The sequence below is a fragment of the Oppia nitens genome, unplaced genomic scaffold, assembly GCF_028296485.1.
Source record: "Oppia nitens isolate AA-2021 unplaced genomic scaffold, nextdenovo-longstitch-racon4-pilon3 scaffold5_pilon_pilon_pilon, whole genome shotgun sequence".
Lineage (NCBI taxonomy): Eukaryota > Metazoa > Arthropoda > Arachnida > Sarcoptiformes > Oppiidae > Oppia > Oppia nitens.
This window is the reverse complement of record NW_026533243.1, coordinates 3,764,315-3,835,000: the sequence shown is the minus strand read 5'-3', so window position 1 is coordinate 3,835,000 and position 70,686 is coordinate 3,764,315. Positions and strand designations below refer to the sequence as shown.

At 23.1% G+C, this 70,686-nt stretch overlaps 6 protein-coding genes and 1 long non-coding RNA gene across 8 annotated transcripts; 3 read left to right on the top strand and 4 right to left on the bottom strand.

Annotated features, from left to right (window-relative positions):
- The first annotated feature begins 15,012 nt into the window (after positions 1-15,012).
- LOC128961508 (uncharacterized) lies at positions 15,013-26,459 on the top strand. Its single transcript, XM_054307754.1, has 20 exons — positions 15,013-15,031; positions 17,592-17,668; positions 17,798-18,129; positions 18,596-18,899; positions 19,061-19,421; positions 20,252-20,670; positions 20,728-20,872; positions 20,953-21,251; positions 21,305-21,730; positions 21,789-22,764; positions 22,833-23,240; positions 23,302-23,601; positions 23,665-23,988; positions 24,065-24,160; positions 24,248-24,358; positions 24,435-24,688; positions 24,768-24,962; positions 25,419-25,605; positions 25,844-25,979; positions 26,395-26,459. The coding sequence occupies exons 1-20, from the start codon at positions 15,013-15,015 to the stop codon at positions 26,444-26,446; spliced, it is 5,421 nt and encodes a 1,806-aa protein (XP_054163729.1). The 3' UTR covers positions 26,447-26,459.
- Positions 26,460-27,194: 735 nt separating this feature from the next.
- Positions 27,195-28,462, bottom strand: LOC128961817 (chromobox protein homolog 3-like). Its single transcript, XM_054308100.1, has 2 exons — positions 28,301-28,462; positions 27,195-28,236 (listed from the first exon to the last, which is right to left on the bottom strand). The coding sequence occupies exon 2, from the start codon at positions 28,215-28,217 to the stop codon at positions 27,537-27,539; it is 681 nt and encodes a 226-aa protein (XP_054164075.1). The 5' UTR covers positions 28,218-28,236; positions 28,301-28,462; the 3' UTR covers positions 27,195-27,536.
- Positions 28,458-36,892, top strand: LOC128961818 (GTP-binding protein Di-Ras2-like). Of its 2 annotated transcripts, XM_054308102.1 has the most exons (6): positions 28,458-28,568; positions 29,116-29,144; positions 29,525-29,664; positions 35,950-36,121; positions 36,239-36,473; positions 36,696-36,892. In XM_054308102.1, the coding sequence occupies exons 3-6, from the start codon at positions 29,577-29,579 to the stop codon at positions 36,804-36,806; spliced, it is 606 nt and encodes a 201-aa protein (XP_054164077.1). In that variant the 5' UTR covers positions 28,458-28,568; positions 29,116-29,144; positions 29,525-29,576; the 3' UTR covers positions 36,807-36,892. The 2 variants fall into 2 exon arrangements, with proteins under 2 accessions (XP_054164077.1, XP_054164076.1); XM_054308101.1 differs by lacking the exon at positions 28,458-28,568 and having other exon boundaries at positions 28,932-29,144.
- A 4,248-nt stretch (positions 36,893-41,140) lies between these two features.
- Positions 41,141-43,432, bottom strand: LOC128961507 (uncharacterized). Its single transcript, XM_054307752.1, has 8 exons — positions 43,387-43,432; positions 42,955-43,302; positions 42,790-42,885; positions 42,411-42,721; positions 42,143-42,337; positions 41,874-42,060; positions 41,266-41,401; positions 41,141-41,189 (listed from the first exon to the last, which is right to left on the bottom strand). The coding sequence occupies exons 1-8, from the start codon at positions 43,430-43,432 to the stop codon at positions 41,141-41,143; spliced, it is 1,368 nt and encodes a 455-aa protein (XP_054163727.1).
- Positions 43,433-43,471: 39 nt separating this feature from the next.
- On the bottom strand, positions 43,472-43,850 carry LOC128961792 (uncharacterized). The gene is made up of 3 exons (XR_008484616.1): positions 43,828-43,850; positions 43,669-43,749; positions 43,472-43,595 (listed from the first exon to the last, which is right to left on the bottom strand). It is a non-coding gene; the product is annotated as an uncharacterized LOC128961792 (long non-coding RNA).
- A 22-nt stretch (positions 43,851-43,872) lies between these two features.
- On the bottom strand, positions 43,873-50,845 carry LOC128961506 (uncharacterized). Its single transcript, XM_054307751.1, has 11 exons — positions 50,839-50,845; positions 48,298-48,404; positions 47,905-48,227; positions 47,533-47,833; positions 46,597-46,854; positions 46,116-46,433; positions 45,523-46,059; positions 44,958-45,200; positions 44,193-44,898; positions 43,955-44,121; positions 43,873-43,902 (listed from the first exon to the last, which is right to left on the bottom strand). The coding sequence occupies exons 1-11, from the start codon at positions 50,843-50,845 to the stop codon at positions 43,873-43,875; spliced, it is 2,997 nt and encodes a 998-aa protein (XP_054163726.1).
- A 1,661-nt stretch (positions 50,846-52,506) lies between these two features.
- On the top strand, positions 52,507-54,391 carry LOC128961505 (ras-related protein Rab-5C-like). The gene is made up of 2 exons (XM_054307750.1): positions 52,507-53,207; positions 54,144-54,391. The coding sequence occupies exons 1-2, from the start codon at positions 52,853-52,855 to the stop codon at positions 54,389-54,391; spliced, it is 603 nt and encodes a 200-aa protein (XP_054163725.1). The 5' UTR covers positions 52,507-52,852.
- Positions 54,392-70,686: the final 16,295 nt, after the last annotated feature.

Here is a 70,686-nt window from a genome sequence, read left to right as displayed (position 1 = left end):
CGACTTACTTTGCAATAGACATTACGGCACATAAAGAGAGGACTCAAATATATATTTTGTTTGGATTCTGCTATTCTGTGATTCTCTCTCTCTCTCTCTCTCTCTCTCTCTCTCTCTCTCTCTCTCTCTCTCTCTTTATTTATTTTATTCAATAAGTAATTAGAAATAACTGATTTCTTTCAAACATTTATTCATGTGATATATTGCTCATACATACTGAGAAACTGTTGTTTCTACACATGTATTAATATAATATATCTTAAAAATACGAGTCAGTAGTTTAACAATAAATGCATTTTACTGAATGGTCAGAAAAAAAGAGAGAAATGTGTGATAAATATATTTTTGCGCTAAAATCCAATAATTCTGCTCTAATATACGGTATATATAGTATATATATATATACTATATATAACTTTATACTACTGTAAAAGGCATGTGTATGTGTTTGTGGAAGTTTAGTATTGAGTAAGTGAGAGATCAAAACTGACATTAAATTTGGTAAGACTCTCATCCGTTATCACACATTATATATAGTAAAGTGAATAAAACTGTTAGACTATAACTATAAAACTATATCCATTACAAACAATGACTGACTTACTGACCATAAGTGCTAAAAAAATAGTTTTACGTTAATTATATTGAAATGAACAATATTTTAAAATGATAAATAAAATATTGTTAGATGTTTAATGAATCAACTAATGCTAAACATTGAATGAAAAAATAAAAATTGTTTTCATCAAAATTAAATGTCTTTAGAATTACAAAGTCATTGCTCTTAATGTATTTTAATGATAATAACAAATTTTATTGGTTGTGCCATTAATATTGTTTGTAATCAATTTGTAATACAAGTAATTAAATGTGAAAATCTTGTGATTTGCATAATACTAACGACGGATTGCTTTTAAAATGGATTCTCGCTTTTCATTTTTAGGTAAGAATTATTTTACTTATTTGTATTTAAATATAAACTATTTTTAAAATTTTAAACTTTATTTATTCTTAATATTAACAAAAAAGATTTAATTAAAAAAGAAAATTGTTGTAAATGTTAGTGTAATAAATAAATTAAGAATTTTAGTGCTAATAAAAATTAGTGATTAGAGTAACTGATTATCGGTCGGGTATTCATTAAATAAGAGCAAACATCTGAATAAATAATACCTGAACTACATTACTGTCTGTCAATGCAAATACTGATTGAATCACTTAATAGTGAAAGATAGTAAAGAAAAGGCAGAATAAAGCTTATAATGAAAACGAGTTTTACTTTATTATACATTATTAAGCATTTGTCACAATTATTTGCATTCACATCCTTTTCATTCTTTCTAATAATTAATTATATGACAAACACAACAAACGACTGCCAATAGATAGACATCACATACACACCGATGCACTTCAGTATTCAGTTCACGACTATCGGCACAAACACATGCATTAAATGATTTAATATTTTATTTAAACACAATATCATAACATTGTCAATAATAGCTAACATAATATTAACAACAATGTAATAAATGTTTTATTATTATATAAATAAAATTCTGTTATTCATCACACAATTTTTGGTATTAAAAAACTATTGCACTATTTAAACACAATTCACACAAAAAATATTGTACTGTAGGTCAATGTAAAGTCGATTCTCTAAATATATAACAAATAGAGTTCTGGCAAATTCCCAAGGGAGGGAAGTTCCTTAATAAAATACCTCTAATTTTCCCATCCTTCATTGTTAGAAAGAAAAATATATTTTATATTATTTCAATAAATAGTGTCAAAAACTTAAATATTTTGCATAAAATTTCATTGAAATATTTAAAAATAAATTTTAGTAATATTATCTATCAAAATTATTCAAAATACAGTTTAATATGACAATTGTTTTTCAAACATTATAATTAAATGTGTTATTTAGGGTTCAATAGATGGTAGCACAAGAGATAGATTTCTTGGGAATTCCCATAGAGTAGTGAAAATAATGAACTTTTGTATAATAAAACAATGGATTGAATTTGATAGAACCCTTGTCTTTAGTTAAGTGATTATTAAGTGCTATAAATTATAATGATTAAAACATTTAGTTATATTATAGATATAAATTATTTTTTAAATTTACAAAGTTGTTTTTTAATAAAATTTAATAATAATTTTAATAAATTAATGTCTAATATGATTTTGTTATAATAATATAATAATAATCAATTATATAATATTATTAGATATTATCATAATATATAGTTTGTTAATTGATTAATCCTTAATTATTTAGATTGCAACATTTTACAGTTATTTTAAGTAGAATTTATGCAAATAAGTAAAATAACAATGAAATTAAATATATATATTAATTTATACAAAATATTAATGGATTTCATGGAGTATAAGAATAATATAATATAAAATGATTATCTGGATTTAATTTAAAATATTAATAATTTATTTAATATAGTATATAACAATAAATTGATGCATCGATTTTTAAAAATATAATTTATTTTTAACATTATAGTTCAAATTATTTTTTTAAAAATTAAAATATAATCTTTCGTCGATTAATTAAAAATTTTATTAATAATACAATAATGAATACAAGATTATAATTTTTACTAATTGTTGCTATCACTGGCTTAAGAAATATAATCTATATTTTTGTAGAATTAATTTTCTGGAAAATTATTGTCAACACGTATTGTATTAAATATAAACTAAAAAAGTCATACAATAATAAATAAATAAGAAATTGACTTTTTAGGTAAAAATTACAATCTATTTGATGACAACTCTATACTCTTTAACTTTTGTTACAATACTTTTATTGGTATGAATTCCCAAACCAATAAAAAGTAGTGTTTGTTTAGGAGTTGTTTTATTAAAGTGTATGCAATTTCTTCACTTTTTTCTTCTTATTTTTTTCTTTTTCTCTGTCTTTTTCTATTTCAAGATTATGTATGAATGAATGTATGTATGAATGTATGTTTGAATCACTTTTTAACTTTAGTAAGCATTTTGTCAGAAAAAAAGAGATAAATGAAAAATGAAAACTGTATTTAACATAAAACTCTGGGTTAACACAAGGCATCGAAATCTGGGAAAACTAAAAATATATGAGATTTTTAATATTACAATTCATATAATATTTACATGTGTTGAGAGGATAACCATTTGCTAGTACTCGCCACACATACACTACTCTATACTTACGAAACAACAATACACAGCATTCCTAACAGTAATCACAACTCACATCACAATACAATAGACATAATGTATATATATTATACTTGTATCATATAAATGGATAAGCGCTCAAAAAAGCATTGTATAAGATTTTTGGTGTTATTTTAAAACTAAAATCAATGCAATTCAATATCAATGTTAGAGTTAGTGATGCCCTGTAAATGGAAATGATATATAAAAGATGATACCATCTATTGTATTAAATAATAAATTTTTTATCAATCAATAAAACAAATGATTGTAAGATCCAACAGAAGGAACTCATAACCATCAGAGGAATTGTTAAATAATTGATGAAAGAGATGGTAAATACATAGATAAACATATGAGAGATACACTACCATCACATTGTTTGTGATGCTATCCATGAAAACCAGTGAAAAGTGAGCGAAAGCTTAAAACTATTATACAAAACATGTTTTGTTGACTAATGTTTGTGATTTAAAGACATTGATTACAAACTTGATATCAACGTTAAGTGAATACACACTTATTATCAATATTTATGATAATTTATGTGAGCTATCACTTAATATTAGTTTCAAAATCAATAACTTTAATCTTTATTTTTAGCAATTAATTCATATTCAAAATTCTTCGATTCTGTGTTCTGTGTTTTGAATTCTTAAAAGTAGTGCAAACATACTATATATATATTGTCAGCTATAATAACTGATACATAATATAATACACATGTTAACAGACATTATGATAACAATAATTTAATTATAAGAATTGAATTCACTTATAATTTATTTATTTGACTTTTATTGATAAACTTTGTCTAATAAATTATTTTAAACAACATTGTGGTCATCGTATACGTTAAGACAAAACAGGTTTGATATATAATTAACAAATTTGTTTAATATTATACTTTATTAATAAGATTACCAATAATATAGTATTTATGGTAAAAATTATATAATGACAAACAAACTTTAATAATAATAATTTCTCACAAATTTACATTAACATCAAAATAATAATTATAGATTTTGCGATATAAATAGTGTTGGCAAAAATAAAAATTTCTACAAATTTTCTAAAAGAAATTTCTATCTATGGGATCCCAATGTTAATTTTGTTTTCTCGATATTTGTTATTACAATACATTATAATTATTGCAAATAATAATCTCAATAATTAAATATTAGTATTTAAATTAACAATGAAAGTATCTATTTAATTACATTAAACTTAAAATATAATTAAATAATGAATACAATTATAAATAGAAAATTATAATTGTTTTATATRTAGGGATCTTAAGTGTATTGTACTAGTCTAGGTATATAATATACATTATGTATTATGTATCACAAATATAGTATTACAATAGCTATAGATATGGGCTATAATACAGTGTAATTTAATACACTAATAAAGTAAATTTTTTTAGGGAAATTTATTAGAAATTTCTATTTGCACATCTCTAGATATAATTAAAATACATCTAAAAATACACTATTTCTTAACATAACATAATAATTAATATTAAAGATATTTATGTGTTAATAACAATCAATCATTCGATAAGAATATAAAATCGTTTATTATACTTATTATATAAATTAAATAAACGTTATATTTACTGATTATATTATTATTAAATCTTTATAATATGTCTAAACAAATTATTAATATTATTAATGTAGATTTAAATACTAGTAATAAAATTTGAAAAACTATAAAATGATCAAAATAAATATATACAGAATATATACAGAATATATACAGAATATCTACTTAATATTAGCATTTTATTTAATATTGTTTATATTATTTATGATTTATATATCATATAACTTTATTATAACAGTATATATCAGTAATCGACAATATAATAATCGAAAAATATTATACCGTATATATAATACGTTTATGCATTTGTATTATATATACAGAATATTTATAAATATATAATATATTAAGATTTGTTTATGAAATTTGTTGATCACAAAAATAAAAGATCAAATTTTGTTATAATATTTAGTCCATGAAATTCATATCAAAGACAAGTTTTTGTTAAGATTTGATTTTAAAAGTAAGACTATTGTCAATACTATTATTATTATTTTATAATAGATCATATGATTTTATAAAACACAATATAAAAAATAAAAATTTCATTATATATAATTTAACTATAATTATACATAGCACATATATTGTAAATAAATTATTATAAAATAAGTTTATATTAATATATAAAAATACTTTATACCAATACAAATTTTAAAAAAAAATATTTTAAATCTAGATTATTTAAATCTATAATTTTCAAGTAATTAAATATCTAATATTATAGGAAAATGATTTTAATAAGTATTATATATTGATTGGTTGAATAACTTTTGTTATTTTCTCGAGTGAAAAATCAGTTTTAACACAAATGTTAAAAAGAAATTTTTATTATTATAGGTTTAGCGGATTAAATCAAGTTTATATATAACAAGTAAAATAAGTATTGTCTTTTATGCAGTTATTAAAATAAAGTTTTATTACATACCCGTAATTAGTACTTTATTAGGTTAGTTTAGGTGAGTGAGAGGGTAAGTAGTGGTTGGGTGGGTGGGGAAGGGTTTGGCTTTGGTTTTGAGTCAAATAATTTTTCTACTGGCTGTCTATAATCTATATTTTTCCGATTTAGCAATAGATGTAAATTTTATTAAATTATATTACCTGTAAAATGAATAATTTATTTATACAGCAATAGTAATAATAATTAATGAGTATTATGTAAATTAAGTACTTAATTCATTATGTAATCTTTATTTAATTAATTTCAAAGAATTAGTTAAAAATAGAATAAATGAATAAAAATTACTTAAATGTTTATAAAGACACAAAATTGATATAAAAAGTTGTTTTTAAAAATAAAATAAAATAAACCTACACTAAAAAAAATTATTGTCAAATAATGAATTAACTTTTATTAGTAGCTGATAAAATCTATTAAAGAAAATAATATATAATTTATTAATATATTTAAAAAATAATAATATAGATGTATATTAATGGTAGATATTTATTGAAATTTATATTTATGTTGTTTTTTGCAAAAAATGACTTAACTTATATTTATATTTTTAATATCTTTACACATAAATCATTTTCAAACTATATTAGTCATTAAAATATGTAAAATATAGACATTATATAGATATACAATTGTTTTAAGCTTATTTTAAACAAATTATGCGATTTGTTTATAAATACTAAAGGGATTTGATTGTTGTAATATTTGTGATTTGTTTTTATATTATTATAATCAGTTATACTACTCACGTCTCGTTTGCTAAACTTAACACTTTATTTTAAATATTAAATACACAATAAATTTAGAGATAATGCAGTCATATTAGTTAATGTATTGTATATAATAATACGGTATAACTTAATATACTACAAAAATAATTTAAAACTACAGTACAATAGTATGCTTTGTTTCATTTGTTTAAATTTAATTAAAATTTTTAAAGATAAATGTACTAGATGATTTAATTAGACGGGTTTTTTAGTTATAGAGATAATCTATATATTGTAAATGTAATGAAAAGCTACGATTTTATGCAATTTTAGTTTTTTTTGTTTGGCATTTAGTTTGAAAGCCATTAGTTGATTGTATTAACTGATATTAGCAATGACTGCCACCTTATTATCACCGCTTCTATTGTTGGTCTTTAATAGTCGATTAATAGGTGTGCCTATAATTTTGACTTTTAGTGTTGAAATATATGTCTAGTAATGAATTAAGGCAAGGGATCACAGAATATTTTAGTTGGCTTTCCATTATGGGTACCGGTGCTCGCATACAATACAAGCCATACAACTTAGGGATCAATGTYTGTTAGCTCAAAATAGATCGTCTATTTTGTGACTTATAGCAATTTTTCTTTTGTTTGTAACACTCATAATGTATTATTATTATTATTATTATTATTATTGTACAGCACATTTAAAATATTATATATATAATATGTTTAGACTGTCTTAAAATAATAAGAGTAAATAAAATTATAAGGATTTGATTCAATTATGTAATAAGATTTGCCTTTATATTAATCACTGCTAAAAACACCATTTCTATGCTTAAAACAATATTTTTTCATTAGGTTTCAGTGCAATGAAATAAAGTTATTTTTAGTGTAGATTTATTAAATATACATACAATCAGTGATATATAATACTGTAGTTATTATACTAATATTATGTTTTCATTTCTTGTTTATTTTAATTTAAATAATATACTTATAGTTAAATTAGTAGAATAAATGAGTACAAATATAATGAATTTATATCAAGTAAAATGATAGGTTGTTTGCTAATAAAAATCACTAAAAATAGTGTTATTAATACAAAATGATTAGAAAATAATTATAAATGTTGTGTTATTTGACGAAAGCTTGTAATTAAGCCATCAATATGTGATAACGTCTCGTATACTGTACTGTAATGTCCACATTAATAATGACCGCATATAATGATAATAATTACGGTTTTAACACAATTATCTGTAAATAAAACATTGAATTGAATTAAACATTACTGTAAAACACATGTCATGTGAAAAAAGTCTCATTTCAGGAAAATAAGTGTTTGAATTAATGTCATTTTTTAACGACTAAACTTATACATCAATTTGATAAAAAAAGGCAACCAATATATTTCTGATAAATTACATTAATAAATAATGAAATTATATTTAATAGTATTATAGTTTTTAATATTATAAAATATATGTATATACAGTGTTATTTATAATTTATAAAAAATAATTGTTGACAACAAATATTTATCTTTGAAAATTCAAATAATATAAAATATATTTAAAAAATAATTAAAAAAAATATTACGTTATATATATATTATCAATGTATTGCGTAAATTGATTGAACCACACTTTTCATCACTTCATCGGTTGGATATCTTTTGTGTATAAATTCTGCTATCAAAACATATAAGTCATTACATATATAATATAATATAGTATTATAATAATAATAAAATATCACTAATTAAAGCATATGTCATAATGTATGCAAATATTTTTGGTCGGACAACCATTTAAACGCCTAACTAAATAATTTAATTATTAATATACGGTATGATGTGTACAGTATGTGTCATATAATTGTGTGATATTATAATAAATATAATCAGATTTTGGTACAAATCATTTAGATTGAAAAATAAAAATTTCACTAAAATACTATTTTATAGTATATAATTGATTACATATTTTTAACCTAAACAATTGGTATAAAAATATATTTAAGTAAAATATTAATTTTATTTAATAATAGAATTTAAATAAAAAATATATAATTAAATAATATTAATTTTAATAATCATATTAGCTTTCAACACATAATTAAATTATAGACAGATATTTTTAAAAATTTCTTAAGATATAATTTTTATCAAATTCTACTTTACAATCAAATTATTGAAAATATATCAATATATTTGTCAAATTTAGAAATAATTATTTCAATATCCATTAACCTGACCTCCCTATCGCTCCCACCCCTCTCTCCTATCCTCCAAACCCTATCTAAATAAAATAATTATAACAGTAATGTGGTATATGTTATCTGAGAGACTGCGCCCAAATAAATCCTCAATCAATTGATGTGTGCTCTCATGCATTCACTATTAAATTGTGAGGACATCGCGACATAAGATATAACTTAATATCGACAGTCATATCACTCCTTAGAAAAGTAATACTTTTTTCAAATAAATACATGTATAAGAAAAACTGCAATGTTTTCAAAATAACATAAATTTATATTATAGCAGTTTTTATATCTGTAAAACTGGAAACATTATAAACATTATTGTTGTGACTCTAATTTTGTCTTTCGGTTCAACTTTGCATCTCTAATGTAATGTAAGTCACAATTTTATTTTATCTAAATGTTGTTTTCAATTTGATGTTCAAGTTTTTCCCGTTTTTTACGTATATTGTTTACTTTAAATAACTGTCTCAAAATTTATTGTAAATCACAAAAATACTTTATATAAATGTTATACAAAGTATAGCTTTTACTTTAGTAAAACATATTTATTTATAATAGTGTTTCTTAAATATTATATTTTTATTGCTATACACTGTATAGTATACAGTAATATCCGTTATGTTAACAAAGCATAAGAATGACCACATTTAATAAATTGAATGAATAAATAAATATAAAATAAACTTATAGTAAATGTATTACTCTTTAATAATTTATTAATTCCGTTGATATGTGCCTTAAAAGTACATCCGTCTAACAAATAATAATATAATTAAATATATTACTAATAAAAATCATAACAAATAATTATTATGTATTTTTTATTAAAAGACATTATTTTTTATTTAATCTAATTAAAGTAATATAAAGTTGATTTCATTTTTCTTAAGTAATGATTTATATCATAATTTATTTAATAGATAATAAATATATCATACTTTATTATGTTAAAATACTACAAAATATTTTAAAAATATGTAGTATACATATTTTAGTAAAATTGTCATTTACACTAAAATAACACAGTATTTATAATAAAACATACAGATATTAAACAAATGTGATTATGTTTATCTTTAAGTCAAATAAACAAATATAAAAAATATAAAAATCTAAAAGAAATCAAAAAGAAATTTGTCAAAGAGATCCTTAAAATTATTTGTTATTATTTTCTAAATTGATATTTCTGTACAATTAATTTTATAGTATTAAAAGTTAATAAWATATATTTTTTAATATTATAATCAAATAAACAAATTGAAAGTGTAATCTAATGATATAATTTTTGAAAATTGTTGGCAACAAAAATATCTTTGACTTATTGTTTAAATTATTTTTTTGAAGTTTTAGTTTATTTAATTAATATATATATATATAGTATCAATAAAATAATAAATAATATTATGACAATTTAAAAAATAATCACTATCACAAATGATAATTTACTTTTTATAAAATTTATATAAAAACTGTTTACTGTATGATTAGAACTTTAAATTTCAATTCGACATAAATTTTTTATGAAAGATATGTTTATTTTTGTTGAAAAATGATTTATACATTTTTGAATAAGTGTTATATTATTGAAACGTTTGTGAAGTCATAAAAAAGTCGATTCCATTTAGAAATTGCTTTCAAAATGATTGCTTTAATTTCATCCATCCATTCGTTATTTTTAAAAATTATTTAAAATGTTGCCAAATATTAAATATGATATCTTATATACCTTATAATGAATACATTTAGCTATTTAAACAGTATAACAAAATAAATGTTATTACTAACATTTTTATTGTGTCTATAACACAAACAATAAATAAATGCTTAAATATTTTCAAACAAACTTTGAAAAAAGTATATTTTCTGGAATCTATACGAGTGTTTGTGTGTCTCTATCTATAGTATGCTTTTTTGTGAATCTCGAAATTCTGACTTTAGATTCGGTTAGAACATCGAGAATAAGGTATAGAGGAGTCAATATAAAAAAATAATCTCTTCATGAATATCGACAAAATGTACAYAAAATGTTAACATTTTGACTATTAATTCATATAAAGCTTTCAAATGTAGAATAGAATTGTCTTAATAAGTGTTGTTTAATGTTGCCGTTAATATAGTCAAAATGGCCGACAAAGTTATTTTTAAATATTTTGAAAGGAGTTAAATTAGAAATAATGATGTATAGTATAAGATAAATATAATATAACCCATAATAACTAAATTATTTTATCAAATTATTATTTTACAACTCATATTGACTAATGATTAACAGCAATGAATATTTTGGTTATAATACGGTATGACTCATAAGAAGTAATTTATGTCATCAAAGTTTGTTTCTGGCAATGCTATATAGCATACTCACTGTATTATTATTATTAATAAAAAATACTATTGTTTTTATAAAATTATAACATTTAATATGATTAAAAGTTCAATTTTTATTATAAATATATTTTATTTACTAAAATAAACTACAATTTATTAAATAACACAACTATTATATTTTCTAAGCAAAAAATATATATTTATAAGAAAAGCTGTTCACTGTATTAATATTTTCACTGAACATTGTATTGGTTTAGATATCACTTCAAATACCACACACATTACCAATAATTAATTATACTATAAATACAATATATATTGTATTTTTATTTCATTTATTTCTATATGTGGTCACAGATAACACAGTGATTGATAAACAGCAACTCTTGAGTATATTTATTAAATAAACTGAAGAGTTATATTATATCCTAATATTAAGTGTCAAAACCTTATTGAAATGACTGACAATTTAAGAGTAGTTTTATTCTTATATTATTATTATATAAATTGGATTTATTTCATATAATTTAATATATTTTTTCTAAAAATGTTGACAGTATTGCATAAGAAATATTTCAAAATTTAGTTATTATTTATTGTATATTTATATAAATATATTTGAATATAATTAAATACCTAATGAAAACGTAAAAATTATTATGATATAAATATTTTATTATAAAATTATATGTAATAATAATTTAGTCAATTTCTATCCATAAGTGTTACGTTAAAGTGATAACCATTACTCTAATATCATAAGTGGAAACACCTCTTATCTTAAGATTGTATGAAATGTGATAAACTGATGGCATAAATGTGTCAAATATTGTCCAAATAGTAAACCTTATAAAGACTATCACTTTTAATGTCATACCATTGATGTTTGAATGAATGTTTTCGTTAAATATTAGCGAAATCACTTGTATTAATACAATAGTAAACCAAATGTTGAAACACTAACTTTTATTATAATAATCAGCAATAATACCAAACCATTTGCAAACACAATCACACAATTGATGTCATTTGATAAATTCAAACCCTACTTATTATTAGTGTCTTGATTTCCAACTAAAAAAACTATTTTGTCGGTCTAACGCTTTTCATGAGTCTTAGTATGTCCACCAAACATGACCAGTGGACACTATTACCGAAATTTTATTATTACTATAAATAACTATTTCAATTATTTTGAAAAATATAACAATTAAACTGTAAAACATTATATGTAAAAATACAAAATATTAGTTACAAAAATTAAAAATTTAATAAATAACTATTTCAATAATTATTAATCAATACTTTACTTATATATATATACCATACTATTATATTTCATGAAAACAGATAATGCATATTGACATTTATAATATGCTTATTACACTTACTGTTATACTGTAATTATTTTTATAATTAAAATAAAATAAAGTAAAATAAATTTTAATTATTATTAAGTAAAATATTTCACTAATCTATTATTAAACTATAAACTTCTAAATTATTTTTCTATTAATTTCATTAAAATAAATAATTTTTTATAAATAGTTTACATTCACATGATATCAAATCAAGCGAAACATTTAACTTTTTTCTTAACATTTTATCGATCCCTTTGTAATGTTTGGTTAAAATTTTTATCTAATGAATAGTTGGCCTTATATTGGATTATATAAATTTTGTAGTTTTATATTATAAATAAATTATATATATATTACATTCGACTAGTTTTTAAACAATTTTATACATAATTTATAATATTTATGATAACCATAACAAATTGAATCGAAAGTTTAGTTATTTATAACAATAATAAAAAATTAGTAATATATGAATAATATGAAAAACATTTTAAGGCTTAATGTTTGATAAATTGGTTAAATTCAAAATGTGAATTAAAAAATATTTTTAAATAAAATTAATGATTACTATTAATAATACAATTTATAAAGATTTTCAATGAAAACATAAATGCATTGATTGTTAAATAAGTCTTTTATGTAAACATTTTCTGTTCATTTATTGGCATTATTCACACAATTTCATCATTTAATGTCTTTCAGAAAATTTAATAAATTTATGTTTTACAATACATTTGCATTTAAATCTATATGAATAGTGTTAAAAATCTATCCATTTTTTAGTTTTATTTGCATAAAAATTAGAGTAAATGCAATAAAAAAAATTGACAAATTAACAAATAATATCAAATTTTCTAAAATTAATAAAAACAAAATTAGTAATAAAACCAATTTCAATATTAAATAACTTAAAACAATATTGTTTTAGATTTGTTGTTTGAATAATAGCACTTATGTATCAGTAAGTGTACTTAATTTAGTTAATTTTTGATATAATTAACACTTCAGAAAAGTATTTACTAAAAATTCATTTTATAAATAAATGTATAATTAATTGTAATTAATTTAGGATTTATACTAAATGTTTAAAAAAATATTTGTATATTTACTATTAAAACACTAATTAAGTAAATTCTTTCAACTTAATTATTAAATGTGGTATTAAAGTCATTAAACATTTATACCGTATAATACTGTATATACCGGTACTGTACTGTAAATTCATAGCAAACAGTATATGTTTGATACCCGCCATCTCTCAACATTTAACTATAATATCTCATTACTTGTCTTTATTATACACTGTATATACTGTATACTTATAATTCAAAGCTATTTTAATAAATTTCATATTAATCTCGGTTTAATTAGACTTTTATAATGAGATCTTATGGCTTAATTAGTTTTTCTAATTAAATGAGATGAAACATAATGCTATTGTGTAATAAGTTTATAAATATTATATAATAAAAATATTTTGTATATTTTATATTTTTCTAATTTTCTAATTCATATAAAAAGTTTTGTAAAATATTATAGTTTGTTTACTGTAATAGGATAATGTAAATTTGTTATTATTTTAATTATATTTTGTTATGCAATAACAATGCAATTTCTTTTATTATTTATTAAATAATTAGAAATTTGTAAATTTTTGCAAATGACATAAAATATTAATATTCTATACATTTGTACGACATTTGCATTTCAATAAAAATATTTTCAATTTTAAATCATAACTTAATTTTATGCAAATAGCTGTTCATTCTTTCTTTATTAGTAAAACAAATAACAATAAATTATTTAATTTCAATTTAGTGTTTAATATATATATATATATATGTTTAAGAGATCAATTGTAATTTTTTGACATTTATATAACAATGCATATTATGAAAAAAGTAAAAATTAATAATAAATAAAACAAAAACATTTGCACAAATCATTGCGTTTATAATGTTTTGGTTGCTTTACATTGTGTGGCTTTTGTCATAAATTTTGGTGATTTTGGTTAAATGTCTATATCTTATATTATGGTTAACTACTGTATATTATACTCTTTCTATTATTGTTGTCTAAAAACAGTCTATAAATTCATTGAACAGACAATGAAATAACTAAAATATTAAGTGAGTGTGTATTATGTTGTATACTGTATACAGTATATGTCAGAGTAAGAGATTTACGAAATTGTTATTTACTTTTAAAAAAATTATATAATAGTATTATTAAGAGCAGTAAACTAAAGCAGAGTGTGTTTAGCATATATTTTATGACCATTTTTGCAGATTTTCTTTAGCTTTAAACTGAACTCTAGTTATTGATCGCATGAGAGACACATTTACGTAATATTGAAGACATGAGACTTCATATTTGTTTACACTTTACATACAAGTGTTGGCAATAAAATATAGAAGATTGAAATGATATGAAAATATTGGTATATATAATAAAAATTTATTTAAAAAAATAATGTCAATACTGAACTTGTATTTGTATGATACAACATAAACTATTTTGTATGACCAAAAAATTTAATGTCTATGCAAATACAGCGTATGCACCATAAAAAACAAGTGATAAATAATTTTTTCTATTCAAATATCTGCTTAAATATAAACTTATACTATATTTGACATTTCAAAGTACTCTCAAACAATACACTACAATACGTGCTCTTAGTCTATGTAAATGTCGGTTAAATCAAAGTATCATTATTTATGCGAATATTCTGTTGAAAAATTTTCGCTTTCTTTCAAAACAATTTTTCATTTATACTGTATATAAAATAACAGAATTTAATGGTTGACAGAAATGATATTTACCGGAATCTCTTATGATATATATATATATATAACACAATTTTAAATATTATAACATTATAGACAACTAATAAATTTAGTCAAAGATTAGAATAAAAATAGTTTTTCTCTTATATTACATAATTAATAATTCATATTTATCTGAAACTAATAATAGTTCAAAGTTTGAATGTTAAACTTAGACTATAATTATTAATATATTATATAAGATTGTTTCGTATTTTAATATATTTTTTATTATTTTTCATTTGTGAATATAAATTATAAAAAGATAATGATTTTAATGACTATTGGTTTGGGTGTGGGTTTATTTTACATATATATATATATATATATATATATATATACTGTATATATATTACTTCAACTATAAATTACCGTTTATTACAATTATTTATATAAAAATATATTTTATATAATATGCAGATAAAATCAATACTTCATTTCACATGTCTTTGAAACGATTACTAAACTATTTCAATATTTAAGTCTCGGATATCTCGTTAAAAAAAGATTTTTGTTGTTGATTGATAGCTAAATGATTCACATTTTATTATATTTATAATAACTATTTTTTATTATCTTATTTTTTAATAATTTCAAATCGGAAATTCTTAAATAATTATAAAAATATTAATTTTATTATTTCAACAAATTTGTCACTAATTAAAGATAAGTTAATTATAAGTTAATATTTAAAAACTCATTATTTTTTATGAAAACTTCTATTAATTTATCGATATTATCCTTTGAAATATAATGTTCTCTCATTTATTATTAGATTATTATTCTATAAATATTATATTATTAGTAAATATCTGTATAAATATGTTTCCCGGAAATATAAAACTAAAATCAAGTTTTAAAGTTATTTTTTATTACATATGTTTGCATATACTGTATTTAAATGTAAATGTGCAGTATTTGTGAATTAATAAAATATCAAAATAAACATTATACTAAATTATTTAAAGATAAAGTAAAAAATTACTGAATTTATTTGTAAAAAAATTAATTATTTTAAATTACTATTATCTCCTATAAATTTAATAACAAAATTGTGTAAATCAAGTCGTCACTGCTTGTCATGAATGTATTTAATTTTAATCAATTGATTAATTTATTAAAGAATAGTTTATTTTAATAAAATTGGTATTTTAAAAATTATTAAATTCAATACAATTTAAATAAAAGCTTTTTGAACTCATAAAATATAAATAAATTTCAATATAATATACACATACTCTACAAATGCTATCAGTGTTTTATACACAAAAAATCATTTATTAAAATAATGGCTACAAGTTATGCACACTTTAATAATATAAAGTATTAATAATTTAAGACAATATGCAAAATATATCTTTTTATTATAAACATTATGAAATTTTTGTTTTATACAGTATATAAATTTACAACATATATATCAGTGTTGAGCAAAAGGGGTAGGGGTATGTCAAAAATACCCCCATAGGACTAAAATTTTTGGATTGTATCCCAGACTTTTTGATCAAATCGATAAAATTGTCGATTAAAACGATGAGAAATGATTCTATATTTCAAATTTATAAAAATTAAAATTTTAGCTAATAATTGTTGATTAAATGTTTTTATGTTTTTATAACATATTTAAATTGAATTATTTAATAAAAATTAGTAAAATAGTTTAAATTACGGTTAAAATTTTCTCCCATTTATATGGAAATATTCAGGAATTTGGTAAACTTTTTTCTTGACCCCTGGATTTCGAAATTTTGAAAAATTGTTGTTTAAAAATGCAATAAAAATGTACACCCACTCTATACCCCCCCAAACCAAAACCTTGATTAACCCTGATATATATATATATACTGTATTAAATAAAAATTTATTCCAATATTTTATGAAATAATTTAAGTATATAATAATAAGATTCAACCTAAAAATTGCTATTTTCTTAAAAAGTTTTCAAAATACTACAATAAATGATAACATAATACCTTTGGACGTATTTTTATGCAAATAGAGATTTTTAAATTAATAAAACAATTGAATATACAGTATAATCAAAATTTTTAAATATTTAATATATATTTTTGCATAGACATTCAATTTAAAAAAATAAATTATTAAATATTGTATTAGTTATATAAAATGTTATTAAAGAGGATTATTCTGTTATAATACAATTTTTATTATGCTTAAAATAATTTATATATTTATTTAATTATATATTTATTAGAGATGTCTTCATCATTAATATTTAAATATACTATTAATACAAATCTATAAAAAAGTTTATTTTATTTTTACAGAAAGTGAACACTCAAAACGTAATACAAATATTGCAAATAAATCTAATTTAGTGAATGTCAGCGATGCCAGTTGTCAGGTATAAAATATAATTAATAGTTTTATAAATTAAAAATTATTGAAAAAATTTAAAATAAATTTTTAAAATTTAATTTAAATAATATTCAGATGTTATACATATATTTATTAATATTATATGATTTAATAGGCAAACATAGCTTATGAAGTGATAACGTATGACAGCGACGATGAAATGGTGAAATCGAGGCGCGGAATACCATTCGGTGGTCTTCGCAATAAAAAAGGACATCCAATATACTCGAGGGAAGACATACGCGAACAGTATTGCATCACAAGGAAGGAGTTGGATGTCTTGGAACAAAATCTTGGCAACTCTTCGGCCGCCCGACTCTTCGGATGTCTTTCAAGTAGAGATATGCCGGACAGTCAGTGCAACAAAAACTCATTTTTATTGCTCTCATGTGTTCACAAACGAAAAAATTCATCAAATTTGATGAAACACTCGGATTGTAACAAAAGGTAATTAATTAGATTGTCTTTACAAAACATTTTCTTATTATTATTACTTAGTTATATAAACATCACATCTAATGAATGATAAGATAGCATTAATTATGTGGTGTTTTCAAAATGTTAAACAATGATGTATTGATAGTATAGTATTGAATAACAATACAAGTTATAGACAGTAAAATGCTGAAAGAAAATACTGTATATTATATAATATATATACAGTACATAGTATTCATTATATTATGTATGACACGGAAGTGTCATTTAGGGACTAATCAACAACACATATGACTCAATACTTGAATGTTTGCAATGTTAACGAATATACCAAATCTTAATTGAGACCAAATAAGACCAAATAAGACCTTTATATAGCATTTATAACTAAAAATGATATTTTATTTATTGTTATATAAGTTTATGTCTTATATAGTATATGCCATAAAAACTAATGTGACTTTTGATGCAATAGTTTGCAGCACTTAAAGTCTGAAAGCATTGCTAATAAAAGTGAAGAAGAAGAAAGTGACGGAGGATTTCGGCAACACTACCGACCATATAGTGAGACACTATCGGGAAATAAGCAAAAATATAATCATTTCTCAAATGATTTAAGAGATAATAAGCAAATTTCAGCTCAAAATATCGGCGATGTTAACGATTCTGGCCTAAAATCTAACTACAGTCGATCTAAAGTAAGGTTACATCAATCATATAGTACCGGCTCTCAAGACACTAATAGATCATCAGTTAAGTCATCAATATATCCATCACAAGTAATGTCTTTATAAATCTTTTTTCATATATTTTTACCAAATATTTAAATTATGCGTCACTTTTGTAGACAATATTTTCAAAATTAAGTGACATTTAAATCGATGCCTAAATTTATTACTTATATACACAATAGTGTTATAAAATATATTTTGTTAAATAGGAAACGCCATATAACTCGTCCACAATGTCCCAAACGTCTCACAGCGCCGATGAGCTTAGCATTGACCATACGAGTGGTCAACAGCAGTGGTCATCTCAAGATCATAGCTCCAGAACAGGTGATGTGACGTATGACATATCATCCAAAAAACACGTGTCTTTTGATTCCGGAGATACATCTAAAGTGCGGAGAAGTGTTACTTTAGGTGCAAGTATTGCAGCCATTCCTGTCACCAGTATGTCTGGTGGTGTGAGACAGCATTTAGCTCGTAATGCAAGTCCGCCATCTATTTCGCTCACATCTGTGTCTTCCACAAGAAAAGATATGTCACCACCGGTTGCATCACAGGAACGACTTCTAGGTTTTTGCCATTTCTTGAACTATTAATCTAATAAATATTATTTGAAACAACAAAATCTGTTTGAATGACGGAAAGAAAGAAAGAGAGAGAGAGAGAGAAACTCCGCAAAAGTTCAACAAAAAGCTTAAATTCAATATTGATTTCTGTGTTGTATTCAATTTCATTAATAACTCTGTTTTCCTTTTAATTTTGTTTGATTTTATTATAGTCTCAAATATCACAAACTATTGTTTTCCAGACAATCATTGGCATAAATATCTCAGCAAAAGTGGTTTAGCTCTCAAATTTAGAGTCCCTTTAAAAGCAATATTGCATTAAATTTCTAGTTTTCTCTCCTCCTAATCATAAGTATTGATTGCGATGTTATTCAATGGCATTTACTTTATGTATATATTTATTGATTTTTTCTTATCTCTCTCTCTCTCTCTCTCTCTCTCTCTCTCTCTCTCTCTCTCTCTCTCTCTCTCTCTCTCTCTCTCTCTCTCTCTCTCTCTCTCTCTCTCTCTCTCATTCATTCACTTATTCACTCACTTTGTTTTCTTCCACTATTCTCTTGTTATTATAATTTTCTAAACATTTGATCCATTTTTGTGATTATGATTATCGACTATTTTCTTATGTATTTTGCAACCAAAATTTCAGATGCAGTTTTAAAATTTATTTGATTTAATTAATATATAATTATGAATTAAAATTAACAAATAAATTAGTTATATAATATATAAATAATTAATTATTAAAAACAAATATATGTATATACTGTATATAGTGTTACTTAATGTAACAGTGGTATAAAATGTAATTAAAAATAAATATATATTACTTAATAGGGACTAAATTATGTCAAAGTAGTGAAAAAAATGTTGTGAGCCGTCACCGATCGCTATCTCCGTCCCAATCATACACACCATCCCTGTCCACACCGTGTCGATTGGTTCGCCGTGTAATCATGAAAACACAGTCCACACAAACCGATGTGACTGGTCTGACAAAGAGTCGATCTTCGCATTCAATACCCGCCTATTTGACACTATCTCCACGACGTRCCAACAATCAACATAGACTTCAGAGACGAAGCTTTGACTTGAGAGTGCCCACAACACCCATCTCATTATGTGAATATCACCAGAAACTCATCCTAAGACAAGCAAACAGTTGGGCAGAGTGTGAGGCCGAAGCACTGGGATTGCCATTAATGAAGTCTCACTCAGACCACGGCTTTATTTCCGCCAATGAATTTAATGATGAGGTAATGCAAGTATTCATTGATGGTAACTATCAAACTGGACATTCTTCTGAATCTAAGTTTAGAGACATTCCTCCCTATTGTGATAACCATATTAACCAACAACCATACGAGCCTTTCCTTCAGACAGTAAAACTAAGTGTCAAATCCTACTCCAATGATGAGGTTTTTATACCTAAACGACAAAAAGATATTGAAGGAGAAGGTATTTATATTTTATTTATTTTGCAAAAATACAATAAATGTGTTATTCATACTTTCAAATCACGTTTTGCTGATAATCAGGCAATATATTAGACGGATGTCTTGTGAGACGCCATTCAGCCAATGCAGACTTGGCTGCAGAACCATTAGGTTGTGTTCCCATAGCATCGCCTCCACCGGGATTTGGTGATCCCATAGAAGTGTTTACTGAATCAGATGTTAATATTTCAAATGATAAAGAAGTTTCTAATATAGAACTATCACCTAAAAAATCAAACTCCGAGTCTAGTCATGCAATGATCACCGATGATGGCAGTGACTTAGTATCGTCGACCACTACAGATATGGATGACCTCCAGTCGAGTGCCAATAACTCAAAAGTAAATGAAATGTATTTTAATAATATTGTTTAATAAATTATATTTATCGTTAGATGACCACAAGTTCTCCAACTGTGGTATCAGAGCTTAATCCAGACGTGCCCTTAACACCACCATTAATGACAAGTGAAAATATAGATAATATACCAATGGATTCACCAATAAGTCGACTAAAAAAACAATTGATGGACACTTTATTATCACCGGAAAGTGAATCCTCCAGTTTCCACACTACGTCATCAACAAACAGTGCACCTGAAATGTCTTCAGACAAATCCGAAGAGGTTTTATGTGCTGAAGTTTGTGGCGAAAGTGAAATACAAGAATCTATAGATAAAACAGCGTCTCCTGAAAGTGATCAGCCATTGTCTCACGACTCAAGTTTTTCACCATTTGATATGAGCTCAACGCGAACTGTTGTTCAAAGAAAATCTGATCCAAACATCGATGACAATGAAGTGTTTTATCAACAGGAAGGAGTATGTTSTAATTTTTTGTGAATATTTATTATATAAATTAATTTATATTTTTATTTAGACAAAGACTAGATCTTTATCCGTACCAATCATTAAAAGGCCGACAAGTTTTCAGTCTAAACGACCATTACTTAGATCTGATGAGACGTTTGACGATAGGAAGTCTTCGTCATCATCTGAAGCCTCAATTCATATACAATCTCCTCATTCACCAGAATCTATAGCATCGACTCATTATAGCACTAATGTTGAAGACGTTGACTCAGAATTACAAGATTTGACTCCAATAGCTGAAGTCTGTTCATCTGATCCGTCAACAACTGTTGAACCCACGACTGTTGTTGAGTCTACTTCTCCAGCAATCAAACCTACAATTCCTCCAAAACCAAGTTATTTATGCAAACAAACTGTAGACACACTTCTAGATATTGAACTTGAAGTGACTTCAATTCAGTCAGATAAAGAAATTATTACTGAAGAACCTAATAATGAAGAACCAAATACCAATACTACTGATGATGATGTCGATGACGATTTCAAAAGTATTATACATAAAAAATTGCTTGACTTTAATTCAAAATCTGAAGAACTATCTAAATCAATAGTCTCTGAAAGTGAAGAAAACGTTGATAATAATGAGGAAAATGAAGATAATATATATTTTGGACCTATTTTGAGACGATCACTATCTGGAGAATTATCGACTGTCTCTGAAGTATCTGAAGAAATGAGTGCAACCGGATTTGGTCTGCAAAATACTATCTCTTCATATGAAAGGGAATCATTTGGACCGGTATTAACCTTATCAGCTGATGGCGTYTCATCAGAAAACATAGCCATACATTCTGGTGCAACGTCTCCCAGTTTGGCGGACAGCACCACATCCGGTAGTTTTATGATCGACGCCAGTGTTACCGAACCAACATCTGGTAGTGAATCCAATAGAGTCACTATTGGAAAAGCTGGTAGTCTTCCATGTATTCCCACACAAACCATGACTAATGTGACTAAAGTTGCATCAGAAGGAGGAGTGGGAGGTATTATTATTTTATATATTTAAAAAAATAATAATTTTAATTATTGTATAATTCTTTTGATATATTAGTCGATACAATACCTCGAAAAACCAAAACTGAATCTACAATTACAACTGACTTAGAGATCAACGAATCAACTCCTAAAAGATATGAACCGATTGTGGGTCAGCTCATAGATTTGACAACAGAGTCATCACAAGCCACTGAAAAAGATATTGAAAAATCTGAGTTTTCATTACAACATCAGAGCTCTCAAGACATCGATGAAGAGTCGCTATCTTTTGATGCACTCAATCATAGTTTCTCATTAAAAGATGGACACGAAGAACTGCAACAGATTCATATTGAAGAAGATATGCAAGAGATAGAAGTAGACAGTCAAGGATTAGCTCTTTTACAGGAGTTATCTACATCTGAAAGCACTACAACTCAGCATTTATCAGATATTAAAAAGAGTAGCATTCACTCAGATGATGGTATAATTGAAATAAATAGTAAAATACAATATATGTCAACAAATTTGTTTTATTTATACAGAGAAACAATTGTCAAAATCAATAAAACACAAGAAGAGAAGTCACAAAACTGTGTCCACAAATCAACGCAACTCTTCCAGTGAAAGTCATACACTGTTATCTCAGGAAGAACTCTATATAATGCAGAGGAGGGCCCGATCTTTAAGTAGAAGTCCTGAGAAAGGATTTGATTCAAAGTCGCCGACCGGTCATTATTTTCAGTCCTGTAGTCACCATCACTTCACATGCAGTCAATGTGGAGAGTCAGCAAACAAACACATTATGCCGTCAATACTCAAAAGGTCTAGACTAGAAAGGACTGGTATGCTATCGACAAATTTTTTTATTAATGTTATAAATAATTATATTATTTTAATGGTTGAAGGGATCCCCTATTTGTATCGAAAATCGATGACAATCGACGACATATATTTTAGCTCCGATGAAGATGAAGAAGACGCTGGCGTTCATACAGATAGCTATCGATCGGCGCTTTGGGTTTATATCGGACATAAGGAAGAGATTGCTGTCTGGGGTCACAGGAATCCACTTCATTCATGTGATGACAAATCATTGTCGAGATCAGAGTCTGATGAAAGTACTCTTTCGGAAAAGGGATTCAAAAAACATTACGAAGCCATTACACACCGTCTCATACATAGAAAGGCGTCCATCGAAATGTATAAACGAATTCTTAACAGAACTTTTGGTAAAAATATATTTTATTTGTATTTATATATTATATAATAACAACAAAACATTGAAAATAATTATTAATTGTTTAGCCATAGAAAAAACGCTAACTATAGTTAAAAGTAACGGAGAATTTGGATTTCGTATTCATGGCAGTAAACCAGTAGTTGTTTCGGCCATTGAAAAAGGTATTTAAATCAAAAATTACATATATATTTACTGTATTTAAATATAACTAAATATAAATATATATATATATATATAACGCTATTCAGGTACGCCCGCAGAAATTAATGGTCTAGAAGTGGGAGATATTATTGTGACAGTCAATGAATGTAATGTCTTAGAAGCCTCTCATTCAGATGTAGTCAAGTTAGCGCATACGGGTGTGTATAAAATTTTGTTACATTATTTGAAACTTAAAAACATTTTAATAATAAACAATATAACTATTATTTAAAGGATCGGACACTCTTAAGATTGAAGTTATCTGTACTTCAAAGTCAATTAAGAAGAATCAGCCTCCAGTAGAGCACGACATCATTATGAACGGCTATCTCTCGAGACTAACGGATAAATTAGCCGATAAAGAGAAGGTCGATCACAAAACAAAGTCTGATGCCAACAGTCAAAGCGATGGGACCAATAAATTTTGGCGAAGACGTTGGTTTGTCCTTAAATCAGACTATTGTTTGTATTGGTATAAAACTGCTAATGTAAGACATAAAATATATTTTAATTCAACTAATTTTTATAGAAACTAATAATATTTGTTTTATAATATGAATTGTTTAGAGTACTGAACCAATGGGTGCTATATCTCTTCAGGGCTATTGTGCCGGTGTTTATAATGAATCACTTTTTGGTCAATCATTTGTCTTTCGTCTGATACGATACGCGTCTTCCCATAAGTTTTTCGCTGCCAATGATAACGAAACTGTCGGACAATGGGTTTATGCTTTGAATCAGTCGGCGACTCATATTAATCAAGTAATGCTATTATTTTATATATCATATACGGTATAATATAGTATATTAAAAATATTACTTTATATAATATCATTAATTATTTATTTAACTTACATCAATATAACTTTTAATATCTCATAAATAATAGTTATTTTTATATTAATTCGTGACTAATAAAGTTTTTCAAGTCATCCAATATGTAAAATAATAATATAATACTCAATAAGAGTTATTAAATCAAATGTCATTGTTTAGATGGTTTAATGTTTAATATTTTGGTTTAATTTAATCTTTATATCATACATAAATTATTTATATAATATATTTGCAAAGTAGAGTACTGTATATCCTAAAATATATTTAACATTAATATTTAAATATTTATAATTATATAAAATACTGTATTTAGACATACAATACAATACTGTATAAAGCTTTGGGTATAATTATAATGTGAACTCATTTACTATCAAACAGATTGATCCATATATTGATTCAACTCTTCATAACATCCATAAGAATCCATTATCATTGAAGCATTTGGATTGTTACGGATATTTGAGTAAATTTAGTAAACGGAGGAAAGTGTGGCGACACCGGTATTTCGTACTAAAGGACGCCTGTCTTTACTTCTATGCCGACGCCAACTCTAACACAGCTTTAGGTAAATTATTTTCTAATAATTTTTGTTTTTCTATAAATCAATAAATTTTTATTTTTGTGTAAATTTGTGTCATATATTAATTGATTGAAAGAAAGAGTCTATGTATGTATGTTTGTTTGTGTATATCTTATATAAATTTATTATATATTATATAATATACATTATATATATATATATATATATATATATATATATAACTTAACTATGTCTACTAAAAATAGTTTTACTTGAAATATAGGTGTATTTTATTTACATGGTTATAAAGTACAGGCGTGTCCTATGATTGGTAAAAAACATACATTTGAAGTCATTCCTCCCGATCCTAAAATGAGATACATTTGGCTTCTGTCCGAATCGGACGCCGACAAGAAAAGGTGACCGCATTTCATATATATTATTATATTAACAAAATACCGGTATTTGCAAAGTACTGTATGAGTTATATATATAGAAAAACAAATATAAATTTGAGTAATAGTTGTATAATTATGGTTCACTGGATACCAACATAAAACAATTGCACGCATAGTTAATGTAAACATAACTTATCTAAAAAAACTGTGTGATGTCTAAAATAAATATAATAATTTAGCTTTTATAATATATATATATAATGATACTTTACATTAAATGTCATTAAACTCATTAAACGAAATAATGTTATTGATATTTTAATTGATCAAAATAAATTTTAAAACAAGTTTCATAATTTGCTTAATTTATCAATATATTTTACTTAATAAATTATATTAATTTACATTTATTTAAAATATATATTCAATTTAACAGATGGTTGGCAGCTCTGGAATATTCAATTGACAGATGGATAAAATTAAAATAGAAACTAAACGCTAATTTTCTAACAACTAATTTAATATTTTTAGTGATATTTATGAAAAAATTAATAAATTATATCTATTACCGTAATTTGTAATTTTTAATTAAATATACARTACAAGTATATATATATATTTGCAATTTATTTGGCATTTAATACTGTATTTAATTTAGTACATTCATCTATAATTAATGTATACTTGTTTTAGAAATGTATTAGTTAATTATAAAAATTTTTTACTTGATGTTATTATAATAAAAGTTATATTAAAATTAATTATTAAAAAATGTCCATGTTTATTTTGCTAGTCTTGTTAATACTGCTAATCCCTTTTCATGTACCGGTAATTAAATTATATTAATAATATTTAAAAATTTTATTGCTTTTTAAAATAAACAATTTTATGAAATATTACAAAGAATTACTTAAATTTAATATTACAAATAAATTCTATAAAAAATTCAATATTAATACAAAAATGTTTAAGAATAGTGTAAACCTTTGGCTTTATAAATAAATGTAATAATAGAGTAAACAATCGCTTTAATGATACCGTATTATTCAATATACAGCCCAATACAGTGCAAAAGTGTGTACACTAACAGTGCATTTACCGTATAAATGACAACATTTTAACACCTTATCACTGAAATTTAGTTATTGCTATTAATAATTAAGATCGTAATGTAAATTTTGTATATGAATTAATAAATAATAATTAATTATAATTAAGACAAAACAGTTTTCAGCTTATTTTAGTAACATTTGCGACAATTTATGTACAAATTATGAAACAGTGAAATAAAATTCAATCAATGTTTCCACAATTCATTATAAAGTTGTACAACTATAACAATACATAGTCTCGTATAACAACCAATTAATGATAATTTAAAATTATTGGTAATAACAATCAATTGCTGTCATTGTCAGGAAAGTCATATTTAATGTATTGGCGCTGTATTTCGTGGTATAATACGGTAAACATGGGATTAATACAAATTGTAAATTTTTTTATAAAACTGTTAAACAATTCAAAAGACAACAAGTATTGAGCGACTTCTTAAGTCAATAAGATTTAAATCAAATGATTTCAATTCTTGAAGCAAAGATTCTTCTCATAAAATTTGATAACCGTTTGCGGTATCTTTTGGTTGGCCTCTTTAGCGGCCACCAAATCGGCAGAATTAACGCCTTTCCATTTGATAAGAAACATGAGTTCTCCGTAAAGAGTGGTCGCACCGCATATGTAATCGGCTTCGAGTTGTCGATCAAAGCCTTTCAGCTTTGATTTGTCTATCACTTTATCTGGTATTTGGTCCATCTTTTCATCATTTGGGCAATTCTTCAATTTCCTATTTGTTTTATTGTGAGCTCTTTTAGTTGTCGTCACCGAATCGGAAGTGTTGCCATTCTTTTTGATGCCTTTTTTATTCATAATATTGTCTTTTGTGTTGCTTTTGGCTGATATATCACTCAACTTATGTGTGGAATCTTCTTTAGCGACACGAGTCGTGTTAGCGATAACTTTGTTATCATCGATGAGATAATGATTGGCAGTATTGTTATGACTGTCGGTTGTATTCTTCAGTTGTCTTTCAAATTGGTCGACAACTGAACTGCACTTCAGATTCTGCATTAGGTTTTCCTTCAGTTCCCATGTATTGTCTGTTTCATCGAAACCTTTCCATTTGACCCAATACTCCACTTTGCCGTTACTGTCAACTCGTTTGTCCACAATTTTGTCGATTTCAAAGTCATCTTCTTCGGCCATCGTAAACAATTGTCACAAACTATTTGGTCAAACAAATCAAATTGTCATCACATCATATCATAGCATAACTTTCAAATTATTACCGATTGATGTGTTTGTGTGTCCGACACGTGTGGCCACAAGTGATGTCCAAATCTTGTGGTCGACTATTATCTAAACAAACGACGAGTCAGTCATTCATTCAAAAGACGAGAAAAACAATGCTTTGAATCATTGATTTCATTGGTTTTCATTGTTTGCTATCTTATGGGTGGAGACTATCAGTACATACGTATAGATGACGTCAAACACATAACACTTATTGTCAGTCAATACATACATACAGTGACCCAAAGGTCCGCACTTTTAAAGGTCCGCAACATTTAAATAACATTTCAATTGCAATACTTTTATTCATATAATTAACATATTATAACAATTATTTTTTTTACAAACATTTTATATTTCGAAAATAATATCAAAAAGACTTAATTTAAGTTTTTTTTGCTTAATTTGAATCATCTGATGAACCCTTGATTATTACGGTTAAGAATATTCTGTGTATAGAGAGGAGAGAGAGAGAGAGAGAGAGAGAGAGAGAGAGAGAGAGAGAGAGAGAGAGAGAGAGAGAGAGAGAGAGAGAGAGAATTTAATAGTCATTTAGTATTGATTTTTGGATCAATATATAGATATAGTAGTGAATCGTAAAACAAGTGCTGAGGTATATAGAGGGTGAGGGAAGTAAAGTGAATATATTTTGTGAGCCAACGGTGCGATCGATTGCTTCACAAATCTCTAAGTCGTTGTATTTTTTTATACCATCGAAGATATCATACGATTGTCTTTCATTATAGAGCCATAAAATTGTGTGTCGATTGTAATTAATATCTTTAAAAGTTTTAATTAATTTTTATTGTAGTGTTAGTGTTTGGCATAAGCCGTCAAAATGTAAGTAAAGTCATATTTATTTTATGTTTTTAAAAACTGTGTTAATACAATAGATGATATTTATGATATTTTATACAATAGTAAATTTAAAACAATTATTGTATTATCATTTGTTTTAAATATCATAGGCCTATTAATGCTATTTTAATATCAATCTAATTATAGCTATTTTATTAATGTCTATTTTTATTAATATTATTATTGTTTTATATTTATAAATGAATGTTATAAAAAGTTATAATTTTTACTAATAATAAAAAATTAATTTTTATATATAATATTAACTGTCATTTAATGAATAATTATTTTATCATTGAAAACATCAGTATTATTGTCAGTAATAAAAATCTAATGTAAATAATAATAATTTGTTTAAATAGTAAATCAACAAAAATTGAAAGAAAGCCTCAAACCTCTGTTAAGGTGCGAGCGATGCCCGAACAGAGTAATGACTACCGGGTAGTAGTGTTCGGCGCCGGAGGGGTTGGCAAATCTTCAATGGTTTTGAGATTTGTTAAAGGTTTGACATATTTTTACATTTATTCATTTAATTTATATTTACAACTATTATTTTAATACTTTATTATCATTTATTTCTGCTATAAAAACAAATCTAATACAATGGATAGAGATTTCCATACAATTAACATTTTACTGTGTTTTTACTATACTTTTATATTATTTATTAAATAATTTTTAAATAATGTTATTTATTTAAGTTGGTTATTATTTATAATATTCACAAATGCTATTATTATTTAAATGTTGTTTACTGAAATTGTTATAAAATTTTAGTAAATAAACAATTCAAAGCATAGTATTTTATATACCTTATTGTAATTGCAGTAAATTCAATTTTAAGTTAAATTTTAGAAATATTTATTGTATATAACTTTTGAATTTATTAGATTAATTGCCAATAAATATTTTGCAAACAACTAATAAGTTAATAAACAAATTCTAGTTATAAACGATTTAAGATATAAACCTTATATTTTTACAATAATAAATTACTAAAATAAGATTTATATAATTTAAAGACAATAATTGTATTATTGTTAGTTATTTAAAATTGATAAAAATACCATATTATTTAACATTACATGATATCAACAATCAACCAAAAAGACAATTGTTTATAAAATGATAAATGGCTATTAGAGTAAATAATTATTAAATGTATAAATTTATCTTTATTTATGATAAGAGTTGTATGTGTTTATGTTAATGTATAAAATAAACTTAGTATTATTTGTTATAATAATTATAATATCTGACACAATCTCCAATGTATAACAAAATACAAACAAAATTATATGTGATGTAAGGTCAGGCAAATCTTAGTCTTTTAAGTTGTATTTACTTATTAGTCATTGAAATTGAAATAATTTTATAGACAGTTAGTGCAGATCCTTGACATGAAAAATAGTATTCAAGTTTATATACATTTTTATGTATGTATGTGTGTGTGTTTGTGTGTGTGTGTGTGTGTGTGTGTGTGTGTGTGTGTGTGTGTGTGTGTGTGTGTGTGTTTGTGTGTGTKTGTGTGTGTCATGTATTTGATTGTTTGTCTAAATATGTGAAAAACAAGGCTCTAATTCAAGCCGCGTGCCATTGAATCACATGTACTGTACTAACAAAAAGTCATATAAGAAACAAAATGTATGATTAGTTTTATTGTTGTTAGTAATAAAATAATAATTATTAGTATAGTTTTGTGATATACAGTACAAGTCATAAAATACCAATGAATTTAATGTCCAACTTTTTTATATCAATAAGCGATTAATTTAATTAGTAAATGCTTTTTGTAAAATTTTCTGTAATTGAATGTTGTTTTCACTGTTTTCTAACAGCATATAAACTATAATATATTAATGATATGATATCACTACTGTATTTATTTAACATTTGACTACAATTGACTTAAAAGCCACTTCAAAGCAATACACAGTCACATAGACATCACTTTCCTTTAGTTTATAACACAATATAATCAATAAAAATATATAAATTTCTTGAATTTCATTGCCAACAAACTGTTTATATTATAACAAACTTTATTAATATTTTATGATTAAACATTAAAAACCAAATAAATTACTTAATCAAATATATTGCCATATACTATTGCAATATTTCATAATATCTAAAGCTTAATTTAGATAATTTGTTTTTTCTAATTTTTTATTATTATTATTTTCTGTGCCACCATTAACACCATTAAAAATTTTATTAAGTGATTATTATTTATGAAAATAACAAATTATTTCTATTTTCTTATTAAAAATATTGTATAGATTACATTATCGCTAATTATAAATTATAAATTGCTTCTTTTTAAATTGTTTAATTTGTTATAAATTTATTATAAAAATATTTCACTATTTTTATGACTTATTTTTATTTAATCTTTAAGCATTTTTCCGGATCTATTTTTAATTTTTTATATAATTTAAAATTCAAGAATATAAATTTATTAATATTATAATTTTTGTGTTATTGTATTTATAAACTATTATTAGTTTATTTCATTCTATTAATACTTTTAATTAAAATACATGCAACATGTATACATATAATTAAAATTAAATTAAATAATATAAATAAAAGTTTTTAAAAGATATATTAAAATTATTTTTTATTTGAGTTTTTATAATAATTAAAAAACTTAGATAATTAATTTTTTTACATTATTTTGAGTTTAGAAAATATTGAAAAAGATAATTTTCATTAGTAGAGTCTATTGTACAGTATATTTATATGAATTTGTTATCATAAAACATTCAAATAAAACATTTATGATTCAACTTATGAAAGACATTAATATATATATAAATAAATGAGAAAAAATGAAAGAATTATTGATTTTGGTGTGGGTTTTAATGTAAAGTTCATAACGTTATATCTATTATAAATCATATGTCTTATCATTGAATTTGAAACTTTCTCCCCACTCATGAATAATATTTTTATAATAAATTTCTGGATATTTGTGTTACATTTTTTGAATAAACACTCGTCTCTTATTATTATAAAACACATTATAATGTTATGTCTAATTTAGTTATATTTAATGATCACAAAGTAATCTATGAAAATAAATACAATGATTTGTAAAATACACAAAAATGTTGAATAGAAATTAAATTTATTATTTTAGTGACACACTTTTTTATTTTTAATTTAAAATTAATCAATTGTATTTTCTAAAGCAAATATTACACTTAATGCTAAATAAATATATTTAATATAATTGAGTTTTTGTCACTACAGTAATAGCGTTTATATTAGTATTTGTAAATATAGAGCAAAAAATAGAATAGTTTATAAGTGTGTGGGCTATTAATGTAAAAGAGTAAATTCACCATGCTCCAATTCTAGTGATTATTTCAATTTAAAATGGCCTTCAATGATACCAACAAATGTTGGGGGTGGATTAAATAATCTTAAATAATATTATAAATTAACATTAGTTTACTTTTATTCAATTTTTACAATTATTCAAATATAATATATTGTAATAGAAAATAAAACTCAGTTATATACTATATATAATAAGAATATAACGTTACATAAATTATATATTTACACAAATACATTATATACATATAAATTTGTTGAGATTATAATATAAATTTAAAATAAGTCTTATGAGTCATTGTTATTTAATCTTTAATATTCATTTTAATTTAAAAAATAAAAAAGTTTTGCAAAGATATTTAAAGACTATAATAAATAAATATTTATAAAAAATGTATATTTATAGAGTTATTTATTGCTAATTTATTTTTTTCTAAAAATCAAGTTTGTTAACTCATAGTTATAAAAATTATAGTAAATATTTTAATACAAAAAGTTCTGATTATTTTAATAGAGATTAATAATAATTAACAAATGTTTATAATACATGTGTTGATGAGAGTCTAATTTAAGCAGCTTTTAGCTGTCAAAGCAAATAAATTGATAACCGTTTGAAAATAAGGATTATTTGAATACTGAGAGCACTTTATTTTTGTATAATTTATAGTATTATACAATTCCATAGATTTGATTAATTTGATGATTTATTTGAGCATATGATGATTAAACATGGCTAGACGGGACTAAACATAATTAAAGTAAATGTTTAAGATATGTTGATTTATATCAATGTACACGTATATTGTCAATACAATAGTTAGCTTATAAATACTGTATAAAATTTATATTAAATATAAATCATTAGTACTATAAACTGTATATGTAAACGGTGCTAAATCCAGTAGTATTTCACTGTTTTATAAATTATTATAAAATCTTTAAYTTATTATACAGTATATTATTTGTATTTTGTGTATATTATATCTGACTAACTGAAACACAAGTTTGATAACAATATTACTATAGGTTTCATATCAATTGAAATTCAACACATGCTTTAAGAAATTAATAAAAACATATTTCGGGAATAAAATAATAAAGTCAGAGTTCAGTCAATGAATTACATTAAATAAAAATATATGTTTTGCTTAAAAATTGCATTAAATATTCAAACTTTATACTGATGTTGTGATCTCATGATGTCGCAAAAAATAGCAAATTTTAAATTTGATTTTATTAAAAAGTTAATTTTAAATAATCAATGATATAATATCTATTAACTTCAATAACATCTTAAAATTTATTCAGCAATTTTTCAAATTTTTCGGCCAACAACTTTTTCTGTTATAAATCGAAAAACTCTTCGTTTCCCATTTTGACTTCTTCTTGATTTTCGATTTATTTGCCGCCTAGGAAGTGTTACATTGATCGAAACAAATACTAATCTGACAAAGCAATATCTGGTCAATACAATGATTCATCAACGGTTTTAATACATCATATAAATCCGTCAAATTTTAATTGTAAACAAAATATTGGAAAATTTTTATCAACTTTGCCTATTGTTTAGGAGTGAAATCATAAAGTAATTAACTTAATTACAAATATCCTATGTCAATTTAGACTAAATTCCTTTTAATAGTTTATATATCATAGCCGGATATTAATCGAATTTATTTTTAGAAAAACTTAAGATTTATCACCACTAATAGTTTTTATTTTTCGTTTTGAATCTTTGATGATTTTCCCGCGCTTTATTGTTTCCCACGTCAACACCGTTTTCTTTTCATAACTTTCATTAAAGGTGACTAATCATTTTATTAACGGCTTTAAGATAGACATCACTAATATTTATTACCGCCATCGATGGATTAGTTTTGGGACAATATTCAAATTTTATCACAAATCTTATCTGAATGTCATGAGAGTTTAAGCAGTGTAACGGATCCATTTAAAGTGATATAACAAATATTTCTTAGCATACTTAAAGACCAATAATCTATGTTATATTTTATCAAAAAATAAATTTAAAAACATTGCTAGGACTATTACAAAAATAAAATTACTTTTAAAAATATTTTATGCGACAAGAAGAGATCACACTATCAGTATAAATTATTACGTTTTTGAATTAATAAACATTTAGTAAAGGATATTAAATTTTAAAAAGAAATAAATCACATTACATGCTGTACTGCAGTATACATACACTAGTATATTGACAACTATAGTATAACTATAATAATTACAGTAATATAGATACAAAATACTGTATAATAGTATAAGTTATAACATTAGATAACATAATCTATTATTTAGATAATGAATTCAATATATCATTTATTATTATATATCAAAAATAATAATTATTATTATATAACATAAATTTATTAGTATTAGAAATTGTATAAAATTAATGTTTTGCTTATTTCATTGAAAAATTACAGGAATACTAAAGTTATATAATAAGACATGAAATATATATATAAATTGCAAAATAGGATTTACATAAATATGATATGAAATATAATAGATATAAGATATTTGTGAAAAATGATAACATTACTAAACTCTATTGAATTGCTATTAAATGACATATAGGCTAAATCTTACTTAAATATATTACTTTGAATAATTCAATTAACAACACTTTATGTATTGACCTACAAAATCGTAATTTTATTTATTTTTTTTGCAAGATATCTACTGTATTATATATAAAACATACAATTTATTTGTTAATTTATTAGTAAAATTAACAGAATAGTAATACTGTTTAATGATATCAATAATTTTAATGTACATAAAAGTAAGTCACTGATAATAAAAATAATGAAATAATGAGTTTACAATTACTATTCTATTGCTGTTTATGTAAATATTTAATTATTAATGACCAATCACAGTTTTAAATAAATTTATTGATATAATAGTCTGTAAATTAAAATATCTTAAATTACTATTTTAATTAAATTTATAAAGGAAATATCAATCTTAAATTAGTTTTGCAATAATAAAAAACACATGTTTGAAATACACAACATTTAACGTCAAAACAAAATAATTATGATTTTTGTTAACGAAATTAATACTGTATTATACAATATATTTATTATGAATAATATTAAATGTACATAATTTTAGAAAAATATTAGTAAATTTTATTATTAAGTTTAGTGTAAAATATTTTGGATCGTAAATTTCTTTTATTGAGAGCTAAGATATAATAATAAATAAAATAAATAAAAATTTTATTTTATACAGTAATAAAATGTTAAACTATAAAGTAAAGAAATATCTGTATTTAAACTGTTAACAAATATTTTTTAATATAAAATTATAAATTAATTTTAATATAAATAATAGATTATATGTTTGAATATAAAACATTAGATATTTAACAAATAAAATTGATAATTAATGAAATCTGTATTGTACCTAGGCACATTTCGAGATTCCTATATACCAACAATTGAGGACACGTATAGACAAGTGATATCGTGCAATAAAAATGTCTGTACGTTACAGATCACCGATACTACCGGTTCTCATCAATTCCCAGCTATGCAAAGACTTAACATCACTAAAGGACATGCATTTATGTTGGTTTATAGGTATTCAGACATTTATTTCAATTATATTTAATTGAAAACATAATACTTAGATATTATAAATTCAATTATAAAAATATAGTGTTTATGAATTTATAATTAATTTTATCCATTAAATAGTATTACATCCAAACAAAGTTTAGAAGAACTGATACCAACATATCGTGAGATAATTGAGGTAAAAGCGGGAGAAGAGAATCTGCCGATTATGTTAGTCGGAAACAAATGTGATGAAGATGTCAACAGAGAGGTCACCAATGATTACGCCAACGAAATGGTCAGCAAAATACTGAAGGGCTGTGCCTTTATCGAGACGTCAGCCAAAACAGGACACAACGTTCACGAGGCGTTTCAGGTAATATATTATATATCCATTCAACTATTGATTTATTATTATCACAATTTCAATATATAACATATCGATTTACAAATTGTATATAATTTCTAATAATAACATTAATTTTATTAATATTACTCRTGACTGTCGGGATAAAAAAAATAATTATAGACAACAAAAAACAATTATTGATTGTTTTGCCAAACGTTTACGTACTGTATATTTGTTTTTTGATTATAGGAGTTGCTATCACTGGACAARAGTCGAAACATGTCTTTACGTATGGATCTGAAGAAAACGAGATCACAAATAAGGAAAGAGAAATTAAAAGGTCACTGTTCTCTAATGTAGCCATCAATTCATCAATTCTACAATTTTGACTATTTTTTGTGTCTGTGTGTGTCATATATACAAATATAGCCTCAGTTTGTTTGGCCAATCACTTGATCATCATTTTTAAACAAATATGATTTTATTAATTAAATCAATTATTATTATTATTATTATTAAATCTGTTGTATGATCTAGTGATCCAAAAATACAAAGTATTCTAATATTATATTAAAAGATTGAAAGACTAAAACAGTTTTGTGAAGAAAACGATTGAGTCGTTTTCAATATAAAACATAATAAATTATTTTATGCAAAGATTTAGATAATTATAAAACAAGACAATTATAAACGTAGAAAATTTAAAAATTGATATAACTTGTATTGATAACTAAATAAAATCATTTATAATTTAAACTTAATTGTTAACAATACTGTTATTGTTTAGAATAAATTAATTAATTGGTATAACATTAATATATGTTATATTAAATAAGGAAGTGTCAAAAGATTAGGAATGGGATTTAATATGAGTTTTATACAAATAGATTTTGAATAACTAAAAAATGACAAAAACTTTAAAATACAAATTATAAAATAGTTGTATAAAACTTTTTTGATAAATTATTATTAAAACAAAGCTAAATATGTTGAATAATTCATTAGTTAAAATAATGTAAATATTTAATATAAACTAGTTTTTAGATACTTTTAAGATATTATTATAATTTTGAATGATTTGCCTTTAAGATATCAATTTCAAAATTCAACAATTAATTGCAATGTAAGCCTATATATTGTACATTATTTGATTCAAATAATTTGCAAAATTGTTGAATTTTTAATCATTGTCATTATTGTATGACTACTTATATTATCAATTTTATTGAGTCATTAATATTTATTAAGTATATTTTAGTTATACAAACTTTTTGGGCAACTTTAATAAATTTACGAATTTTATAATTTGTAAAAGTAATTGTCATTTGAAAGTAATTACGTATTTGAGTGAAGCCTTTGAAGTTTGCGATCTTCCGACACTTAATTTAAGCTTTTTTTCTAAATATAGTTTTAAATCATTGATATTTGATTAGAATTTGACAATTTTTACATTAGTATTTATCATACACTACATTAATCTTGTAAATAAATTATTACACTTTTACATAAAGTTATCATTTTTAATATATTGTTATTTGTTAACTACTTATCTATTTAAAGCTTTAACATTTAATAATAAAGATTAATTACAATATACTATGTTTTTATAGTTTATCAATTTGTTAATCATGTTTTAAAATTATATTGCAGTTGAAAAGTTGTTTTATATTTATACTGTAAAATTAGTTAAACTAACAAAAAATAGTGAAAAATATTTACTAAAAAATATGGTACTATATAATTAATATTTATATAACAGTTTATATAATTTTTAATTAATTTTAATTGTATTATATATTATTTATAGAACATTACTAATTCATATATTATATAAACATTGTTGTATTCATGTTTGACTGATAACAAACATTTTATTGATTGTAAATAAGAAAGTTATATTTGAATGAATTATAATGAATTTGGCATAAAAACTTGTAATTTAACATTATCATTTTAAATATATATTAAATTAAATAAATTATTAAATAATGTTATAGCTGTCAATTATTATTTACTAAGTCTAATACAAATGTTATTTATTATCATAAACTGTACAGTAGTTAAATAATATGTATTAATAAAATAAGTACAGTTTGAATTTGACTGCTTATGTTAGCGATTATATTATTGAGACTTATAAATGATGTTTTTGATTGATTTGATTGATTATATAAATACTAAATTACTAGAAAAGTATAAAAAATTGTTTTAATTTAATATTTTTGGAAATGCTTTGGAATCTTATTTTTCTTATTATTAGTACTATTATGCCATTAATACCACTGATAGACATGAAATGAGTAAATAATGTCATTTTATATGTTTTTTGTCGATTAAACTATTTATTGGTTTCTCATTTTGTTTTGCTTTTTGTATTTCGGTCTGTTTTCGGTCTATTTTCAAGAAAAGTCCAAACAGTAAAATATAAACTATTATTTAAGTTTCGCTGACATTAATAGCTTATTAGTACATAACAGTCATTGAAAACTAACTTTTATAAAATTCAAGTACACATATAAACTAAATACTGTATAAAACATATAAAAACACAGTATTGTATAAATTAAATGAATAATTATAAGTTTATTAGACTCATTGTTTGATTTAAATTTTAAAGTTATTATAAAATATTTGTTAAATTTGTTACGTTATATACTGTATGTATCATAAAGTTATAATCATATTTTATTTATATTTATTTGATTTAAAACATTTTATATTTGATTTTAAGTTTAAATTGGGACACAAATGTAAATGTTTATGAATAATAGTTTATTAGTTATTTATAAATTATAATATTGTATTTAATAGTATCAACATTAGTACAAATTAAGTAAAATTTTAAAAAATCTATCATCATTAGAGTTGGAGCAATATTCCCATTGAGGGAAGTTCATAATAAAATGTTTCCTCCAATTTTTAGGGAACATATATTATTTCACCTCTTCATCGTTAGGAAGGAAAATATATTTTATATTATTGTTATAAATAGTTCCAAAACTTAAATATTTAGCGTAAAATTTCAGTGAAATATTCAACAAAAAATATATATTTAGTCATACTATTAAAGAATACCACTTAAAATAAAGTAATATAAAAATTATTTTATAATTTGTTATTTTGTATAATAAAATTTGTTATTTAGGGTTCAATATGTGGTAACACTTGTGTTAAATTAGATTCCATTGTTTTATAATCCGAAAGTTCCTTATCTTTCCCGCTCTTTGGGAATTCATAAGGAATTTATTTCCTAGTGTTACACCTATTAAACTCTAAACAATACATTTTGTTATAATGTTTGAAAACTAATATATTAAACTGTATTTTAAGGTCTTATTAAGTATAAACTAAATTTATTGATTTGAAATTGATTTTTAATTATTTTAATAAATACTTTTCAAAATATTAAAGTAATGCAAACGTAAGTTATATGAAGTCGCGTTACCGTAAAGTTCGCGGACTYCACTTAAACGCAAACTACTCACGCAGTTTAGCACATGTTTTAAATAATTATTTTTAATAAGTTGTAAAACTATGGACACAAAAATATCCCTAAAGAGCGCACAATTGGACATTAAAATATATTGAAGATTTCATCGATGGATACCAACATAAAGCAAATATCATTGACGGAAAAGTAAATCGTGTAGTGATTAGTACGTTGCGTTGTAACCGATAATAGTTTTTATTTATAGTTTAGTTCATCGTTACAATTGTCAAAAAACAARTGRCGTATTGAAGAGTTGGTCGATGAGATCAATACCGTAGGGTTTGCTGGWCGTCGTCATCTAAAACAAGTCAAGAAAAAACTTGAAGACCAGAAGATCAAAACCCGAGCAAAAGCAGCCAAAAWTAAAAAATAWAAGTCTGCTATTTGTGGTGATCTTCCGTATGACACAAACCTCGAACAACATGAAGAGGTACTTCTATAACATGAACACTGAATTAGTTTAGAGAATAATGGAAACTAATGGTCTCCTGTTTAGGTGATTACCGATGTCTTCATCGATGGCATCCAATAAAATAAATGACATTTTAATGTCTTCCGTTTGACAGTCAAGGATAGTAACCAATATATGATACTTAAATTAGGTCTGTATAACATATACTTTAAATATTTATTTATATGACAYGTGTTTTCATAAAAAACTTTTCACTTTAAAACTAGTTTTTTACACTTACCTTAACTTATGCGCAAACTTGCGTCTGATTGTTGTTTTGTCATAACCTGGGTTTTAATGAATATAATTATAAGTATAAAACTAAACTTAAATTTATTAAATAACAAAAATAGTTATTGTTATGATTTATTAGTTGTTTTTCAGTAACCTTATATCAAAATAGACACTTTCGGGTCTTAAAGTGAAAAACAGCCACTAATTGAAACAAATTAATAAATTATATTAAATATAATATTTTGATTGTAAAGTTGTTTAGATGTTTGTTTGGTTTTCGGTTTAGTTGCGAAAAATACTAATAAATATAATTATTCCCAATTAATACTTATTTTTAAGTCTAGAGTTTTAATAATTATTATATCATAATATAATTTTGTAATAAATAATTTTATTTTCAACAATTGTAAATTGTACATTTATGATAATTTATTAATAACAACAAAAATATTCATAAAAATTATTAAATATATTTATAAATAAAAATTTCTTAAAATTTATAAGTTTTCATATTTTAAGTCATAATTTAATCCAACGATCAATTGAGTACTCGAGTGCTGATAGCCATCTGTTTGTAATATAATTAAAATTGTATTTTAATGATCATAATTAACAAATGATCTTAAGATCTAAATGTTTGATACCTTTTCTTATCGATGTCTGACTCAGCCATAAGCCATAAGTGTCTGAATTTACTTTCAGAAGGAATCGCTTCAAACGTATTCTTCTTTCCGATTAATACACAGCTCTGAACTTTATAACCGTGGAGTAAGAATACGCCTAAAATATTATAAATTTTTACATTACTTTTAAATATTTTTAAATAATGTATTAAAAAGTGTTTGTTTGTCATTATTGGATCTGGTATTGAGGGTTGTGTTGTGTATTGTCAACAAAAATATAATATTTCTATATATTTATTAATTAATCATTTTTTATGTCTCTCTTATTTCTATTCTCTGTTTCTAAAAAGTAAAAATTGTTTTTAATTTTCAATTAATTTTACAGATTTGTAATGTTTTTGCTGAGAATATAATGTAGTATTTTATTTTCATTATGAAAATGTTTGTTATGGTTTACAAAAAAAAAAAAATTAAACGACATAACAGTTTATTTAGTGTAGAAATATAACTACACTATAACTCTCAATAAAAAAAATTTGTTTAATTGGAGCCATAACTTCAATATAAAGTATTAAAAATGAATATTTAGTTTAGAAAGATGTGGGGGTCAGTAGGGGTGTAAATAATACCGAGTGATGACTTGGCGTCGACTCCAAAATAAATGTAAAGCGCGGCGTCTTTTAGCACAAAATACCGATTTCTCCAACATTTTCTTCTTTGACTAAATATAGCCAAATACCCGCTGCAGTCATTAGGTGTCAAACTTGTGGCACTTCTCGATGTATTTTTTATAGTTAAGCCAATATATGGATCACACTATAAATGGTTTCGATATCAAAATCAAATAGCAATTAACAATTAAAAACAAATAAATTTCAATATTATAGAGTTTTATTACTTTGTGTAATATATCAGCCCTTTGATTGATGGCTAATACCCATTGGTTTACAGTATTGCTGTCTTTAGAAGCAAAATATTTGACACCAGAGCGTAGTTTAACTAATCGGAAGCCAAAGGGATGTTCTCCAGTCAACTCCTGTTCCTCACCAGCAGTATAGCCGTGAAGACTAATTACTCCCAACGGATCCATTTCCTAATATTTAGATTAAACCAAATATTTTACCACATTTTGTATTAAAACTTTTGTATTTTTACAGTTTACATACTTTGGCTGATTTATACCAATAAAGACAGTTATCAGTCTTGAGTACAAACCATCTGTTTCTATAAGTTTTTGAAGTTTTAGAGTCATTATTAAAACGTATTAAATAACCACTCATAACAATCTCATGATTGTTGACATCATTTTCTTCACAATTGAGAGCACTTCTGGTGGAAACCACTTCTAATTTGAGAGTATTAGTGCCCGAATGGGCCAACTTTACAACATCTGAATGCGATGACTCCAATACATTATATCCGTTAATTGTAACCACAATATCTCCAACGTCTAGACCACATGTTTCGGCGGGTGTGTCTGAAATTATATAATATATTATCATTTTTTTTATAAATTTTTAAAAATAATTTTTCAAAACCACTAACTCTTTTCAATAGCTGAGACAACAACGGGTCGACTGCCGTGTATTTTGAAACCAAATTCACTGTTACTTCTGTTAATTATAATCTCCTTTTCTATTTCTATTATTAAATCAATTAAATTAATCAATTTTTAAATATAAAAATAGTTGTTTTTAAATAAATTATTACCAAAAGTATTATTGATAGCTTTTCTATACATTTCAATTGATGCCCTCCTGTGTATCATCCGATGAGTTACTGACTCGTAGTGACGTCTGAAATGTCTTTCAGAAAGTGTGCTTTCATTAGAGTCGGATCTAACCATCTTTTCTTGCGATTCTCTATTGACTTTGTTATTGGTATTTCTCTTATGGCACTTATGGCTCCAAACGACTAATTCATCTTTTCTGGCGACATATAACCAAAGTGAAGATCTATAGCCCTCCACATGAATACCAATAACTTCATCGTCAGCCAAACTGTTGTGATATGTCGTGTCAATTGAATATGATTTAAAATGTTGTAAATGAATAATATCTAACAGATAAACACAATTTTTAATAAAATGACAAAATGTTATAAATAATAAAAAATACTTTTATTTATGGCCAGAGAAGGCACAGAGTGTTCTCCACACTGTTTGCACAGGTATTGACTCCGACCGCATGAATGCGACCGTTCAGGCAATCGGTTGGGCTTTTCGGGGCTTTTACTTAACGAACGGGACCTCCTTTTAGAGATAGATTTCCATTCATCGCATGTAAATATCGGACGATTTAAATCAGAGCATTCAGTCTGTGCTTTCATCAAATGACCTCTTCTTTTACGAACTTATTTATAAAATAAAATAATAGTTTAATTAAAAAAAAAAATCAAATCAAATAAATATTGAATAAATCAAACCAGAGTTTTCAGATATTTGGTTTTTAGTCTCTTGTTTATCATTTTCATCTTTAATTGTTGTTTGAATAATATGTTTATTAGCTGTCAAATAAATGTAGATTATGTTTAATACATTTAGTTCATTAATTGTATATAAAAAATCCATAAAATATATCAAACCTTCAGAAGAAACAATTGATTTATCGACTTCTTTGTTGTCATCATTTAGTAAATGAATTGTCTTTTCTCGTAAATCTTTATCTTCGTTAACAGATTTACATTGATTTTCATCCATTTCTTCTTTTACATTATCGATCATTTTATCAGAAACAACTGATTCATCCATAAAAAATGATTTATTGTTATTATCGTTTAAAATACTGGGAAAACTGCCCGACTTTTCAATTTTAGGTCTTTCAATATTTTCACTTAAAGAGTTTGGTTCAGTTATGTTGCCGTCAATCATAAAACTGCCTGAAAATAAAAAAAATTATATATTATATTAAAAAGATAGAAATAAATTGAATTTAAAGTTAAGCGAAAACCTGATGTCGTGCTTTCGGCAATACTCGGGGTATTAGAGTGCATATCACCCGATTCAGAGATATCTGTCTGATTCAAGTCATTGTTAATATTTGGTGTCTTTTTATCAATAAAAGACATCTGAATACCAGAACCAGAGTCTGAAACGTATGATTTGCCGTTTGTACTCATCTCTTCAGACACTTCAGAAACAGTGGACAACTCTCCGGACATATTTCGGCGCACAATAAAATCACCGCCACTCATGTCATCTATCACTTCTTCGTTGTCATCACTTTGTTGGTCGCATTCCTCAGAAGTCGTATTGTCAGAAGTGATAACAACATCAGTATTGTTATTACTGGAAAGTATTGGTCTTTCTTTTGTAACGTTTATCCTCTGATCTCCCAACAAAAAAGTAGGCTTTGGAGGTATTTTTGGCTTAAGACTGGACTTTATTATATTTTCAATTACAGTCTGAGTTTCAATAGCAGTGGATGTATCAGTTGATAAATCCTGAACTGGTGTGACATCACCGACATCTTCAGAATCAAAATCATCGATATTGTGTTCAGTGCTATAATGTGTCGAAATAGTTGAGTCTGGAGTTAATGTCCTGTCTTTGCCATCATTTGCTTCAATAATCTCTGTGCTTATTATATAATCTTTCAATTGATTTGATGTATTATCCACTTTTGAAATTATCAATGATTTACTTTCAGTGTTGACCTAATTTTAGCAAAACTTTATTTTTAACAAAACAATTAAAACTTAAATAATTTAATTACATTATCACATATATCCAACACTTGTGTGTTATAATCAAGTTCTCTATCAGATCCCCTGTTTTCCATCGATGGCGGAGAACTGTATCGACTGCCAGATGAAGCCGTTTCGTATGATGTCTGACCCGAAACTGTCTTATCAGTTGCTATTTGTGGTGAAGTCTCGTTTGCTGACACATACACAGAACTTCCTCCACTATCAACATTATCAGAGCCTTGAGCTGATAGTTCAGTAGTTAAATATGGCTATAAAAAAATTAATTAATAGTGAATTTTTACTGTCTTTAATGATTTTACATTATAATTACTCTATAATTGAGTTTAGACTATAATTAATTATTTATGTGTTTACATAATATTAAAAACTTTATAAAACATTATTAAAATAAAAATTAATATTTAGCAAATAAATTAATTAGAAAAATAAACTTACCGGTAGTTTAAAAATTAATTAATTAAATTTAAGAAAAAAATATTAAAATATACTTATATTTAAAATTATAAAACAATTACTTATGGTTTTAAAAAAATTATTATTACCGGTAATCAAATTTATTTTAATTTATACCTTAATTTCTGTACCAAAACTGTAGTTATCACTCTCTGGTGAAGTTATACTACTATCCAATGATTTTCTTAAAGAATTTTTTTTCGGATCAATAATTAACGGCCTTTTTGTGACATCAGTGGTCACAATGAAAACTTCGTTAATCTCATCAAACAATTGCTGTTTGTCTTCATTTGTTATTATAGAGTCATTTAATTCAGAGACAACTGTTGTTGAGTCTTGTGATTGAATAGAATGATAGCTATCTATAGAATTGAATTCATTGGTTGTCGAAGACATTTCTGATTCACTCTTAAGTTGATTGGAATCAGTCGATGACTTTGAGCTCAAATCTTCGATTTTAATTGCGGTTTCAAGTCTTGAGCTCTCACTATAACTCGAGTCTAATCTTTGAAAACTTAATTCTTCTAAATTTGTCTGAATGTCTACCGATTGTGTCTTTGGACTTATCTTAGAAATTGAGCGCAACTTTCTTCGATTTTTTTGTTTGCTTTTGTCTACAACTCTTGATTTCGATATCTTTCTTAACTTTTTCTCCTTAATAATAGCAAATAAAATATTTTGTGTGTGTATTATAACAAAACTATACTTACTTTTAAAGATATTTGCAGAATATCTTCCTCTCCGTCTTCGGCATCGCTTTCATAATATTCTGCATACAATTCTTCAGTCGACTCTGGTTTTGTAGATCGCGGAGAAAGTGTTAAATAGTCGGGTATTGTTCGTCTATTTGACCGATGAAAAGGTTTTTCATTGGTTGTGTCAGTTTGTGTCGCCTGTGTTTTCATAACAGCTCTTCGCATAGCTTTTTGATAAAGTGGAAGAATGTCCGACATTCTCGAAGAAGTTGCCAACATTTGCTCAAAAGAGTCCATTGAATCAGTTTTTCTCATCATATGTGTGCCATTTATCTGTTTTTTTGTTATTTAAAAATAAATTAATTCTTTAGATATAAACTTATATAAAATTTATAAATATATATATAAGTAAAATTGGAAATTAAAAATCATAAGAATATAATTAATAAATAGTGAGAATAATTGAAATAATGGTAACAATTATGAAGTACTGTACTTGAATTGACTCATTTACCAGTCTTTCGCTAATGGGTTGCGTCGGTGGAGATGTGTGTATGTTATTAATGCCGCCAACAGTGGCACTCCTTACCAGATGACTGGTCGCAAATGTCACGTGTTTTTTGCTTAGATTACGATTATCATCGCTAGTTATACTCGTTATGTTTGAGCTCTTCCACAGCGAACCATCTGATGATTGTCTGTCATTAAGTTGACCGACACTATAGCTGGTCGTTGTATTGAAATCACTCGTTTCCTGATAACAATAATTATAATGATTAACAAAAATAGATTCAGTTTATTATATAAATTTTTTAAATTATTTTTTAGATTAAATATAACAATAAGTAAAATATTAGCAAAAAATAATAATGGAAAACAATTATTAGAGTTACTAATTTAACATTTAAAAATTAAACATTATATAACCATTTAAGATATAATTAAATTTTTATAAGTTAAATAATGTGTAATAAGTGAATTATGAATATAAAAATATTATACGGTATATACAGTACTAAAATTATTTAAACTTACATTTACTTTAAGGATTCAGAAATAATTTATTAAGTATCTTCTAAGTATTATGTATAATTTATTATATAAAATAATTTCAAGACAGAGTAATTAATTAAAAATAAATAATATTAATTAATTTTTTTGTATTTCTTGTAATTAAACAGTAATAATGATTATTTTATTTGTTTACTTTACTAATTAGAAAATGTTTGTATAGTAAAATTACAGTTACAATATAATTTTTTATATAATAAGATACTTTTAATTTAAAAACTATTGATAAAAACTACTAAAAAATTTATAAAACAATTGCTAAAATATCGGAAACATTTGATTAAAATTTAAAGCTAACATTAAAATGTTAATAATAGGTAATCTTAACAATAAGTTAACAATTGATTGATAAATAATGTACCGAATTATTGATGAGCTGTAGTTCTGTCGGTCTCTTTAGTGGCGAATTTAAATGAGTTTCATAAGAGTAGTCGCTATCAAAACTTCTAAAATTTCTTTCTTTGCCGTAATTGGAGTAAAATTGTGTGTTTTGTCGACTATATAATTGTTTATCACTGGTATTGTTGTGAAAATTAACATTATTATTACAATTACAATTGCTTTGGGTTTGTTTAACAGTTCTGGTAATAGGATGTGTGGATTTAAGACGTTGTTTGAAACCTCCATCACTACTATCCTCTTCATCGATACCTGATTTTGATCTATATTTTTCAAAAAAAGACAAAACAAAAATATTTTTTCATTTAATGAAAAATTAATATTTTATATTTACTTTAGTCCGGAATCAGATTCTTCGTCAAATTCACTCGAGTTTTTGCGTCTTTGAACACATGATAGTAACAGAAATGAGTTTTTGTTACAATGACTATCAGGTAAATGATGTGATGACAGACAACCAAAGAGTCGGGCGGCCGATGAGGTTCTGTCCAAGACATCCAACTCCTTCCTTGTGATGCAATACTGTTCGCGTATGTCTTCCCTCGAGTATATTGGATGTCCTTTTTTATTGCGAAGACCACCGAATGGTATTCCGCGCCTCGATTTCACCATTTCATCGTCGCTGTCATACGTTATCACATCACACGACAGGTTTGCCTATTAAATCATAAATAGTTTTCAATACATTTGTCTATAATTTACAAAATGTTTAGCACATAAGTCATACCTGAGTACAGGCATCGACCAAATCAAATGAAGCAGATTTTTGTGTTGCAAATGCTTCTCGCGATGAACCGACTGATGACAATCGGGTCGATGCAGAAGGAGTGGCACCTAATAGTATTCAATATAATTAACCGTATTTTAATAATTAACTTATAATTGTATTTGAAATGTATTTTTAATAAATCATAAAATATGATAACATTATATTTAATAAAATTTAATTAAAATATGTGTTTCATGTTATATAATACATATTAAATTAACACATTGTTTAGGATATAGTATTTAGCAATGTTTTGATTAAATAAAATGAATGATTGTTTTGTATTTTAAATTAAGTTAATTTAATTTTTAATGCTTAACTGTTTTATCAAATTAACTAAACTTTATCTAAGACAAACATTTAATATTATAATAAAGTTTAAATATTTAATTAATTTTCATTTATGTAATTTATACAAATTTTTAGCATTCATTTATTAATATAATATAACCATAAATAAAATATACTTTACAATCTACTAAATACTTTTAAACTCTTTACAATTTTCATTGTTAGAATTTAAATAATGAATTTCAATGTTTAACAAAATAAATATATTGTATTTTAAAAACATTTTTAAAACCTATATAAATATAAATATTATTATTATTATTATTATTATTATATATATATTATTATATATATATATTTATATAAATAGAGTTTATTATTTTATAGAGTATTCAGTTATAAATGAAAATGTAATTTATATTAAATTTTATTATAATAACTTTAAAACAGACTACAAATAATGAAAGTAACGCTAAAATGATTTTTGTCTTCAAATATTAAATACAAGTTAGCTTTTAGAGCACTGATAGCTTACGATAATATTACATGTTTAACGCAAAGCACACTAATGAGCATTTCTGACTACAACTATAGCTTAGAGTAAGAAATCTTGTATTAGTATAAGTATTATATGTATTATATTAGACACAAAAAGACATGGATTTGCATTCAATCCATTTGTCATCATATATGTAGTAATGTTATGATACCAGTGCTGTCATAACGTATCACAAATCGATGAACATATTGATGACAGATAGAGACTACTTGTCACACACACAGAGGACAAGTCATAAGGACTCGTATTAGTTAAGCAGTCAATCCAATAGTTAAGACCACAAAACCAAAAACTATTGATAACAAACAGTGAATACTTATTTGAAACCAAATACAAGTTTTTTATATTTTTTTCATATACTTTTTTTATTCACTGATATTACTGTTATTTATATTAAAAGACATTTGCATTTATTTTTTATTTTGTAATATAAATATCAATAAATCTTTATATTATTTTATATTTTGTGTGTTTTATGATCTATAAATATCAATACACTTTACAGATGTGTCGTATTTTATATACATAACAATTAAAACTGAAATAAGTGTTTTTTTGCTTAAAATAATAATATTCGATATATTATATTTCAATATATACTTATATTTATTTTATAATACATATATTTTTATCACTCATTTAAATAAATATTTATATTTTTGTATAAAATATTATATCTTATATACAATATATTATAAGATGTTTATATTATAACTTACTGCTAATTACTTTTTAAAAATTTAGAAATTATAAATATACATAAATTGTAATTTATTTTGAAATTGATTACACTATTTATTTAGATTTTTACATAAATATACAAAATTAATGCGATTTCTTATATAATGTTAATTTTATAATAAATATCTGAAAATTCTTAATACAGAAGAAAATATAATTAATGATTATTTTAAATATATAATATTTTAACTTTAATTATATTTTATATCATAATAAACAATTTTATATAAACTATTCATTAGTCTAGTTATATATTACCAATAAATATGAAAGTTTAAAAAATATTCATTTGAAGCTAATGTAAAGTATATCMCAATAGTATTATATACTACTGTATATTAATACATACTAATTTAAAATAAATATTTTTATAGATATACTGTAATTAAGTTTAATTATGTTATATATCTTAAGAATTTTGATATAAAAATATAATAATTAGAATTTGTGTAAAATCTTGACAGACATGTTATGTGATTTTATGTATAAATTTTTTCTGTTATCAGTTTTGATCTGTTAATACTTCAAACAATCAACTCTATAGTGAAAATCATTTGAAATGACTGATAGTTGATATAAAAGATATCAATATTTTCTTAGTATAAAAACTAACTTTTATTCATTTACTTATCATTCACAAAAAATAGAAAATCGCTTAAATTTTGAAAAATAAGGTTTGCAATAAGTTATCGATTTAAAATTTTTGTTTTTTTAGTAAAAACCATAATTTTAAATAATAAAAATATTATATACAAAATTTATATATGCATAACATTTGTTAATAATTTTTTGGCACATCTATACATTTAGATCTATTGTAGTTTTTTGTATAATAATTTCATCTAAATACAATAAATATGTTAGTTTAATTATTATAGTTATTAAAATTATTATATCACAAGCATAACAAGGCATGGCATGAAATATATGGTTTACATAATTGTCAGGTATTTAATGATATAATAGAAAATGTTATATTTGTTAAAATTGGCAAATGTTTTAAAGTTAATTATACTATATTAATAAATTTTTGTTAATTAATTTATTATTAGTAAAATATTTATAATTTTCAAATTATGCTAAAAATAAAGTATATTGTATACAATATATATAATTATGAAAAATTACACTTTAATAAGATATAAAAAAATTATTATAACAATTTCTACAATAAATATTCTAATGTTAAGTAAAAATGAAAAAATTTAACTAAAATAGAGTTAATTTATGTATATTTATGATATACAATATGTATACTTTAATATTGGAAATTAAGCGATACTTAAAATGCTAATTGAAAATTTTGAAAACACATTTTGAAACATGACAATATATATTTTATCAATATCTTAGTTGTTTAAAACTTTGACATCCAATATCTTAAATAACTATGTCTAAGGAGTTATATATATATATATATATCATAGTATTTATTGTTTAATTTGATCAGATCTATGATAATAATAAACAATTTCTATGGAGTTTTGTTTTGATTTTTTCTATTTTTCAAATATTAATTCAAAAATATTGAAAGCTAATTATGTCATCATTTTATATAATGAATTTAAAACTTTAATTAATTTTAAAGTGTATTTTGAAAATAATTAAATTCACTTTATTTTATATAGTGTTTCACAATTTACAGTAAATATGTTAATTTGTATTAAATTATATAAATATTAATTTGGGATTAGTTATTACATTTTAACACAAGCTCTACTTTATTGTAAATACAGTATGACATTAAAAATGCAATATATTATTAAAAAATTATATAAACTTTTTTTACAATTATAATTAATTTAATAAATATATTATAAGCATGTAATCATATTAAGGATATTGCAACATAAATATACTGTAGTATTCAATATTTAGTTTCAGTATATTTTTTAATGTTTATATTTATACAGTAATTGTAAGGCGAGATTAGTTGGCAATGAGAAAACCGGTTATACATTTACACAGCATTTAATGGATATACTGTATATGTTATTAACTACTAGTTATTGTAGCGTTGGTGTCAATATAGCCTAAACCACAATTAAGTACATTTTGAATGTTAACTGTATTTTATGACTGATTTTCATTGTTGATACAACTTGTATGACACAAACCAACAAATACAGTACAATCAGTCAATGTTATACACAATAATGTCATCATTGCTATTATTGAACACATTTATCAAAAATCTATGTCTTTAGTGTTTTTGAGTACATTTATGATAATATAAATGTCATTCAATAATATACAGGCAAAGGAAATATTGAATAAAAATATGAAATCAAATCAAATTTATAACTATTTTGATGTTTTAGAGTTTATATAACATTTTTATATTTAACTTTTTAGTCCAATTATAATTACTTTGTAATCATATACTGTATATAAATAATAAATTGTTTTTAATATATTTGTTATTTTAAGTGTTATAATAATAATGTGTAAATAATAATACTGTGTAATACTAATCATAAATATTGTTTAATAAAAACAAAGGCGTCAAAAATTATTGTTGTAATTATTTTCAGCAAACAATCAGCAAAACAGTAGCTTTAATAGGCTATTAGTAATAGCTGTTTGTAGTAAAAGATATCATATATGATATCGATATGATTTTTATGGGAGATGTTTGCAAAAGTATTAGTTTTCCATAAAATATTCAATATTTAAGGTATAATCATACGAATGATACTATTAATAGTTTATTGACACTACAAATGATTGAAAGTCCAATATTTCTATAATATTTGTGTGCAAACTATTAAATTATTTAATATCATAACCACCCGTTCAATCAAATGTTTGTCTAATCAGTACAGAGCACCGGGACATTAGTGAATACATACAAACAAAATAATTGACATTAAAGAGAAAGAAAGTGAAGTTTAATAATAATATTTTAATTATTTGATTGAAATGACTGATTGTCAGACATTTAAATTGGTATTCATTGGTGACAGTGGTGTCGGCAAAACAAGTCTTGTAGAGCGCACTGTCCGTAACTGTTTCAATGAAAACACCGACTATACGATTGGCGCCGCCTTTCATAAGTACATACTTAAGACTGACGACAATATTAGCGTAACATTCAATATATGGGACACCGCAGGACAGGAACGGTATCGATCATTGGGACCCATCTATTACAGGGGCGCCAATGCGGCTATACTTGTCTATGATATTACCAGTAATGACAGCTTCGACAACATTGCCTTTTGGTTTCGTAACTTGAAATCAGTTTTACCCTCAGATATTGTCACCGCTTTAGTTGGTAAGTGCTTTTCATTACAACTTTTCAAATGATGTAATCTTATATACATAATAATAATAATAAGTTAATAAGTTTATTCAATTGATTACAATTTTAATCTATAAAAATAATGTCAAACTAATGCTATATATCTAAACAATATTGTTGTAATTAAGTCGAAACAACACATAATACCGTTGTTTTTACTTATATTTGAGCAATAAAATAACTAAATAGTTATTTATAAGTTTTTATAGTTGCTAACCTAACAAATAGTTATTTATAGTTATAATAAAATTTCGGAAATACAATATTAAACCGACAAAATAATTTTTTTAGTAAAGTTATTAGTTTTGGGTAATAAACTGTCGGATAGCTTATCATTAATACATTAATGAGACTACAAAATAGTGTATCGAAATTGTTATTATTATAGTCTTTTATTATTAATAATTATTTTGTCCCAATTTTTTTATTATACAAAATACACAATAAACGCAATATTATARAATAGTTTATTATTACTTTTATTATTATTATCAAAAATAATATACAAATATCTTTAGAGTATTGATTGTATTTATATCTTATATACAGTACTATACATGTCTTGTATACGGTATGTCTTTATATGCATTCATTTGAATGCTTAAGTACTTTACTGACTGTCTGTTTGCACATAAATGGTTAACACATGTCGAGTGAATACCAATTGACCAAACAATTGTCAAAACAGACCATAAGTTTGATTTTAAAAAATGTTTACATTTTTACTTTTATACGAATATATTTTTGGTTTTCCTATTCAATGGCTATAATTTATAACTCTTTAAAATCAAATGACACTTAAGATTATGTATTCAAATGTAAAATATGTGAAATTTATGTAATTTTCCTCAATATGATTACATGTATATTAAAAAGGGGTAATAAAATTAATGTCTATTTTATTTTCAGGCAATAAATCAGATTTAGAGCACAGAAGAGATGTTGACTATAAAGAGGCCAAAAGGTTTGCCAACAAATACGGACTGATTTTTATGGAAACGTCGGCCAAAACTGCACTAAATATTGACATTTTGCTCAAAACATTAGCAAAAGAGTTAATTAAACGCAAGAATAATAACGTTTGTGTCAATGATAAAGACATTCAACTGTTAACAAGTAAACAAAATAAGTTAAATATTAGGAAAAAGTGTTGTTAAGCAATGCATTCAATTTGTTTGGATTATACTATCAATTGTTTTGTATATAATGTTGTCATCATTATTGTTGTCGTCATTTCATTCAATGTTAAATAAATATAACATTAACTTATATTAATTATAATAACTAGTCTCTCAAAATATCAGAAAATTTTTTATTGAAAAATATAGTTATTATTGATATTCATATTTCAGAATTAATAATTTTATTTTAATTAAAAATGAGGAATAAACAATATAATTAATATTTTTAAAAATATAATAATAGTTTATCATGATAAATTCTTAATTAAAACCTTTATATACTGTATAATAGTTTTATTTTATATTTATTGTTTTGTAAATTAACAATATATTGTTTTAATTTTAACTCTACCACAAAATTTTTAATTCAATTGTTGTTAGATTTTCTATTAATTTTTGTAATATTATATATTTATAATTCACTTAAATATATCCGTATTAAAATAATACAATAATGTATTATTCATTACTATTTAAATCATGAGATTTTTTGTATATAATACTTTTTATATACTATGTCAAAAGTTTATGTCAAAACTGATAAAAAATTATATAATTTTTATGTTGATTTTATGCAACTTATACTGATAATAATTATATAATAATTATTAATTAATTATAATTACAATTGGAAAAAAATTTAATTAAATAATTTTTATTAGATATATAAAGTTACTACTCTATTATTATTTAATTATAATTATTTTATAGATTATAACTCTAAAATAATTTTTATATAATATTTTGTAAAATATAATATTAAATTGTAACAGAATTGTGTTAAGCGTCATAAATGTAATTAATTAATTAAGCAAGAATTTTTATTTAATTATAATCAGTATAAATAATATTTTAATAAATTTTACTTTATGACATCTACTTTATATATATATATATATATATATATATATATTATACTACAGTATATAAACTGTATATAATTAAAATTTAATATAATAATTATTATACAAGATATATACGGCAGTAATTTCTATAACATATAATTTATTGTATGTTTTATATTTATGTATAGTTTATACTATCTTAGAATAATTGATAGTAGATCACATTAAATTAGAAATAATAATAAAAATAAATATATAAATATAACTACTGTATATGATGTAAATATATGAAGATAAATATTATTATATTTTAGCATTAAACAAATATTTTCTTAATTTACATATCAAAACATTATATTCTACGATAACTATATTACTATATTAGWTATTTATAAACATATATTAAGCTACTTAAGATATACTAACTACTCTAAATAATAAAATTATAACAATTTTTAATATATAAAATATTTTATTTATTAAAACTTATTTATAGTGTATAATTATATTGTTAACAAATATTTAAAAAACATATTCTGTAAGTATTAAACATAATGTATTATTTATGAATTTTTAAACATTTAAAAAAATATTATTTATATTTACAATAATGCTAACAACCAAATATATTATATTTTTAAATATAAATTTGATATTTGTATAACTATATATATATATATATATATTATATCTCTATAAAATAAAACCTAAAATGTCTTAATGAAAATACTTTATTAACCAATTATCCAGATTTTATCATATCATAAGTTTTATAATAATTTCATCATTGAGTACCCACTCACTATTGAATTGTATTGTATTGTATAATATTAATACTTGATATCATATATCATATATAATGAGCCGATTTATAACCATCAAATATTACATTACTTTTAAACATAGAGATTCTATTGACTTATTGAATTCAATTATATATATAGTATTATATTATATTAATATAAATTTGATTTCCAAGACTTATGTTTGGATTATATCAAAAATATTATTAGATTTAATACATTTTTACAATACATACATAATATATTTTTTATATAATAAGTTAATATAAATAGTCATCATATTTCTTATTATTATGTAATATATTTCATGAATTGATTATTAATTTATATATTGATATTAATAATGATATACAAGAAGTTTAATAAAAGTTTAATCCATTTTCTAATCAAATAATGACTTATTATTAAATGGTTTTTCTATCTTTTAACTCTTGTTTAGTCCATTCGTTGTAATCAACATATCTTTTGCCATTAATTGGAGGCAATTTAATGCCATTTTTGATAAAACTTTTATCCCTATTAATTGAGATGAGGTCTTGTGATTTACTTTGAGTTTTATCTTTAGGATTGTTATCCTTTTCGGATAATTGTTTCTTAAGTCTTGTTTGATGACTATTATTTGCGCCCATAGTGTCAGTAATTGACATCTTTGTGATATTGGTTGAAAACTTTATATTATTGTCAACATTAAGTGCTTTAATAGTGTTAACGGTTGCCAAATGTGATCCATTGTCACGTTTATTATTCACTGTATCCTTAAATGTGTTAATTATGGAAACACATTCACAATGGTTTGCCTCACGGGCTAAATCAATAGCACTTTTATTATCATTATTTTTATCATCAATTATTGAGTTGATATCACTTGTGTGATCACTATATATGATATGCTGTAATAACTCACGTAATGTATCCACCTGTCCATACTTTGCGGCCAACATTATGGCATTATTGCCTCCGTTATCGTATAATTTATAATTTGCTTTTGCCTATTGAGAGTAAATTATTGCATTTTTATTATCAAAACTGACATTTTATTATTTAATCATTAAATTAGGTTCTGTTTCACTGATAATAAATGAATTATTATAATCTTTGTGCTAATATTTATTTAATAAATTATTTAATATTAAGCATTGTATGCGCTTAATAATAATTATAATTATTATAGATAAGCAAAAATGGAAATTTCTAAATAAATATGAGAAAATTTCTAGAAAGTTTTAAATAATATCTTCTTATGTTAAATTTGATTTTCTAAATTATTATTATTATTATTTTGATTATAATTAAAAATTCATACGTTTTTATATTTGCTTTATAGTATAAGTGATAGGCTATTGATATAACTGACCATATATTTCATGCTTTGATGGCACTATCTTAAAATCAGACTCGACTCATGTTTTTTTTTGAATATCTAGTAATCCATATTTTAAATATAAAAATGACGACAAGTGGCAATGTTACAGACAATTTTGTAATGAATATATTTATTATTAATCATTTTTTATTTACTTTTATGATCAGCCATATAATAGCATCAAACTCCTTAAAACATGTCTAATGATGCAATTATATGACCAATTATAAAATCATTAGTCGGGAGTCTGATGCGGATCTGATAGTAAGATATTGTCTACTTTGATATGACTGTGCTCTCAATTGCAACTATTATAACAAATATAATTTTAGACTAAACATTGAATAGAAAAATTCATAAAGAAAATCAATATTTTGGTGCGGCTAATAAATAGTATAAATGTATTACCGTATGTTTGCACTTTTTTCCCTACCGAATAATCTTAAAATTTAAAAAAATAAACATTGTTATGGAAACATATATCACATTTATTTCCACCCACTAGGAAAATATGCGTGGGTTTGGGGGTAGAAAACTATTATAATAGGAAACTATATAAAGATATAGTCAATGTCAATAATTGTTAAGATATTTTAAACTTAATTGAATGATGCGGTAATAATAATTATTAATACTGTAATTACTTATAGAAAAATCATCAAATTAAAAGATATCCAACATTTGTGGGCCATTATTTGGTATTACAATARATAAAATTACTATTAAAATTTATTACCAAGAAACTTTCTAGAATTTGTTTTAAAAAGTTAATTAGAAATTTCTATTTGCTCATCTATATTACGATATACATTACTGTATAACAAACAATTGTATTAGTTTTAGTGGTAAAATTAATTATTAATTAAATGATTTATCAACTATATATTTTTAAAATAAATATGTTTATCTATTTTATTTATCTATTAAGTCATAAATAATCATTTTTGTCTAAATAAAAACTCGAAATTTTATTAACTAAATTGTTTGTTGTTTTTAACAAAAAAATATTTTATTAATAACTATTTAATTAAGTTATTATAAAACTGGTAAAACTTACATAAGATAGGAGAAGCTTGACGTAATCAGACTGTCCATTAATAGACGCGTGTATTAATGGTGTCAAACCATAACAATCGCATAAATTTGGATTTGCTTTGTTATCAATTAATAGTTTTGCAAATTTTTCTCTATTATACCAATTATCAAAACCAGTCAAATATATGGAAATCATTATAAGTGGAGTTCGCATACAATTGTCGCGTGCGTTCACATTCCTACCGTTCCCGACCAACAGCTCAACTTGGCTTTCATTACACATATAATTAATCATATTATTTAACGTATATATATTTTTTAATTTTTATGATATAAATATTTTACTAAAATAATTTTAACTGATAATAAATAAATACTTATGTTAAATGAAGTCAATTCATTTTTATAAAGCAAACAATAATCTAAATATACTGTATTTTTAGTGTAAAAAGCAAATAGTAATCTAAATATTAAAAGCATTTTTATTATTGTCACCAAAAAAGCAATAAAATAGCACAATAGGAAATTTTGGAAAAATAAAAATTGTTTTTTATATTTTTGTAAAGTTACTTTTAGTAATCATTTAATAAAGTAACTTTACTTTTATTACTATTTAGATGTAATAAAAAATTTCATCATATAATAGTATATATAATGTTATTCACGAAAATGAATAAAAAAATAAATTGTTTAGATTTTGCTCTAATAATTTGATTAATAAATTTAATATATCAATATAATATTAATATAATAAACAACAATACTGCACTAGAAATTAAAGGAAAATAAATTAAAACATATTTAATAATATTTAATTCTACAATATAATTTTTATAATTTTAGATATTTAATTTTATTGCCAAAAAATAAAAGTAAATTATATTAATAAAAATATCCCATTTTAATATAGAAATACTTTAATATATTATAAAATACATTAATGTAAATTGTGCATTTAAAATTATTATGGTTCATTCAAAGTTTGAGTGCAATTTATATAATTTAACCAAAAATTTATAGGTTTATAACTCACCGATATCTCAAATTTTTGATGGCCTCTGATATCACATTAAAACTATCATTGAGTCCATCATTTGATTGCCATAACATTCTTTATACATTTTTATGACTATATTATTAATACGATATTATTATTATTATTATTAATATTAAGTACACATCAGTCTATTTTTTATACTGTAATAAAATTATACTTTTGAATTAATCAAATATTTTTGTTGTTTTAATAATCTTTAATATTTATATTTGATTTGTTGTTTTAAATTTATCTAATTATAATAATGATTATACAATACGGTGTTAAACAAATTTTATTCAATACATATATTGGATTTTATGATTAATGTATACTTTAAATTCAAAACATGTCTTTAAACAAAATTTCATACATAAAAATAATATATTTTATTTATGCAAAAATTTATGAAATCTTATAAAATTCACAAAACAACTAACAGAATATTCTCACAGAATTTAGAGACAAACTTATATACAACTGGCAATTGAATTGAAAAAATGCCATTAAATACCATTAATTTTTAGACTTTATTAATAACAACATTTTGGTGTTTATAATGATAAAATAAAATGTGAATATGAAATTATTTTTACCAATTTATATACACAAAGAAATGCTATGGCATTGCATTGGCAGGCAATCAGATATACGGCATATGTATTGTAATGGTGTTTGTGTTGTCACGCATTCTCACTAATTTATATAACACTTACACATAACATATGAAAATAAAGTGACTTTAATATATTGAAAGTTTAAAATCAATAATTTCTCTTATGATTTAAAATATACTATAACTCGAATATGTGTTAACCCAAACATTAAAAACAAATGCAATCAAATATTAGTTGATGTGTTTAAACAAATGATTACATATTAAGTGTTTTTACCAGTTGTTAACATAATAGAAATGTTTGTAGATATGCTTTAGTTACTGTTTTACCATAAAATAAATTAAAGCAAAACATTAATGCTATATTACAGTATTGAATATTTTTAGAAAAACAAATAAATTATACAGATATAAAAAAAATTAAAAATATTTTATTGACAGTTAACTTTGATTGATTATTGTGCTAAATATTTGTTATTTATATCACAGTGATTATGGTTGACTTGTGTGTAAAATATAAATAAATTGTTATAAATAGTAAATATAGTAATTTATAAGAATTATTTTACTTTTATTGATTTCTCAGTTTTTATATAAATGTATTTAAAATGTTGATAAAAGTTAATTCTATAATTCTTAAAATGATATATAATTTAATATAATTTATAAATAAAAATATATACGAAGGATATATTCAAAKGAAATACAATACAATATAATTATGTATAACGTATTTAATTAATTAATAATTATTAAAATTACATATATCAATATTAGATCTTGAATTTAAATAAAATATTAATAGAATAATCATATAAATAAGAATTATAAAATTTTGTACAATAATCTTATAATTAGATTTATTATAATTATTCAATTTTTACAATTAAAAATGAAAATTTAATAAAACTTAATTTTTAGTAATATAGTAAAACTTATATCTAATAAATATACAATACAATTGACAATTATCTCTATTTGTTGAATACGTTATATAATTTCAAAAAATCATAATTTAATAAACAAATAAAAGAAAAGTAATTAAATTATTTTATATATTAAATTAAATTATTTTCAAGATTTTATAAAAATATTGTTTAAATTTCTTATAAATTATTTAAATAAACAATTCAAGTGTATCTAAAAACTATATAAAATATTAGATTCTTTAAATATTTTAGTTTAGTTTAATTTAATTTGAATATTTTTTCAAATAAATTACTCATTACTAATATTACAATATTAAACTATATTAGGATTTTTAGATAAAAACATAACACTCTATTAACATATAGATTAATAATGAAAATCAAAATCGATTTTTTAACTAATAAAAGATTGAATTTTCAAAACAAGAGAGTCATTAAATCCTTAACAAAATTATTCAGTAATGCAGTAATTATCTGGAAATGAGAATTGAGTCAACGATACATTGCATTTAATATATACATTAATTTATATATAAAATGTTCATATAATGCAATACTTGTCGACATACTATTGGCAATAAATGGTGGCATAAATATATTATTTATTAATGATCTTTGAAACTATTTTTGTACAATATATTTGTAGAAAATGTATTTAAATTGTTTGCCAGTGAATGATACTCTACTATTGATATTAATTGTTGTTATATTAGAAAGTTTAGATAACACTAACTTTAATTTTCGTAAATGATTATACAAGACTATGCAAATTATATGTATAATAATTATACACTGATTGTACACTAATTGTACACTAATTACAATCATACAATTTATTTATGTACTCTTACTATAAAATAAATTTTCAAATTTTAATTTCAGTATTTAYTTTACAGTTATGTTCCCTGGATAAATAATATTAATTTATTTAATCACTATATACTAAATACGGTATATATATATATAGTATTATAATATAATTTATATAAAGTACTTCTTATCAAAAATAATTAAAAGTTGATTGTTATTGTATACTATAATAACAAAATGATTAATGAAAAGTAATACTATTGATAATTCTATATAATATACAAATATTAAATATTAATTAAATAAACAATTATTTATGTAATTAAACAATTACAATACACAACATTTAAAATATTAGTTATAAATACTAAATGTATTTGTATGTACCATGGTCATTTGATAAAATTACAATTTATGTTTAAATATTTAGTAGTCATATATATAATTCACAAATGAATTCTAATGAATGATTTGTGTGTTTGTATAGTCAACAAACATTCAGAGGATGACAACCATTGATCACATATCACTATAAGTTAGCTTTGCCTGCAAAACAAGTCACCGGTTGAGTTGTAAATCAACACCAGTTTGTATTGTATTGATATAAGTAATACACAGAATAATAGAGAGAAAGAGAGAGAAAGAAAGAGAGAGAGAGAGAGAGAAGTGAGACGTAAAATGAATACTAAATACTGCGGACACCATATGACAAATGGTTTGGTTATCGATTAAACGTTTGCTTTTAATARAAATTTAATACAAAAGTCTCTTATATTTGGTATTAAGAGATGAGAGAAAAGTTGTTTTTTGTAGTTTTTATAGAAAACAATTGGCAAATGTTTTTAGCGAACAAATAATCGATTCGTTAGAGTTTTATATAGTTTAAGACTTGCGATAAGTGTTTGACACAAATGTTAATTCATAGCAATTGTGTTTATTCAACAACCAATACATCAACTATCGAGTCAATACATCCATACAATTGTTTACTATTATATCTATTGTTTATAAAGTGCTGGGGTTTGTCTATACACATAGTGTGTTATACACACAAAAATATGCTATAGTTTTGCCCTAACATGACATTACATACTGAGAGCTAGTATTCAAATAAAACAAGTAATGCTTAATAATTGAATTGAAACATTCATAGAAAACTTTATTTTGTGCATTATTTTTTGTCAATCAAATTACAATCAATATAATTTATAATATTATGTTTTATCAGGGTCGCTAAAGGGTGGGTAGGTAGGGGTAAGTTATCTWACCCCTAAGATCGAGATTTATTAGGTCTTACCCCCCTGACCTAAAGCTAAATAGTAATGGGTCTCTACCCATTTTTGTAAAATATTAATTACATGTTATAAGAAATTTATAGAGAATTTACTATAATTTAGGAAAATTATAGTTTAAAAATGCAATAAAAATTATTGACTCCACACTATACCCCAAGCATTTTCGAGATTTTTGTCATTTTAGCCCAACCTATACCCCCTGAGATCGAAAACAAATAGCAACTCTGATATATATATAGATTATTTATCAAGTTATATACGTATATATATGTATATTATTAAGTTGTATACAAATTGACAATTAGCATTTTTGACATCTAATAAGTAGTCTAAAAAAATGTATTGAATAAATTCTAACCAAACATTCGTTTTATTAATATTTACATTTAAATATAATTTAAATATAGCATAATATAGTCTATAGTAGTACTCTATACCATATAAGWTGAACATTTTGCAATATTTTATTAAAAAAGGTTTATTTGCCTTTTAATATAATAAAAAATTTCTATCATCTTCTGTGATATAATTTAACTCAAAATATATTATATATATACATAAATCGTTATATTTATATTTTAACTGTCTTTATGAGTATAATATTTGCCAAAGAAACTGTTGGTCTTTTAATACATTTATATTTTGATTATAAATATTGTTATTAAATGTAAATATTCTAATAAAAGTCTAGTATTAATAATAAATTGAATTTAGTTTTTTATTAAGCAGTTATATAAAACATATTATCAAAAAATGCTACATATTTTGTTTGTAATTATGCTTAAAAAGTCTATGTAAATGATAGAAATGATTTGTCATAGAAAATTTTCATATTATAATTATTAATGTGTATAAAAATTAACAATTAAATATACAACATTTACAATAATGTACTAATGTTAATGTAAATAGTTATTAAAGATATTTATAAATTGTAAAATTTAATAAAATGTTAACACAATAAAGACTTTATACTAATAAACTAAACTAAATTTTAAATATTAAATGAATAATAAGCAAATTTTATTATTTATTTTTTATGTAAATATAATAAATGTGAATTGTTATTAAACAAATCTCATAAATATACGTTATGAAAACTTTTTTTAAAACTTTATGAATTGATGTTAATTAAACCCAAAGAATAATTGAAAAATTAATTACTTTTTTCTACACTTAATTGAGTTTGTTTTACCAGAAAAAAGTATTCAGTTGTTGATAATGTGCTAAAAAGTTAGAATCATTTTTATAGTCAACATTATCGCTAACAGTACTAAAATATTTTATTGACTATTAAACTATTTATTTCATATAATAAAATTTTTGAGATAATTCTATAATAAACTATATAATTAAATAGAATATTCTTAAACATTATGCATTAGATATACATTGAATTCATTAAACAAATTTATTAATACGGTTATGTATTTTGTGTTTGTAATTCATACTATGTATTCATAAATATACATTACATAAATGTATTCATAACAAAGTAATGCATTAACATATCTACAGTTTCTACTAATATAATATAATTATCCTTAAAAATCTATATTAATGATAGAAATGATTTGTCATAGAAAATATTATATGATTTTTCATATTATAATTATTAATTCTATAAAATATGTGAATAGAAATTTTAAATTTTTATATCATATCGAATACAATTTTTTGTGTTATAATTTAAAATATAGATTTTATATTATTATTATTTCTTAGATTATATAATAGCTTATTTAAGAGCCGCCATTTGTGTCCAATAATAAGAGCTTATATTGATTGGGATTAGATGTTGTGATTAAAACAGCTATTAATGTACTCAAGCATTAAATGTTTGATATTTTCAAAAAGTCTCAATTTTTTGTATTTGAGCTTAACTTATATTAGACATAAATTTTAAAGTCTTCAATGCTTTTAACCTAAATTCAATCAATAAGTTATTATTATTGTAATAATTTAAGTACAACGACGTAAATTGAGTTACGTATAAATGAATTTAAAGTTATATTCAATATTATGATAATATATTGAATACAATATTATTAATATTTATCAAACTATTATTCTATAATATTTGTTTTTAATACACAAATATCACAAATAATTTCTAAAATATTTTAATATAATTTTTTCATTGATTATTATTAGAAATGTATAATTACCAAACAAAATATAATATAAATGTTGCAAATCATATTTAATTTATAAAAGATATTTTATTAGTACATTAGTGTCATTAATATTTTTAGTCAAAGCTTAATATAATGTTTTAGATAAAACAAATAGTTTTTGTTTAATAAATGTAATTTAAAAGCAAAGTTTACAAAGTTGTCATCGGAGAGAATAAAACACATTTTTATAGTATACAGAAATTACTCCATAATTTACGAGTCATTTTAGTTTTGATATATAAAGTTTATGATATTATTTTTTGAAACTATTATTACACAAACAATTGGTCCAAAAGGCCAGAGGCTTGTGTTGGACATTGGGTTTCAATAAATGAGAGTTTGCTATGAATTCCGTTAATGGAGTCGACGAGTGTTCACATCAATTGCTAAACTAATATATTATGGCATTTCTTTCTCTTATAATTTAACTGTATTTTTGATAAACTTGTTCACTAATCACGCTATAAACTAGACATCTCTTGAGATATTAAATATGGATATAAAAAGTGGTACTCATCATGACTTAAGACATAGATTATGTCATGTATTTATATAAATATAGAGTCATATCATACAAATAAAAGAAACCTAAATAAAAAGATTTGATTATTTTATTTTTCTTTCATATAATTTTATATAATATTGTATGCATTTAATGTATAATACCGTTTATATACAGTATGTCATTATATAAAAAGAGTAAGTTGTTTGTGATGTTGAAAAGTATTTTTAAATAGTGTTTATTGAGTTGACTATTAAGCAAAAAATGACAAATTTTCAAATATAGTGAGTTTTAGATGCAGACAATTAAGTTAAAAGGTTTACAATACTAATCTCATTGATTGATTGTCACTCACTTAATAATCATACCATACAAATAGCACTTCATTAGATAATTTTAGTAAATAATTGAAATGTAGGAAATATTTAACAATGTTATTTGTTTTACAAACTAGCTATTTATTATGTTTTTAATGTAAAAATATATTTCAAAATAAACTCATGTAAATTTTAATTAAATAACTAATAAAATAATTTGTTAAACGTTTACATAAAACTTTTTACCTGATAAACAGATGTTTGATAATTATTAATTCATTAATTTTTCTTTATTAATATATTATCCATTAAACATAAAAGTATATAAATTTGCATAACTTTAGACACTATAAGTTGTTAATGAAAATTTTAAAATTACTAAAAGCTTTAATATAAAACTATTTATGCCGTATATAACTGACAAACAAATATTAGAACAAATATTACTGTATAATATATAGTTTTAGTTATATAACATTTACACAAAAATAATAAAATAACAGTTATAGTTGAATATATAAGCGTTAAAACTATGATAAATGTCTAAATTATTAAACATTAATTGTATGAATATTTAGTTCAAATAAAATGAGTGAATGTGTGTCCACTCTTTGGATAAGTGTTTTGTTGAATACATTAAATGGTACACAAAGTGGAAGAAACAGAAAAGCTTGAGAACTGTTATATTGAAGGCTTTACATCAAAATATAAGTTTTATTTTGGTCTTTAAAAACTCAACAGAGATTCTGCTCTGATATAACTCAAAGAAGAAAACATTTTGCAATCCATTAGTGAATATATTCCCAAAAATTCCGTACAATTGTTTCAAATTCTAGTTTTGTATTCGCCATCCGTTTTCATTCACAACAAGTATTTTATCGATTTTTTGTGTTTTATTTTCAGCTATTTTTAAAGTCGATTCTGTGACCAACAGATGGTAGAAACAAGGCTTTTGACTAAATTATTGACATAAATCTTGTTATCCAAAAATTTTCAATTGATCGACAATTACATCACACAATCCAATAATAATTATCTATTTTATTATTTTAACAAATAATTACTTATCAAAAGTTTTAGTATAATTATAAAGTATTTATTAAAATTAATTTATAGCTTAATTTATTATTAGATATATAGATATTGATTGATAAGTATATTGTGTTTGCTTTTGCATAATATGTCCATTGAATCACTGGTCATAACGACTTATTTGGTGGAAATGTTAGTCTCTTTTTATAAATCTCTAACTATAATAATTCAATTTATTTAATAAATCAATCTAAATTCAACTTAAAATTAAATTATTTTACATATAGTTCTTTCAAAGTATAATATATATTATTTATGATATATAAAATAATTTTCAATCCAATTTAATAAGTTATATAAGAATAAAATAATAATTTATATGTATTTAAGTATCCATCAAATATTGTATTACTAAAAATAGAGAGAACCGGATGGTATGTAATGTATGTGTTTGATGTTTACGTTAGGAAATATCTTAATCAATAGATAACTACTATATGTACAGTTAGTATAGTGTATATGAAATGCGATGGGATTTTGTTCAGCTTTAGGGCTAAAACTTAAAACCAAAGCGGCATTAGTCGTGAGTTTTTATTTAGTGGAAAATATTCTGTATATTAGGTATTGAATGACATTACAAGCCTTTAGTTAATAAATGCAACGATTGAGTCAACAAAGTATTTGTTTTCATTTGATTTCATTCTCCACTCTTTTCTAATCTCTGTTTCATTATTTGTTTGTTGTATTTGTGTAATGCATTTGCTTTATATTATATATTTAACATTACTTTGTATTTAAAACTTAAATAATATAACATTCATTAATGATTGGACTAAATGACAATCTCTCTCTCTCTCTCTCTCTCTCTCTCTCTCTCTCTCTCTCTCTCTCTCTTTCATCTATCTATTTTAGAACATAAGAGTATATATACTAAATAAATTTAACACTAAAAGTAATTAAATATTTAATAAGAGACAACATTTTAAATATTTAATACAATGATTTTTATAATTATTGCAATTTAAAATTATATACAGAATACATTTTATCAAGTTATCAGTTTATAATTCAAAAGCAATTAAAATATAATTATCAAGTATTGAATGCATCGCCAGGTGGGTGTCAAATAAAGGGTTGGCAAAACTAAACAAGTTTTTATTAATAACTCAATTTTATATACCAATTATAATCTCAAAAAGTATTTTTGAAAATTAATAATTATAATCTCTAAAGTATAATGAATATTACGTTCGCAGTTTTTAAAAAATCTAGACCCCCTCCCCCCCTATGTTCGCAATTGTTCGCATGTAATGATAGTTAAAAATTACGTTTTTTAAATAAATATTTTATAAAATTATTTTCAACAAAATAATCAAATAATATAATAAATTAATATTATTCAAAAGTCATATATTTATTCAAAATTAGTTATTAAACCATCAAAGGATATTTACTAAAATTAATCCCTTAAATTCATTCATTATTTAAATGCGATCTTATAGACTTTGTAAAAACGCTTTAGTGCGAACGTAATATGTGAACAACGCCTAATGAATTAATTTTGCATTTTTTAAATAAATGTTTCAATGAAAATATAACAAAATCTAAAATATACATTTAGATCAAAGCACTGAAACAGTAAAACCAAATACTGTATAAAATAATAATATTAAGATATATCTTATATTTGTAAAAACTTTAGTTTTGGGTCAAAATTCATATTTATATTATATTTAACAGATTCGTGTAATATATGAGTATATGTATCGCTATGATTATTTTCAGCACATGTATCAAAACCAGAGTTGATATTTATAAAAAAATATAAAATATAATAGAAATGATAATAACAATGATATTGATAAATATTGAAATACTATAATAATTATACATTCAATTATAATTACATCAATACTTTAACCTATAATCTACTATTATTTTAAATTATTTATATATTTTGAAAATTTCTGTACTGTACAAAACAAACAATACATTATTACTGTATATAAAACCAAGTTTCTAAACTTTATATTTTATCAAACTTGATCTCAACATATAATTTATTTTATAATTATCTTTATCTTAGACAAACTGTGATTGTTTTGATAACATATAAATAATTAAAAATAAAAAACATTATTTAATATAATTTATTGGAATATTGTTTTTGTTAAATCTCTTAATCAAATAAATGATAGATTAAAATATTACTCATACCCTAAAYGACTAATCATACTTTCAATATTTCTTTAACAATAAATTATATAATATTTTGTCCTTCAAGTTAACCTTATATTATAATAAGATTATAATAAACTCATAGCACTTGTAGTAAATTCATTAGGGAATTGATAGTCTTTATGGAAAATTACTCACTCTTATAGTAAAAGTTACTCAAATGTATAAATATAACAAAAGATTGATATAAGGATCACAATACTAGTCATCAAATCATATTAATTATTGGATTTTAGTACTTCTTGTATTTTATTTTTGAAAATATCAACTCTAGAGTTATCAATGATAACTTATCATTATCTTTATAAAAATTCTTAATATATTTTTATTGCTTTTATATCAATAAATGTTGCATTTGTTACAAATTAACAAACTTTATAGAATATATGCCAAATAATAACATCAATACTTATTTATCCATAAACTTTATTGAATAGTATTTGTTTTTTTTATAAATACCAATAGTTACTAATAACATGTCTTGTTAAAATAAATTGCTATACAATTGCAATCATATATACATTACTGTACTATAGTAGTAGTAGTCTAAATAAGACAATATTTAGTCATCTATATGATAAACTTACTTTATTATAACAATGATGATATTTCAGAATTGTTGATTAATATATTATTGATAAAATGTGATTAATGACAAAAAATCAAAAAAGTTTTAGTCTCTCTCTCTCTCTCTCTCTCTCTCTCTCTCTCTCTCTCTCTCTCTCTCTCATTTTTTCATATAATTTTATTAAGTCTAAATAGTTTACAATAATGTAAATTATTATTAAAGAAATATGTATTTTTAAATTTAATTACTGTCCATTTGGTTATAGATTACTGTATAATTGAATTAAAATAATACTATTTTATAAAAATTTGTATTTATTTTAGAAGATATTATACAAAACTATCTGATTCTTTACAAACATTTATATATAGAGAACAATTCAATTTTCTATATCATTAAATTCTGATCATTTGACATACCCTGGGCAATTTAGATATATTATTATTTTTAATATAAAGTTAAAGTTTTTTGTATATTTTTTGAAAACTACTTCTAACCCAAAAAATAATCATTTATATGCTATAACTTAGTTTACAATCAAATGAGAGACAATTATAAAAGATAGCATTTGACAAAACAAATAAATAGAAAAGACATTTTTAAATATGAAAAGTAAGTATTTTCTTCAAATAATTTCATTTCATATATATTTAAAGGTTTCATATATATAACTTACATAATATAAGTGAAACTATGATTTCATTT

What these genes read in the sequence shown, in the direction of transcription:
- LOC128961505 (XM_054307750.1), top strand. Translation starts at nt 52,853, where the DNA reads ATGACTGATTGTCAGACATTTAAATTGGTATTCATTGGTGACAGTGGT. An exon ending in TATTGTCACCGCTTTAGTTG is followed by an intron (nt 53,208 to 54,143) that starts GTAAGTGCTTTT and finishes TTTTATTTTCAG; the next exon opens with GCAATAAATCAGATTTAGAG.
- LOC128961506 (XM_054307751.1), bottom strand. An exon ending in TGGTCGATGCCTGTACTCAG is followed by an intron (nt 48,228 to 48,297) that starts GTATGACTTATG and finishes ATGATTTAATAG; the next exon opens with GCAAACCTGTCGTGTGATGT. An exon ending in TTCTGCAAATATCTTTAAAA is followed by an intron (nt 46,060 to 46,115) that starts GTAAGTATAGTT and finishes GCTATTATTAAG; the next exon opens with GAGAAAAAGTTAAGAAAGAT.
- LOC128961817 (XM_054308100.1), bottom strand. Translation starts at nt 28,217, where the DNA reads ATGGCCGAAGAAGATGACTTTGAAATCGACAAAATTGTGGACAAACGA.
- LOC128961507 (XM_054307752.1), bottom strand. Translation starts at nt 43,432, where the DNA reads ATGCGGTCGGAGTCAATACCTGTGCAAACAGTGTGGAGAACACTCT. An exon ending in AACAGTGTGGAGAACACTCT is followed by an intron (nt 43,303 to 43,386) that starts GTGCCTTCTCTG and finishes TTTATCTGTTAG; the next exon opens with ATATTATTCATTTACAACAT. An exon ending in AGCTATCAATAATACTTTTG is followed by an intron (nt 42,886 to 42,954) that starts GTAATAATTTAT and finishes ATTTAATAATAG; the next exon opens with AAATAGAAAAGGAGATTATA.